The 68,592-nt window shown below is 56.4% G+C and overlaps 3 protein-coding genes and 1 long non-coding RNA gene across 5 annotated transcripts; 1 reads left to right on the top strand and 3 right to left on the bottom strand.

Moving 5' to 3' along the window:
* Positions 1-15,016: 15,016 nt before the first annotated feature.
* LOC132213768 (uncharacterized) lies at positions 15,017-28,658 on the top strand. The gene is made up of 3 exons (XR_009448059.1): positions 15,017-15,372; positions 26,330-26,406; positions 27,241-28,658. It is a non-coding gene; the product is annotated as an uncharacterized LOC132213768 (long non-coding RNA).
* A 12,429-nt stretch (positions 28,659-41,087) lies between these two features.
* ADRA2B (adrenoceptor alpha 2B) lies at positions 41,088-44,660 on the bottom strand. 2 transcript variants are annotated; one of them, XM_059659127.1, is made up of 2 exons: positions 43,212-44,660; positions 41,088-43,093 (listed from the first exon to the last, which is right to left on the bottom strand). In XM_059659127.1, exons 1-2 carry the CDS (start codon positions 44,254-44,256, stop codon positions 42,999-43,001), a joined length of 1,140 nt encoding a protein of 379 aa, XP_059515110.1. In that variant the 5' UTR covers positions 44,257-44,660; the 3' UTR covers positions 41,088-42,998. The 2 variants fall into 2 exon arrangements, with proteins under 2 accessions (XP_059515110.1, XP_059515109.1); XM_059659126.1 differs by having other exon boundaries at positions 41,088-44,660.
* A 5,413-nt stretch (positions 44,661-50,073) lies between these two features.
* ASTL (astacin like metalloendopeptidase) lies at positions 50,074-62,161 on the bottom strand. Its single transcript, XM_059660703.1, has 9 exons — positions 62,116-62,161; positions 61,384-61,509; positions 58,840-58,901; positions 57,483-57,573; positions 56,475-56,592; positions 55,592-55,773; positions 51,986-52,067; positions 51,744-51,898; positions 50,074-51,365 (listed from the first exon to the last, which is right to left on the bottom strand). Exons 1-9 carry the CDS (start codon positions 62,159-62,161, stop codon positions 50,863-50,865), a joined length of 1,365 nt encoding a protein of 454 aa, XP_059516686.1. The 3' UTR covers positions 50,074-50,862.
* Positions 62,162-65,220: 3,059 nt separating this feature from the next.
* On the bottom strand, positions 65,221-67,795 carry DUSP2 (dual specificity phosphatase 2). The gene is made up of 4 exons (XM_059659128.1): positions 66,852-67,795; positions 66,641-66,762; positions 66,179-66,398; positions 65,221-66,070 (listed from the first exon to the last, which is right to left on the bottom strand). Exons 1-4 carry the CDS (start codon positions 67,237-67,239, stop codon positions 65,856-65,858), a joined length of 945 nt encoding a protein of 314 aa, XP_059515111.1. The 5' UTR covers positions 67,240-67,795; the 3' UTR covers positions 65,221-65,855.
* Positions 67,796-68,592: the final 797 nt, after the last annotated feature.

The following is a 68,592-nucleotide window of genomic DNA, read 5'->3' on the forward strand; positions in this document are numbered from 1 at the left end:
CGTGCCCTAACTGACACAGAGCTCAGTTTCTTCATCAGTGAGGTGAAAACAATGGCTCCGAGGATGGCTATCCTCCCTGGGCTCTGGTCCTCTGTGATGAGGGAGTCTTCCAGAATGTCTGTGCAGTGCTATGCAATAGGAACAAAGGCATGCCGCTGTGTAATTTCAGATTTCCTAGCAGCCACGTTAAAAAAAAAAAAAAGAACAGGTAGCATTAGTTTCAATAATATAATTTAACCCAATATAGTCAAAATATTATTTCAACATGTAATCAATATAACTTAATGAGATTTTATGATATTAGTCCATGAGACAATGTATGACAATAATTAGACATTAGTGAGATATTTTACTTTCTTTTTTTCATCCCGACTCTTCAGCGTCCATGTGTACCTTACACTCGCCACACATCTCAATTTTTCTGCCCATATTTCAAAGGCTCAACAGCGACTGTGCTGGACAGCGCAGGCCTAGCGGCTGTACCTCTGGTTACTGGGCTGGTAGCAGCTGGCGTTAGCTACATCAGGGACTCATTTATGACAGAGAGCAGGAAACCACCAGCCCCTGATGGTCCCTGGCTGTGTGTAGGACAAGTGCGAGTCCAGTTCTTTCCCGGTCAGGGATCCTCAGTGGATATGAGCACCTGATTGTGTTTGCATCTCAGAGTCCAGAGCTGCGGGCTCAGTCGTGGTGGGCAGGAAGGCCCTAGCTGCCAGCTTTGGGGCGGGGGAAATGGCAGCACCCCCCCCCCCAAGCCGGTTAAGGGTAAGAGTCCCAGTGGACTATGCCAGGCTAAGAAGGAAATGTTAAAAGCCTGTGCCTGGAACATCCTGCCTCTGAAAAATTGGGTGAGCTCAGAGCAGGAGCCAGTACACGGCTTCTCTCTCAGAAAATGGATAGAAACCGTTGCTCAGGCTTTGGAGGCTGAGAATCAGAAACTCCAGGAGGAATGAGCTCAGCTGGGGGAGGGCGGGGAGGGAATGGGTTTGATCTTGTAGACCAAAGGGGAACAGTGGGGAACAGGCCAAAAGCGGAGTAGAGGAGGACAGGCGGCCGCTCCCATGGCTGTGACCTGCTAGCTTCTGTCGGAAAGTGGGAGCAGCTCAGGAACATGCTGAAGGTAATGACAGAGAGAGGTGGGGGAAGGAGGTGGAAGGGAGAGGAAGGGAAGCTGGGCTGCTGCAGGAGCGTGGCAGGGGGAAGGCCTGTGTTGCTGGAGCTCACAAGAGTGGCTTTGGCCTGGGGCTTTCAAGAACCAAGGGCAGTGGCCTAGGACAGCAGCTTGGGAGAAGCACTCTTTGGCCCAGCGAGCCCTCCCCGCAGCCCTCGACCTCTCTCCCCACCTTTCAGACAGAAGATTGCTGAGGGAACCAGAGAGGGACCGCGCTGGCCTGGCCTCCCCTGGGAAGGCACAGCCCAGGCCTCCAGGGTCCTGTGGACTTTGCCCACCCCCACGTAAACTCCTTGCTCCGCACTGAAGTTCCGACCACTGGCCATGGCCCAGCAGATGTCCCGGACCTTGGCCCATAGCAACACTCCTTTTTCTTAGAGGGGGTGTGGGATCCAGGAGCTGAGAGTACCCTTCAGCCAAAGTGTGTGTCCTCTTACCTAACCTCCCAATAATCATTCAAGGTGATGATCCTTCTCACCTGCTTTATAGATGAGGAAACAGAGCCTCAGGGAGGCCAGGATCACCCTGTGTAATAACCAGGGTCGGTTTAGTTATGCTGCTGTAACAAACAGCTCTGAAATCATAACTTAACACAAATGTTTACTTCTTGCTCCCAGGGGCTGGCGGGGGATCTGCTTCACGAAGGTCACTCGGTGACTCAGATGCATCAAGGCTCTGCTCTCCGGAACAGTGGCCTCCTCAGACTCCTACAGGTGACCCAGCTGGAGGGTGGCATCCCGGTTCTCTTGTGCTTTGGTGTGACCCTGTCTAACTAGAAAGGAGTGGGGAAGCTTGGGAGAGCAGCTGGGGTGTCTGATAAGCCACACCCAGTTGAGAAGGGGGAGCGGGATTTTAACTGAGTGTCAGATGTGGCAGTCCTTGTTCTACAGTGTAGACAGCCTTACTTCAGCATCATGCAACCCCAAACCATGGGCATGAGCTCTATTGATATGCAGATTCAAGGGCTGTCAACACCACTACCCCTAGCTGCTCTCATGAGCTGCCTCCTTAGTCTACCTATCATCTCTGCAAGCCAAGGGCCCTCTCAGGCCAGGGGCAGTCCATGACCCTCCTTATCCCACCCCCACACTCCCTCTGGGCCTGCCCTCACACCTGCCAGCCTGCACACTGTCCCTGCTTATTCCCATGACTCTCAGCTGCCCTCAGGTTTCTGAGCCTCATTCCTGTGGAATCTGGAGCCCCAGTCCTCCCCCACCCCAGAGCCTGCCCAATCTTCCCTGGCAGCAGCCTTGCTAATCCATTAATTATCCTCTTCCAGCAGAGGAGCCTAGTAATTGAATAAAAATATATTAAAAAACAAAACTCAGCCCCCTCCTTTAATTGCCTGCCTGCCTTCTGGCTGTCTCGGTTTCCTCCCATTCTCTCCACGTGCTGGGCCTTTGGTTCTCTGCCTCTGGGCTCCTGATTTCTTCCTGGTCATCAGTGGCGTTTGTCCCCACCTTCTGCAGAGCTGGCCATAGGGTGAGGGTCAGGGAGTGAATGTCACAGAAACCTGCAGGCACTCCCAGCCTGATCCACTGTGGGAGGCTGAAGGATGATAAAGCAATTTGCCCAGGAACTAATGGAGAGGTGCTGGGCCAATGGGAGAGTTCAAAGGGGAGCAGGTTTCCATTTAAACGAAAAGCCACACTTCTCATCTGCAGAGCTGGCCAGAGGAGCTGCTGCCTGGAAGGGCTGTTGGGAGCCTCAAAAGGTGCCTGGAATGTTCCTGCCTCACCGCCCACCTGGGGGGCTTTCTGACCTCACTCAGCCTTTGGGTCTGACCCGATTCACCACTTCTTTACTCGGCATGTCACTCGCCTGGCCAGGTACAGATAGAATTTGGATGAAAAGAGAAAGTTTCAGAAAAGTGGGTATAATATGATCCCATTGCTATAATAAAACTCCTTGAGTGTGGTATACATATATGTTTGCAAATAGATTTTTAAGAGGTCTAGTAAAATGCTCACCAAACTGATAAGAGTGGTTATTTTAGGAGATGGGGTGGGGAGAACTAGAAGGGAAGACTTACATTTTGTCTTTTCTGTTTAAATTAAAACAGGAAGGGAAGCAAGTGAACATTTGTCCTCCATGACTCTGTGACCTCCATGACTCTGTGACCTCTGACAAGTGGCTTGACCACTCTGAACCTCAGTGGCCTCATCTGTAAAATGGGGCTTGTCGAGAATCCTTTTTCACTCTCTATTAGGACTGTTGGTTGAAAGCAACCTAAACCCAAGCTTGTGTAATATAAAGGACATGGGATTTTTATGCATCTAGATCCGAGGCAGGAAATAGAGGCTGGGAATATCTCTTCTTTTCTCCTTGCTGTGAGCCTGCTTTCTTTTCTAGCTTTAAAAAACTACATCTCTGCTTCTACATTCCCCACAGTAACCAGGTTTATATATTACTAGAGGCCCAGTGCATGAATTCATGCACGGGTGGGGTCCCTCTGCCTGGCCGGCTATTGGGGCTGATCGGGGCCATTGGGCCAGCTGGCCAGGGGGAGGGGCCACAGGACGTTGGCTATGGGAGCACACTGACCACCAGGGGGCAGCTCCTGCATTGAGCATCTGCCCCCTGGTGGTCAGTGTGCATCATAGCAGCTACTTGTTCAATTGTTTGGTTGTTTGGTTGCTTAGGCTTTTATATATATAGACTAGAGACCCAGTGCATGAAATTCATGCACTGGTAGGGTCCCTAGAAGCTCCCTGGTCGAACTCTCAGACAACTCCTGGTCGAGGGGACAATTTGCATAATATGCTTTTATTATATAGGATGAGCCCAGCCCACTAGACTGGTCATAATTAAAGCCTAGGTCATAATTCTGAAGTCCTAGGAAAGGCTCTTATTGGCCAGCATGGTGGTTGTATCAGTCAGGATAGGCTGGGTTATGCTGTAATAACAAACCGCCCTCAAATCTCAATGGCAATTTATTTCCGGCACATCTACCATGGGCATAGTCACTCAGTGACCTAATTTGATGGAGGTTTCATCTCAGCGGGTGTGTCCAGGACCTCAGAGACCAGGAAAGAGAACATGAGCTCTTAGATCTTCTGTCTGGAAGTCATAGGCCACATCACTCTCACTCACATTTTATTGGTCAAAGTCAGTCAGATGGCCAGGCCTGAACTGAAGTGGATGAAGAAGTCAGCTCCTCCAATGGGATAAAAGGGATGTGACATTTGTGAACAGCCAGAGTGACTGCTGTAACGACCTGTCACCAAGACCCCTGCCCACTCTTCCCACCTGGCCCATCGCTGTGGAATTTCCCACCATGTAAACAAATGTTGCCCAGAAGGAGGGAAACATCCCTGGGGAGGTTCCGTTTCTAGCCTTGTAAGTTGGCTCCTTCTCTGTGGTAGAAAAAAGAATAATCGTGACAGAGAGCTGGGGTCCAACAGATTCCCAGAGACTCCCTGTGAACTCCCGGGGCGTGGGGTCCCAGTAGGACAACCTTGCCCCTTCTCCAGCACGACAGACACACTTCTAAAAGGTGGATGCTGGGTGGGGTCGTGTCCGGGGGCACTTTGCCAAAGTCCGCCTGGGGATCCAGCAAAACTGAAGCTGCTGTTTGCTCTGGGGGTCGCTCCTGGCTGCACCCTCAGAAAGACCACCTCGATGTGGTCATGTAGGGGGAGGTGGAAGGCCTTTTGGACTTTGGGATCCAGAGGCAAAGTGACCTGGGCAAATCAGTTAACTCCTAGAGCCTCAGTCTCCTCATCATAACTGGGTTAACTTCAATGTCTGCCTTCCTCGCCGCCCCCCTGGATTCTGTGAGGATGGGCTGTTATGGTGGGTGTCACAGCTCTTTGTATGGGGTGACACCTGGACAAACACAGAGGGTTATCTCTGATGTGGCGGCCTTCCAGAGTCCAGCCTGGGGATTGGCTCTTCCCACCTTGCTCCTGCCCCGGGGAATGGCCCTCCCCACGCCGATGTAAAGCAGTCCCTCTCCAGCTCTGGAGAAGAGCTCATCTCTGAGGTTTTAGACAGAATAATTTCTTCCTCCTCTCACGCCTGCCTGTCCGGAAAAATCACACAGCCCCCCACGTGCACCCACACGCTCCACAGCCATTGTTCCCTCATCAGCCAGCAAAAAGCTCCAGAGTGAGGCCTGGGAAGAGGAGGGGAAGCTGAAAAAGGGGGACTGACACCCCCAACCCTAGAGGGGCTCCTGGCTTCAGGTAAAGGGCTCCCATCAGGAGCAGGGACTAGGCTCCTTCTGATCCCCACACGCTGGGTTCCAGCCACATGCCGGGCTCTGTGTTGGGTCAGCCACCAGCAAGCACTCTGCTGAGGCCCTGACCCAAGCGACAGCAAGAGCTGGGCAGGCAGGAGTGGGTGTCAGTGCCTCAGAGATGAGCGAATGCCAAGGCCTGTGCTGTTTCCGCATGGGTTTCTGCACTGCTCCCCACACTCTTGCCACCAGAGGCCTGGAGCCAGAGGGACCCTGGAAGGAGGTAGAGAGAGGGACTGCTCCCTGATCTGGAGGGACAGCCAGGGACACAGGAGCCTCAGATGTCCCTCCCAGCACTGGCCCACTCGTGCCTCTGCTGCCGGCACTGCTTGGGTGGGAGCTCAGCCAGCTCTCAGACAGCAGGCCCCCCTCCCACCACAGGACTCTATAGTGCAAGACTCCATCCTGGGGTGAATCTCCGAGGTCCCCATTGAATGGAGGCATCTGCTGAGCAGGCAGACTCCTCAAACTGTGAATGAGTTTCCCCGGACAGCGAAGGTTTGCCCAGGAGGGGGTGCCCCCCAGCCGTCTGCCCTGCCTTCATGAGAGGCAGGTTCTGGGGCAGGGCCCAGAAGGGGCCAGTGTGGACCCACCCCCATCTGCCACTCAGGCCCTGTGTGAGGGGGAGCTGAGGAAGTGAGGGGCAGAGGCAGGGGATGGGGCAGAAGGCAGACAGAGCATGCTGGGGAGTCTGTGGGTCTCGGACCCCTTTTCTACAGTGAGGTAGACCTTTGCTCAGAACCAGTTCCCACACTTCCTGTTCCTCCCAGACACTGCCCTCTCCTGAAGGAGGGAAGTCAGAAATAGCTGTGGCGCCAGAGCCCCCACCCTTCTTCCCGAAGGGGGTGCATCCCGCTCCCCCTCAGAGACTGGGGTGGAGAGAGAGCCAATCCTAGAGGAAAAAGTGATCTGGGAGAGGACGTGGCCTTCCTCCCTCCCCAGAACAGGGCCCCTGGCCCCAGGACCTGAGGGACATGCCTTGTGGACACCATTCCCATAGCTCCCTTCTCCTGACCCCTCCACACACCCCCCACCAGCTGCCCTGCCACTGGGCCTGGCTCCACCGGCCGCAGGAGCCAGAGCGCACCCAGGGAGGCAGGGATGACTTTGGGAACCACAGGGAAGGGGTCTGTGGGCATCACTCAGAGACAATCCTTGGGGACAACAGGGCCCAAGGGGGCTGAGAATTAGCGAGTCCCACCACATCCAAGGCCATAAATATGCCATGCTCTTTGACCCAGTAATCCCACTGTTTGGAATTCCTCCCAAAGACATAATTGCAAGGGGAAAGAGCTATACGTGCACAGCTGTTTATAGCAACATTATCTATAATAGTAAAATCCGGAACGAGCCAAAAGGCCTGCTCGTTGTGGAAGGGAGGGCATGGTGCATCCACGAGGCAGAAGACTTATTACACTGCCAAGAAAATGGCAAACTTGGAAAAGTCCTTGTGGGATAATGTTAAGGGAAAAGAGAACAAACTTGTACATATTTATTCAGTCAGCAAGTGGCGACGAGTGTCCTGTCTGGGGCACGTCACTATTCCAGCTCTGGAGAGACCACGGTGAGCGGGACCAAGCCCAGCCCCTGGGGAAGCTCCCAGCGGACAACCCTCTGGTGAAGGATGAATCCATGAATCATCGCGCCCTCCAGTAAGGGCCTCCCTGAGACAGGAGATGACAGGATGACAAGTGTCCCTTGCTCCCAGACGCCCTCTGCTGCTCACTGTGAAGTCCATCCCGTCTGGGCAGGTGGGTCCCCAGGGAGTGGCCCAGCATGGGAGCAGCCTGTGGTCAGGCAGGAGCAAAGAAGCCAGGGTCGCCATGGGCCAGTCAGGCACCAGGCCAAGGGCAGTGGGCACTGCCAGCCAGACGGTCTCCTCCCCACAGGAGGAAACTCTGACAGGCCGCTTTTGGAGCTGGTGGAGGAGGGGTGTGTGTGTGTGTGTGTGTGAGTGTGTGTGTTGAGAGGATGGGAAACAGCTCCTGGGAATGTTTCCTACTAACCTGGCAAGTGAGGGCTCAGCAGTGATTGCAACTCGGGGCTTGGGGGTCTGTCTTGCCCCAGATGATGACCAGATGATGAGACCTCGGTTCTTGTTTTCTTGAAGGAAAGATTTCAATCAAGAGACAAAGTGCAGCGAACACTCGTGCACTGCTGGTGGGAATGCAGACTGGTGCAGCCACTGTGGAGAACAGTATTGAGTTTCTTCAAAAAATTAAAAATGGAATGTCCATTTGACCCAGTGATCTCACTTCTGGGAATATATCCTAAAAACCCCAAGACACCAATCAGAAAGAATAGATGCACCCCTATGTTCATAACAGTGTTATTTACAATAGCTGAGATTTGGAAACAGTCCAAGTGCCTATCAGTAGATGAGTGGATAAAAAAGCTGTGGGACATTTACACTCTGGAATACTATGCAGCTGTAAAAAAGAGGGACCTCTTACCCTTTGGGACAGCATGGATGGTCCTGGAAAACATTGTGCTAAGTGAAATAAGTCAAACTGAGAGAGACAAATATCACATGATCTCACTTACTTGTGGAATTTAATGAACAAAATGAATTGACCAACAAAATAAGACCCGAGGCAGGGAGGCATGGAACAGACTGACATACCTCAATGTGGGGTGTGGGTACAAGAAGAGATAAACCAAAGAACGTATATGCATAGCCCATGGACACAGGCAATGTGAAGACCTGGGGGGATGGGTAGAGGCTTGGAGGAGGTGGGGGGCGGGAGAGGAAATGGAAGATATCTGTAATACTATCAACAATAAAAATATATTTAAAAATGAAAAAATATGCAAGACAAAAAATTTTTTAAAAGGAGACAAAGTGCAGCGAAGCAAGCAAGAATTTATTGGCCCTGGCTGGTATGCTCAGTGGTTAGAGTGTCACCACACATCATAGGGTTGCATTTTCGATACCTGGCCCGGTTCCAGGAGGCAGCCAACAGATGTCTCTCTCACATCGATGTTTATCTATCTATCTATCTATCTATCTATCTATCTATCTATCTATCTCCCCTTCTCCCGCTCCCTTCCACTCTCTCTAAAAATCAATAGAATAAATAAATTCCGGTGAGGATAAAAAAAAAAGAATGTATTGGCCACAGCAAACACACTTAGGATAATGAAACAAGGCAGGGCATAGAAGCAGCCACCGGGGAGCCCGGGCCGGGCTGCTTTGCTCCCCGGGAAGTCAGAGAAAAGAGGGCCTTGGAGACAGGGCGGGGGTGAGCCTGAGCTGCCGCTGCTCCCCTGGGGGTAACGCTCCTGGGGTCCCTTAGAGTTTGGGAGATGCATGCCTGTGGGGGAGGAGGGGGAGGGAGTGGCACAGGCTTGCTCCCCTGCAGGTGGGAATCTTAGGGGAGATCTCGGGGTGAGGGTCTCAGCAGAATGTTCATGAGCTTTCCAGGTGTGCTCTTTCGGGTCATGGTCGGTACCGATTGGGCCCCACCAGGCAGGGGGTCACTAGTCAATACTGCAGGTCCTGAAGCAGGTCTGATGTCACTTGTCTGGTTTTGCTGCTTTTCTGGGCCTGGAGCTGAAATACAACCGAGGCCTAGATGCTATTTTCAGGAGGAAAAGCCAGGGGGGTCTAAACTGCATGACCAGCGATATGAAAAGTCAGGGGCCTAACCCGCACGACCAGCCAGATGCTAGGGAGGAAAGGTTACCCTGGTGGCAAGATGCTGGTTTTCCCAGTGTTGTCCCTGCCAGGCGCCCGCCCGAGCCTTCCCGCCCTGCTGACCTTCTGTACCTGGCCCCACGTCCTTGCTCTGCTCGTCTGTCTAAGTGCCTATAACAGTCAGATCACACTTAAGATGTGCCCCTGGTGGCCTGGGAGGTGAGGGGGTCGGAGGAAGGGGTGGAATGTAATCTGAAGGTGGGCTGGTCCGTGAGGCGCACTCCGGGCGGGAGAGCACTTGGTCCTGTGGGGGCAAGAGATCCATAGAGCACTGGAGTGGGAGCGGGGGCACTCGGATCCCTAGGAACCGGAGGCCTTCCACTTTCCCAGAGCCCAGAGGGGCTCCCTGTCGTGGGGGGAGCCGAGGCAGGGGGTTCCCCCCGGGCCAGGGTCCGGGTGGAGCCACTGGCTCTGGCCAGGGCCCAGAGCAGGGATGCTCTCTCTATTGCCGCTGCCCCGCCCAAGCAGGAGCTGAGAGGCAGCCCTGAGCCTGTGGGAGGCACCAGGCAAACAGAGGAGTCGCAAGCTAAACATGCTATTAGCAGCGACGGAGAAGCCGATTATCTGCACAGCTGTCAGAGCAGCGCTCAGCCTCACACCCACGCCAGGGAGGGCCACTCATCTGCCTGCAGGCCCTGCCTTCCCAGAGATCTCAACGGGAGGGAAAGGCGGGCAGGACGACATTTCGGGCCACCAGTGCCTTTCGCTGCCGATCTGGGCTTAGGTCTGGTGACAGGGGACCGCCCTGCGCCTGGTCCCCGATAGCTGGGCCCTTGTTTCTCAGACTGTAAGCTGGGGGTGAAAGTGACTCCACCTCACAGGATCACTGGGAGGGTCAGATGAGACATTTTGCAAATGGTGAAGGGCCATGGCGTCATTGCTGTTGAGATTCTTCCATCAAAAACCTAACCTCCAGGGACTCGCTATTGGTTCCCTTCGCACCGAATGAAATGAAGGCTTAGGGAGGTCAAGCTATTTGACCAAAGTCGCCCTGTAAACAGAGGTGGGTGTCAGTGTCTGATGTTGGAGCCAGGACGCCCCCCACACACATTGTACATGGGGACCCGAGGTCCAGAAAGGTGGCCACGTAGAGGACGGAGGGCAGACAGACTTCCCAGCCATTGCCCAGAGTCCGTGTCCTCAGCAGGGGACAGCTGGCCCGAGGGAGCAGCTAAGGGATGACCTCAGGCAGAGAACTGAAGATGAACCCCAGCAGCCTTCCCGGGTTTCCTCAGCTCAGGGCGGTCTCTAGGACCAGATCCTAGAGCAGTTCTCCACATGGGGGGGTGGGAGGGTGGGAGGGTGCTGGACGGGTAACGAGGGGGTGGATCTTAAGCCTGACAGGTCTTACCTGGGCCTGAGGAGGAGCAGCAGAGTGAGGGCCCTGCCAGCCTGGCCGTCCCTGCCTCGTGCCAGGCTTTTGAAAGCACGGTGCTCAGTGCTTGGTGCTCACAGGCAAAGGGGCTGGGGAGGCAGGAGGATGATCCATCACACCGTGTGGGAGGGGCGCTGAGGGTGGGAGGTGACTCACAGGACAAGGGGGACAGGAAGCTTCTCAGGAACCAAGTGGAAGGGAAGGGTGCTGGTGAGTCAGAGACAATGGGGAGAGGGTGCGTGGGGAGAGCTCGTCCTGTGAGCACTGCAGTTTGCACCCAGCACTGTGCACAGGGGATCTGACTTTCATGCTCCCTGCTGCTGCTGGCTCTGGTGCAGAGACCTTGGCTCATCACTGGCGGCCCATCCTACAGAACAGTGCCAGCAGGCTCTCACTTGGACCTGCTGGGAGGACTAAAGGGCTGCTGCAGGCCTAACCCACTGACACCCCCTTTGAGGCCATCCCTCACAACAGCAAATGCCTCACCCTGGGCCTTCTTGCTCCCTGGTCCTCGTCACCCGTATCCTGGCTGGGCTCCATCTCTGCGGTTGCCTGATTCATGGCACTTGGCCCTGGCGGGACAGGGGAACAGCGCAGCTCAGACTGTGGTATCTCATGCCCCAGGGAGAGGCTCCCATCTGGGCAAAGGAGGAGAGAAGCAGGCTGATGCCATCAAACCTCAGCCTCAGCCTGTGCCCTCCCTACCCCTATCCCCAGCCCTGTCCTCCACACCCTCCTCTCAAGCCACCTTCCTGGAGTCTAGCCCATTACCAGATCTCCCCCAGCCTACTACTGATCACCACCATGCCCTGCCTTGATCCAGGCCACTGTCCCCTTCACGCTTCATCGGGGAGCCAGCCAGGCAGCACCACTAAAATGGAAATCTATTCACAGGGAGTAGAGCAAGGGTTCATGCTTCTTTCCCTCTCAAACCATCCATCCATCCATCCATCCATCCATCCATCCATCCATCCATCCATCCATCTCTCCTTCCAATTCTACAACCATCCATTCATCCATCCATCCATCCATCCATCCATCCATCCATCCATCCTCCCATCCATCCATCCATCCATCCATCCATCCATCCATCCATCCATCCTCCCATCCATCCTCCCATCCATCCTTCCTGCCTGCCTCCCATCCAGTAGAATTTCAGAATGCTTGGTGATGCCACCGGTGCATGTGGGTGTCCGGGAACATCACCTCCCTGAGGGGCAGGGATTGCTGTCTGGTTTGTTCTCTGTGGTGTCCCCAGTGCCTAGGAGTCGGCACAAAGTCAGTGTATAATACATATTTGCTGAATGTCAAATGAGTAAAAGAGTGAATGGATAGATTCTTTCCCTGGAGAATGGGAGTAGGGCCCACCAGCCTCACCTGACTCCGGATCCAGGTCAACTCCCTGGCCATGCAGAGGTGGAGCTCGGGCCCAGGGAAGGGTGTAGCTTATCCGTCTGAGGCTATCTGTTGAGGTCAGGGCAGGTCCAGGTTGCCCAGACCTGTGCCCAACCCTGTGTTCAAGATCTGCGCAGCAGGAGCAGTGCCCATGGAGTGAGCCAGAGATCAGAGTCAGGGCAGAAGCCTGGGGGCCTGGCTGGGTGCCCACAGAAAAGAGATACAGCCAGCACGCACTAGGCGGATGCGGCAGGAACCTGCTCTGTGGTGGGCCTGCCTGGGCTGGGTTTGGATACCCCCGGCAATGGGGGAACACGTGCATTGGGTGGCAAAGCCGTCCCAGCTTCTCGTGGGGCTGTCAGGTCCCCAGCTGGCATTACAACCTGGCCACAAAGAGGATGGGCAGGCTCGGCCTTCTCTTTCCCTCTCTGATCTCTGAGTTAAACAAAAGCATTGGGCTTGATCTGCTCTTCAGAATCACCAGGAAATGCTGAAAACGCACGTTTAGGTTTGTCAGGACGGATTCTGGCCCAACACATCTGTGGATGGCTCAGGACCATTTACAAACTCTGCTGCTCACTGAATTGGGGAATGACCACAGAGGGCCCTTGGCCTGAGCCACCTGGGGAGGTCTGACTCTGGGCCACCACACAGCAATGGGCCTCGGCTTCTCGCCTGCCAAGTGATAGGGCTTAGAGAACCCCACAGGGGTTGGCAGGTCTCATGGGAGGTGACGTAGTGACAGCACGTAGCCACTTAGCAGGACACCAAAGAGTGAGTCCGTTGATTTACTTCTGCTGCAACCGCACCTGACAGGATGAGAGCTTGTTTCTCTCTCACATCTGTCTGTGGGGGGCCTGGAGCCTGCTCAGTGGCTCTGCTCTGGGAGGAGGTGTCTCAGAGGTCAGGGAGCCCCACTCCTGCCGCAGCCCCATCATCACCCAGGAGCTCAGGGTGAGAGGAGGCCCCTGCAGAAATCCTGCCTCCCTCCCCTCTGCTGGCACTTCAGGGCACGCCCAGCTCTGGGCCCCCGGGCCTTGTCTGTGAAGGGGACAGATGATAGTGGCAGTGCCCATGCAATTAGGGTCTAGGGCCCTCCTCGGGGGGCTCAGGGAAGGCTGGGGACCATGCACCTCTCCCTGTGGCCTCACAGCTGCCCCGACGGACTCGTCCTCAGCCTGGGCCTCTGGGGCTGCAGCCATGAGAGTGGCTTGCTGCCTCTTCCTCAGTGCAAGGGGACGAGTCTGGGGGCAGGGGGAGTGCTGAGACATCCAGGGACATCAGCAGAGGGCATCAGCAGAGGGCACCTTCGCCCTGCTGCTGGTGTTTGTGTTGTAAAATAGGGGGCAGTGCTGAACCCGAAGGAACAAAGCTTTAGGGGTGGGTTGCAGGCATTGGTGAGGCGGTTTGGCGCAGCGCCCCTGCCCACCATGTGTTCCCAGCCTGTCTTGGGCTCCGAGCCCCTTCCTTCACATTGCCGTCTGCAGATGCCCACAGGGACCCCCGCCTTCAGGGAAACTCTGAGCAAGCTGGGTGACTGCTCCTCCAGAGCAGGGCGACCCCTGCCAATTACCCTTCCCTCCTCCCTCTACAGGATGATGTGAGAACTGCTGTGTGTGCGTGTGTGTGTCTGTGTCTGTGTCCCAGCACTCAGGCTGTACCACCACTACCCTGGCCGCAGGCTTCTGACAGCTGCCCCATTGCTTCGTGATGGTCTTTACTCATAAGCTTGGCTCTCAGGACCCTGGCAGACACAGCTGGTTGTCTAACAATGGCCACTCCCGGCACCTCAACTTCCACCCTTCTTCCCAGGGCACACATCACCTTCCATTAGAACGGAAAGATGCCACGTGCTTGCTTTTCCAGCCTCCCTTAAAGGGAAAGCCCTGTCCTGTGAGCCAAGCCTAGATAAGAGGACCTGGCGGTAAGGAGGAGGCTGCCGAGGCTGCTGAGGCAGCGGCCCCTCTGCTGTCTTTGGATGTGTGAGGGCATGTTGTCTAGTGCTGCGGCAGCCACCGTGTGACCATGAGGAGGCAAGCCCAAAGTGGAAAAAATGGTTCCTAGCCATAACACTGAGCTGCTAAATTCGCCAGCCTGGCAATGCCCTGATTCCCTTCCTTATGTGACAAAATAAAACACTGTGTGTTTATACACTTCAGCTGGGCAATTCATTTACTTGTAGCCAAAAGCACTCTAACTGATACAGACTCAACACTGTCCAGTGCCCACCTACCTGTCTCTTCAGCCTCATCTTCACCTTTCGATGCATCTCTAGGTGAAGCCTGTTTTGTTTTTTCTCTTGTAGGCCAGTTGCCTACAAGGCCTCTCCAATCTCTTCTAATAGGTGAACTCTTATCCATCCCTCCAAGCCCAGATCAAATGCCCCCTCTTCTCCAAAGCTTCTGAGCTGCCCCAGGCATAACTTAAGGCCCTGCCTTGTTACTTCGAATGCTGTCACTGTAGAACTTCCACACAAGTGTCTGTCTGCTTGTTGGCTGGCCACGGCCCTGCACTGTGAGCTCCTTGCTGGTAAAGACGCTTTCTCCTTTATCTGGGTGTGCCCTGGTACTGCACCTGGTGTGCTGCAGGTGCTGAGTAAATGCTGAATGCCAGTTGGGCATAAACACTGCCTCCTCCACCCCTCAGCTCTCCTGTTCTTGCCCAGCTGGGCAGGAAGGTGGCATCTCTGACTCCCAGAGCAAAGGATGCCTGTGGTCACCAGACTGGTTGGAGCAGACCGAGGACTTCAGGCTGGGTGTCCTGGCTTCTGTCCAGGGCTCTTTCCAGAACCGAGTAGGGAAACTGGGTGTGTTTCAGGGCTGGCTTGACAGCTGTCCAAATTGATACGACAATGAAGAAGGCAGGAGCTGAGGGAGGGGAGGGAGAGGAGGGAGCTGTCAGGTACTGCACAATGCTTCCTGCCAGCCACTGTGGAGCACGGGAGGACAGGAGCTCGGTGCCGGGCAGCGGCCTGGGATCTCTCCCCAAGCACACACCCCTCCTTCAGTCCATGTTCCGTAGCCTCAGTACAGGAGAAGCCATGAGTGAGGGGAAGGAGCTGGTGACGTAGGTCAAACATCGGCCTCAGCCGGAATTTATTTATGCAAACATCACACTGGGCAAAGTGTGGACCCTTGGCTGGTGGGCTCAGGGTGCACGAGGATCCCTTTGGGCGTGCAACCAGAGGGCCTTGGAGGACTTTGCACTTGGAATGGTGCCTTGCCTCTTGGGGACTGGGCAGGGATCAGTGTCAAGAGCACCCGCCCTCTCTGGGGAGCTGAGCTGGGCTCCTGGGCTGCAGCCCTGCTCCTCTGAGCTGACAGGAGGACTGGGTAAATGTGGCAGCCTCCTGTGGAGCTGGGGGCCTGAGTGCTGAGCTGCCCTGGCTGCAGCGCTCAGCCTCTCTGGGCCTGGACTCTGCAGGCCTTCCTCTGGCTGCAGGCAGGTTTGCTTGCTCAGAGCTGAGCCTCCCAGGCACGGTGGAGGTGGAGAAGGTATGAGGGGAAAGTGGGAGGGCTCAGAAGCTGCAGCCAGGAGTTGTATTTTTTATTTATTCACTAGGTTTTTAAAATGCTTTAAAAATTGCCCAAGAGCATCTCTTTAAAAAGAAACAAACCACTTAACTGTTCCAGACGGTGCTGAAGTGTCTCTTAACTACCTCCTCTTCCCCCAAACAAGTTTCTGTCCCCAGAGGCAATGACGTCAGCTCCTGTCAGTTTTTAAATAAAAGTAATATATGCAGCCCTGGCCGGTGTGGCTCAGTTGATTGGAGCATCATCTTGTGTTCCAGAAGGTCTCGGGTTTGATTTCTGGTCAGGGTACATATCCAGGTTGTGGGTGCGATCCCAGGTTGGGACATGTACTGGAGGCACCCATTTAATCAATCTCTCTCTCTCTCTCTCTCTCTCTCTCTCTCTCTCTCTCTCTCTCCCTCCCTCCCTCCCTCCCTCCCTCCCTCTTCCTGTATACATGTATGCATGTTCATGATAGCAATTCAAGCAAAACCAAAAATCTAGGATAAACTGTCTCTCTCCCCCAAATCATCATTGGTAACAATTAGGGGGGGGGGGACTCCTGTGGGTCTTTTTAAATTAGTGCACAGACATAAGATATTTGCTGTTTCCTCATAAAATACTCACTCTTTTTCTACACGAATGGGGTCCTATTGTGCATGTGTCCTACCTCTTGGTGTTGTCCCCAATGCTCTCAGAGGTTTCTCCTTGCACACCCCAAGCCACCCGCACCCCTGCACTCTGTTCACCTCTCCCTGGGGTGCACTGGGTGTCCTTACCCCCTGAACGTTGTGTGCCAGCTCCCTGGTACTAGTTCCACACTGTGGGCAGGTGCAGTCAGCCCTCCTGGTTCCAGTCTGCGATGGGCACTCCCAGGAGCCTGGGTAGCTAAGCAGCCAGGTGGCATTCCTGGGAACCTGGGACAGCCCTGGGTTCGAACTGCCACCTCCTCGCTGTGGGTGACCTGAGGCTGGCCCCTGGTGGGGGCTGAGTGCAGAATGCACCCACCCAGTCCCTCCCAGCCTCTGAAGATGGGCAGGGGCTGGCATCCACTTCACTGCCTTTCCTAGCAGATGGTAACCCCTCACCTCTCCCCACCCAATGTGGTCCAGAAAACTCCCGGGCAGAACCCAGGCAGGGCACCACTTCTCCCTGTGCCCGTCCCCTCACTTTACTTCTCCATTCATTCTAATACCGCAGGCCCCCAAGCGATGTGATCTACACGAGTCTGTGTGGCCAGCAAGGCCCAACACAGGGGCCCAAGATCCAAGAACCTTTTGAGCCATCTTTGGGGATCCCCTATTTCTCCCTCCAGTGCTGTTACAGGTTCAAAAACATAACACCCGCTCCACCAAAAAATATTAATAGCTCTAGCTGTTGCTCAGTGGTTAGAGCGTCGGTCTGTGGACTGAAAGGTCTTGGGTTTGATTCGGGTCAAGGGCACGTACCTAGGTTGCAGGCTGTGTGGGAGGTAACCAATCAATGTGTCTCTCTCACATCCATGTTTCTCTCTCAGTCTCTCCCCCTCCCTTTCACTCTCTCTAAAAATCAATGGGGAAAGAATCCTCCTGTGAGGATTAACAAAAATATTATATAATAATTTTTAAAATGAGAAATTTCATACTTCCGGATGTAGACCTTCTTTAACAGGAGGAAGCTGCTGCTAGAGTTCTTTGGCAGAGTCAGGAGTGTGCTGCTTTCTTAGTATTTTCAGTTTTTCCATGAGGTGCCTCTAGTAAAACACATTCCTGGAATGTGACCTCCATGTGCTCCGCTGGTCATTAGAGCTGCCATTTGTTAATGTTTCCTTTCTCTATTTGCCTTGTTTGTTTGTTTGTAGTCATTGCTGGGGGTCTCTTAGTGACAGGATGTGACAGTGGAGGTCGGGAGAGGGACATGTCCACAAGGTCAGGAGGAGCTGCCCCAGCAGCTGGAGCCAATCATCAAGGTCAAGCAGCCGGAGGTCAGATGGCTCTGGACTAGCAGCTGCTGGAGAACCTGGAGGCGCACAGCCTCAGTGATCCATGAAACGCAGCAGCACGTGAAGGTGGCCACGTCTGCATCTTTCCTCAGGAAACTTTTGGAAGAGACATTCCATCAAAACAAGAGACCATAACAAGAAAGACTCATCTTAATGGGCAGTGCCCAGCCCTGGCACTGGCCAGTTTCCTGAAAGTTGCCCTCTTCCTCCACAGGGAGTGCCCAGGCGGGGCTGGGGGCACCAGGGAGAACCAAGGCAGCAGAAGGGGGGCGAACCCAGACAGCCCAGCCTGAGGGGTCCCTGGGGAGGCAGAGAGCAGAGGGATGAAATCAGGATTCAGGTTCCCAAGGTCCCTTGGTTGTGCCCTGTTTGGGCACCTGGCAAGGATCCAATTATGCAGGTTGGTCACTGCTCAACCCAAAAAATAGCAGCTGCAGAGGCTGGCCTCAGACCCAGGGGCCTCCCCAGTCCCTGCCTGTCCCCCTCTCCTCGGCCTGTGTGGGAGTGGTCCAAAGCCCTTCCCTGGGGGCAGCTTGGGGCTGCTTCCTCCTGGCCTAACCCTGCTTCCTTGAGCTCAGGGGACACCTATTGACATTCAGTCACATGACTGAAGATCCAGGGAGCCCCAGAGAAGGCCTCCTGCTGAGGTGTGTGCAGTCTCTCCTACCTCCTTCCTCTCTCTGTCCCTCTGCTCCTCCCTCCCCCTTGGGCCTCTCTCTGTTACACTGCCGCCCAGGGGAAGGAAGAGGCAAGCCTTCTAGCCATCTCCTCATCTACCTGCCTCCTGGTCCCTTAGGGAGTGGCACTGGTATGCTTTGACAGTTGGCACTGGTGGTTGTCAGAGCTGCTGTGTCTCCTTCCCTGAGCACCCATTAAACCTCCTTTTATTACCCCACTAGAGGCCTGGTGCATGAAATTTGTGCGGGGGGTGGGGGGGAGTGGCGGTTGTCCCTCAGCCCAGCCTGCATCCTCTCCAATCTAGGACCCTTTGAGGGATGTCCTACTGCCCGATCCCTAAACCAGCAGTCAGACATCCCTCTCACAATCCGGGACTGCTGGCTCCTAACCGCTCGCCTGCCTGCCTGATTGTCCCTAACCGCTTCTGCCTGCCAGCCTGACTGCCCTCAACTGCCCTCCCCTGCCGGCCATCTTGTGACAACGGGAGGGTGTCCACCTTGTGGTGGCCATCTTGTGATGATGTGAGGGCGTCGTGAGAGGGCACGAGGACCACCTAGGCTTTTATTAGTGTAGATAAGTATTGCCAGTAGAGGAGCTTTGTTCTCTTTATTTTGGAAATAAAACAGTTGTAAATCCCCAAAGCAAGAGAGGAGCACACCCACTTGGCGGTCCCTGGGGATGGACAGAGGCTCTGGATTGAGACTCTAGAGACCCAGGTTCCTGGTGACCTTGTCAGTGAGCAAGCGCCGCCTGGCGCCTGGTGGAGTGGCGGGGCAGCCCCAGCACCTCTCAGGCGGTACTATGAGTATTAACAGCAGGAATAAGAGTTGTCGTTGTTGAGTAAATTCCTTCATCTACAGGTAACCTCCTCTTTTTATGAATGCATTAGGCCACTCACTTTACAAAAGACCTAAATCAGTACCTGTCTTACTAGCCCAAAGAAACTTGGTGCATTTACCAAAAAGGTGAAAAGCAAAAAATAGTGGGAAACCACTTCAGCGAGAGTGTGCCAGGCAGAGAAGAAAAGGCTGCCAGGGGTGGGGGCGCTGGGTGGAGGTCACAGGTGCAGAGGGTGAGAGGCACTGGGGAGTTGGTGCAGACCCAGACCCTCGAGGAGGCTCTGCTGCCAGGTCTGGGAGGAGCTGAGAGGGAAGAGCCCCTCCGTCAGGGTCCCTACTGCCCTCTGGGGCCTCCAGTGGGGCTGGCTCGCCCCTCCCCTGTCCAGAGGAGCAGCCAGAGCTCTGGTGTGCAGAGAAGGCCCCTCCAGCCCTTTCACGAGGCAGCCTGGGGGAGGGGGCACACAGCATCCATCCCACACAGGGGCCTTCCTTCTCTGCCTCATTTCCTCACCTGTAAAGTGGAGACCCCCCACACCCACTGAGGCTCTAGTCTCCTCCTAAGTCCTGAAAGCTAAAGATAACAACAAGGCCACTCTTGTAAAGTGAAGGCACTAGTGAGTGGAAAGGGCCTCTGAGCTATTCTAGTTAAACCTTCATTTTACACAGAAAAAAAACAGGCCCCGGGAGGTAATATAATGTACCCATGATGAGCCGGTGACCAAGGGCAGGGACAGACCCCCACACCAGGTGCCTCCAGACTGGAAACACTTTTCTCACCTTCTTTGCCTGCCTCAGCCTCACAATATTCCTCCTTAGCCTGCCACGCTGGAGGGGATCGCACCAATAGGACAGTTTCTTGGAGATGCTAATATGCACTTCCTTTGAGACAGGCTTTCAATGGCTATAAATCACTCACACCTTAGTATGAATTAATTTGGCCAGCTGTTTTCCACAAAACTCAAAAAACAAAGGCAGTGGTGGGATGAAGATTTTTAAGAAAGGAGCGGAGAAAGATATCATTGTGGTTCCTCTCGCTATGTTCAGGGGCCAAGGGAGCTGCTATGTTACAAAGAGGAGGCCTGGTTTCAAGTCCAGTTTTGCAAATTTATTCCCTCTGAGCCCCAAGTCCCATCTCTGTGAAATGGCAGCAGTGCACTGACTGAATCAAGGTCCCTTCCAGACGGATATTCTAGTTTTCCCCATTACAAGGAGAGGTCCCAGGAAGGGGTGGTCAGTTTTCCAGCTCCTCACCCCCACCCCAAGGCCCAGGACAGGAAGGCCAGGCCTCAGGGCCCTTCATCACATGGGCCAAGTCCTGCTGCAGGTCTCCATGAAGGCAGGAGGACATGCTCCAGAAGGAGTCAGTCACAGAAGAAATTCTTGCCTCATCCTCAGAGTGGGAAGGGGCCTGAACCTCAGCCCACTCCATCTTCAGCTTGTAACAGCCTCTCCCAGGGAGCAGGACCTGACTTCCTGTGACAAACACAAACATCTGCTCCACTGGTGAGTCCTGCTGGCTTACACAGCTCTCTCGTGGCCATTATTTCTCTCTTCTCATCTTAACAGTGCTTTGTTGAAGAGCCGCATAATTAACATGCAATGAAGTGCACAAATCTTATGGGTACAGCTCAGTGAACTCTACAAATGTATACAGCCTGTGGTCACCACTCACATGGAGATAACAGATAAGCCTTGTGATAGCACCATTTATTTACTGCTCTCCACCCTTCCTGCTAGGTTGCCATATATGTTGCCTCTATATTTTTACTTTTGCTTTTAAACAGTAAAAAACATTTAAGTGGAAAAAACAACAATCTTTTCTATTTGTCCACATTTACAAGTTCCAGCACTCTTCACTTCTTCCTGGGAGTCTAGTCCTTGGCCTGCAGAACTTCCTTTAGTATTTCTTCCAATGTAGGTCTCCTAGCAATGACATCTCCAAGCTTTTATTTGTCTGAAAATGTGTTACTTTGGCTTCTATTTTTGAAGGAGATTATTATTAGATATAGACTTTTAAGTTCACAGACTCTTTTGTCTAAGCCCTTTAAAGTTGTTCTTCAATTGCCTCCTGTCTTCCCTCGCTTCTAATAATAAATTAGCTAAACTCCCATTGTTTTTTCTCTGACTGTAGACTATTTTCTGGATGACTTTAAGATTTTCTCTTTACCTTCCTTTCTAGCTTGATTAAAATGTACCTAAGTACAGATGCCTTTCTTGTGTTTATCCTGCTTGAGTTTCCTGGGATTTTAAAACCTGTGTGTTGATGTCTTTCATCAAATTTGGAAAGTGTTCAGTCATTCCCTCTTCAAATATTTATTCTACCCCATTCTTTTTCTTTTCTCCTTCTGGGACTCCAATTTTACATCTGTAATACTATTCAATATTGTTCCACACACTTTTACTGCTCCCTTCAATAGTTTGTCAAGCTTTTTCTCTAAAGAGCCAGAGTGTAAATATTTTAGGCTTGGCAGACCAAATGCTGCCTTCCACAACTACTCAGCTCTGCCACTGTGGCACTAAAGTAGCCAGAGACAACACTTAAATAAGTAGGAATGGTTGTGTTCCAATAAAACTTTATTTACAATAACAGCAGCAGGCCAGATTTGACCTCATGTGAAAAGCAGGATGATAATGACACCTGAAACGAAATAGTGTGCGTATACTGCATACCCAGTGCACAAACAGGTGTTCAGCGATGTCCATTGTCTGCCTCCCTCCTTTCTCTCCCCTCCCTCAGGCCAGTGAGTGACAGACACCTTTGTACCCGCTTCAAAGAAGGGATTCAGAATCCTGCACACAGCTATGCTTGAATATTATCTCTAGAAAGGTTCTTAAATTATTTAACAGTTTAATTTACAAGAACTGGGAGGCAGCATCTGTAGACTCTTCTAGAGGGAGGCAGTAGCCACCGACGTGCAGGGCTCCTAATCTGGTCACGTTAACGGAACCCCTTCCCCTCTTTGATATTTGAGTGCATTAGGAAGAGGGATGTTAGAAGGACAGCCTTTCTTTTTCTTTTTCTTCATCAAAATTTTATGGAATCTTATTGTAAGAAAAGTCTCCATTGCATAATCTGATAGCACATCTACCTGTAAGTGAAATCTTTAATATTTTGCTGACATCAGTTATGAAAAATGAACCAAAATGTATCATATTTCCAAAGAAATACAGTTGTCCAAATTCATTCAGTCTTTAAGAATAATTCTCTTTTTTCTTATTCCAATCATTATGTTCTTCCACTTACACAAATAAACCAGAATTTCTTGATTTGACAAACTATCTCATGATACCCCGGAGGTGATGTACACAGGTTATAGTTCTGTGCTGCGTTTCCATAGATGACTGAACAACTAACTATTGGTTAGTGGACCTTTGATACTCTGCCATCGGTTCCATCCTGCTCAAAGTCTCGGCAGTGAGTGAGATGGGTCGCAGTGCATTTTAACAAACCTCCAGGACTGCCGTGGCTGGAAAGGATAGTGAGCTCACTGAAGGATGAGACCCAGATTAAAAAGTAACCTAAGAATTCAGAGCAGTGGGCACATTCCAGACATTGCTGGCGGCAGTGAGAGAGCGCAGCCACTTTGGGAAAAGATCTGTCAGTTTCTTATAAAATTAAAGATACCTCCATCTATGAGCCAGCAATTCTGATATTAAATATTTACCCAAGAAAATGAAGACATGTGTCTACACAAAGACTCATACACCAGTGTTCTAGGCAGGTTTATTTGTAATAGCCAACCGGAAAAGGCCCAGCTGTTCATCAATATTGTGGTATAAGGATACAACAGAACACCAGTCAGTGACAAAAAGGAACAAGCCACAGGTACAGGCAACAATCTGGGTGAGTCTCAAAAATATCATGCTGATTAAAAGAAGTCTGACACTGTAAAATTCCATGTAAATGAATTTCCAGGATAGGCAAAACCTGTCACTTACTGTAAAATTCCATGTAAATGAATGTCCAGGATTGGCAAAACCCATCAAAACCGTGCTTGCCTCTGGAAGGGGAGATGGACATTGGCTGGGAAAGGGCTTGCAGGAGCTTTCTGGAGTGATGGTAACAATCTCTATCTTGATAGCAATTTGGATTACCCAGGAGTGTGTATTTGTCGAAACATGACTTGTGCGTTTCATTGTATAAACCTAAAAACCATGAACAAATATTGATCTCCGGTCAATTTCATATTGAAATGTTTGGGACAGGGAAGTGCTTTGTGTGCATGCTTTGCAACTTACTTGGAAAGTCATCAGAAGATAAGATGGATCGATAGGTGGGTGGAATGCTGCAGAGACAGGTGGATAAGCAACAAAGCAACATAGTCAAACGTAACTTGTAGAATCTGTGATTGCAGCTGAAGGGCAAGGGGTGTCTGTGCAGGTAGGTGCAGGCCTCCTTTGGTGAAGCAGGGAGTGAGAGCGTCCTAGTTCACCAGCTGTGCACAAGGAAGGCGCTGTGTCCAAGTTTATTATGAGCACCTGTGCTGCTGCTGCTGTTGGCGAGGCTGAAGTAACATGTACCCACAGCTCCTGCTCATGGAGGGGCCCCGCCTCTCCCACGTTGCTCACATCCTTTCAGGACTGGAGACCCCGCTTTCGAAGAGACATTAGCAAATACACACGTGTATCAGCCAGGATGGGCTGCTTTTCACAGCAGTGACAAGAGCTCCCCAGATGGCTTCTCTCTCATGCTCCATGTCCACTGTGGTTGGCTGTGGCTCTGCAACATGTCGTCTGGGACCCAAGCTGGCAAAGGAACTTTTACCTGGACCATTCTCTCTACCTGGTGGCAGTGGTAAAGACATGGCAAACCACAGCTGCTCTTACAGCTTCTGCCCGACAGGGACATATGACACTGTCATTGGCAAAAACCCACACGTGGCTGTGCCTTGGTTCAGCTGGCCGTGAATGCCATCGTCCCTCAGGGAGGGGTACTGCTCACTGTGACAACAGCAATGTGCTCTGTCCTGAGGACTCTGTGAGGGTGGTGCGACAGATGACATGATGGTTTCCTCCAGACACTTTAAAAGATGAGGCCTGCTCCCCAGGGCAGCCTGAGGACATCTCCAGGGGCCGGGAGTGACTGGATTCACTGATAAGGAACAGGCTACAAGAAGCACTTTCTAACAAAAAGAACTGCCCAGCAATGGGGAGCAAGGCAGGCACACACTAACTGGGCACCTTCATGGGCCCACATGGTGGCCGGTGCAGGGGTATTATTGCACTCTATCCTGCCCACCCACCCACCCGGAAATACTGGGCCCAGATGCCCACAAAACAGTGAGTTCCCTGTCCCTGGAAGGAAAGAAGCAAACCTTGGATGGCCAGGGGACAGTGCTGTGGGTGGAACCTCTGCCTGGGAGGTGAGGTCAGACCGGAGTGAGGCTCCCCAGAGTACCCTTGGGAGGGGCCCGTAGGCAGGATGCTGTGCACCCCCTCACCATCACCTGCCCCTCACAGCTGCCCACTGAGCTGCTGCATAACCAAGTTCTAAAGAAGCATACCGTCTGGGTGGGGCCTCCAGGCAGAAACCCCTCAGGCTTGGGCAGCTGCCCAGGACTCAGAGACCTTGAATGCTGGTCAAGACAATTACTGACCATCCCTGTGACCTTGGGCAAAGGGCCTGGCTGCAGGGGACAGGGCCCTGAACTAGTGCACTTGCATGTAACTCAAGTACCAGGCCTGGCCTGTGTCCCCAGATCTCTGCCGCATGTGCCACGCTGCGAGAGTGCCGGCCAGCTGCGCAGCGCAGCTCCTGTGACCCTCCCAGGGCCTCACCGCTGGGCAGGTGCTTCTAATGAGGCCACACCCCTCCTGCGGGTAGAGAAACTGCTGCTCTCTCATTCACCATGTGCTTCCCAAAGATCTCAGACCCATCTTGCCATTGTAATAACCCTGCTCGTGGACAGTCCTTTCTGGTTTGCAAAATGCAAAGTGACATGACAGAGGCTCTGCAGACTCCAAACATGTGTGTGTGTGCGTGTGTGTGTGTGTGTGTGTGTGTGTGTGTGTGGTGTGTGTGTGTGTGTGTGTGTGGTGTGTGTGTGTGTGTGTGTGTGGTCAGGTGTGGGGGGGGGGTGTTGGGAGAGGGGCGGGGAGAAGGGGTGATCCAGCCCCAGGGCTAGTCTGGAAGGGGAGGCAAAAGAGAAGGGCTCAGCCTGCAGCCCAACACCTGCCTGTCCCAGGGACCACTCTGCCCAGGAGGTCTTGGGGTCACTGGAAGGCCAGCTCTCCACTCTACCTCCCACTGGGCAGCACTTCACAGTTTACAAAGGAAGTGCCTGTATCTCCAGGGGTGAATCCGACCTCACAACTTCCTTAGAGAAGGAAGCTTGCCCAAAGCCACACCACTGGCAAGGAACAGGCAGAGACAGGGTCCGCATCACCTCTCTCAGAGCCCAGTTCCCCACAAGGCCGTCCCTCCCACCCAGTCGTGGGATGGCTCCTGTAGGGGTAGGAAGCCCACCTGCTCCTTCCCCTCGCCCTGGCGTGACCGCCACATCCTGGAGTCAATTCCCAATGAACTCCGCCTGCGCTGGGACGTGTCACTTTAATGAGGCAGCAGATGAGGTCAAGCTTCTAGGCATTCACAGTGGCCTCCCCTCCCTTCTGCCCTAGGGGTCCCTCCCGCTGAGCCACTGGCTTCCAGGGAAAGGGGAGGAAGAGTCCAGGCCGGGCTCCAGGCTGGCCAGGCACAGGCCAGGGCTGCCAAGAGCTGCTCATATCTGTGCATTTCTCAGCATCCACATCCCTTGGCTGGATTCCAGGGGCCAAAGCCCCTGCCCCTCACTGGGGACAGCAGCCTTCTACACTCAGCCAGAGGGGGGCCAAGAATCCTGGCTGGCTCCGCCTCCTGCAGACCTCAGCAGAGAGGCATGCAGAAGGCCATGTCTTCCGAGCCCTCCGGAGCCTGGCCTGCCGGGGCCTGTACAGTCAGAGGCCGGACCTCGGGCTGCTGCCCTGCATGGGCTCCCCCATCCCTGCTCCCTGCAGGGCCACAGCCCCTGCAGCGGCAGTGCCTTCCCATTTCCCCCTCTTCCTTTTCCAGGACCTGTGTTAGGCACAAGCTTCTATTCATGTTCACGGCCCACCCTCACCTGTAGGCCCTGTGAGGTGCCACCTGTAGGATTTATGTCCATCTCCCTCACCCCCCTTCCTCCTCCTGTTCTCCCTTCCACCTCCTGTCCCCCCTCCTATCCTTAAACACCATGAATCCTTAGAACTATCCAGTGTGATCCGTGTGCGTCTGTTTTCAGTTTGCAGGGCTGGTTTCGTGGGATAGCTTCCATCCACTGCAAGGCTTTTTACTCAGCCTCACACTTTTGGGATCTTCCCATTGACATGTGTACTTAAAATGGGTGAATGTGGTATGCAAGTTATATCTCAATAAAGATGTTTTAAATCTCCTTGGAGCCGTTCACAGCGTGGTCCTCTTTCCCAGGCCACGAAGCTGAAGGAGAGGACGAAGCAGCAGATTCTGGATCCAGATGCCAGCAGCACCCAAAACCTGCCGGACACGTGAGTCAGGCAGCTCTCCTCCACGCGGTGGCTCAGGGACTAGGCTCCAATCTGGTGCCTCTGGTGCCACCACCTCTAGCCCGAGGCTGTTGAGGAAGCTGCCCAGGGACATGGAGTGGCGGAGTGCACAGGGGAACTTTCATGGACCAAATAGAAGTGGCCTGGGTCTCTTCTGTCCCGTTCTCACTGGCCCAACTCATGCCTGGGTCCTGGGGCTGGCAGCGCGCTCTAACGGTGCTCAGGAATAAGGGGATCCCCAGGCTGGCAGGAGCCTGGGCAGCTCCTCTTTGAGCATCCACGTGGGCACTTCCTCCCCCACACCCCGGAGGAGCTGGGCATCTTGAGGGCACGGCCAGCAACTGCTGGCTCAAATGCAGCATGGAGAAGAGCTAGCCCCTGGAGGCTGCAGGCCAGAAGTGACGCTCCCCAGCGCCAGTCAAGGCGTCTGGACTTTGTCCAGTGGCAGTGGAAGCCACTGATGGGTTTGAAGCAGGGAAGTGCTGTGGGCAGGTCTGGGTTCCAAAGAGATAAAGCTGCAGAGGAAAGGGAGGTGGGGAAGGCAGGGGCCAGGAAACCAGGCCAGGAGGTCATGCGAGCAGGTCCCTGTGACCCAGAGGGAGGTGTCTAGCCCCCTGCTCTGGCGCTCGGCCTCCTTTGTTCCAGCCCTCCGTGGTGCCCGCAGGACCCCAGGCCGGACACCGGTCCCACCCAAAGGGCCGCTGAGGAGCGGCTGCCCTGGCTCCGGGAGGGCAGACGTGAGGCCGTAATTCTATTGCGAGAGTCTGGGAGCTGGCAGAGGCAGGGGGGCCGATAACCATGTTTTGTTCATTGCAGGAGCTGGGGACATTACTCAGGCCAGCGAGGAGCCATTAACCCGGACTGACTCTGCCCTGCGGGGAAACCATCGTCCAGCAGCCTCTTCAGGCTGGAGCCTTGCAGCAGGAGATGGGCTGGCTGTGGTGGGGCCACTGGGAGGTTGGGAGTGCCCAAGCGGGGAGCACTGGTGTAGTAGGTAGGCAATCTGCCCTGGAACATTGACTGGGAAGAAAGACGGGTGTTCCCTGAAGTGTACAGGCCGCCTGGGGCCCAGCACACCAGCTCCTGTGAACCCCTCACACCCCTTCCCGCCTCCCTGCTGCCCTCTAGGCCTCTCTTCCTCACAGCCCCTCCATGGGGAGGAGGAGGGCCCTGTGGATTGTCCCTGACCCTGACCATGGCTGCTGTTCTTCTCCCACCTTGTCCTCACTCCTTATCATGGGCCTCATGCTAACCAACCGTAGCGGCTGCCCTACTACCTGCTCCCCAGTGCTGGCCACAGGCATCTTGTTTTCATGTTTGACTTGCATGATCTCACCTCGTTTTTTGTGGTTGACCTTGTGATCACTGTGCTTTCCCAATCCACAGAGAATGGGTTCCTGCCCAGAGGTGGGGAGGTTGCCTGAGGTCACAGGGCAGCAGGAGGAGAGCCAGAATGGTTAACCCTTCGCCTCCTGCTCCCTCCTCGGCCCTCTCCTTCCCACCCACTCTGCAGAGTTCGGGCTCCTTGGTGTGAATAGACCTACCCCCCAGGTCTGGGGTGGGTGGCCTCAGGGCTCCATCCTAGTGACAGGAGGAGGGAGAAAACAGGACTAACATCTGGATAAGGGAGCTGCACACTGTGGGCTGGTCCCCGTGACACCGAGGAAGTTATAAACCACACATACACACACACACACACACACACACACACACACACACCCCTCCCTGACGGCCTGGGAACACTGGGAAACCAGATGTCTGCCATCTAGCAGGAGAAGCAGCCAGAGGATCCCCAAAGGGAAGCGGAAAAGACTGGCGAGAGAGGCTTACCTGCAGGGGCTCCGGTGGCAGGGAGAGAAGGAGCTCAGGAAGAGACTAGTGCTCACTCCCAGCAGCAGGTTGCTCCCATATGATGCTACATGACAAGTGAAAAGGGCCGGCCCACGTAGGGACACAGGAGGGCAGGAGAGGGTCATTGCCAGAACTGAAAAATTCAGCGTCCAGATGGGGTGGGTAAGGCGTTTCCACCATCCTCAGAGGGAGGAAGGGAGACAGGCCAGGTCCTCGCACATTTACTGGAGGACCCAAAGGCCTGGGTGTTAGGACCTGTGGGAGCTGAGAGGCTGGGTTCCCCCGGGGCCCATACTCAGCCACACAGTGGTTCCCGTTCAAGCTGAGAAGGGCCTGGGGAGCTTGGAGAATGAGCTGCTTTCCTCAGAGGCACAGAAAGAGAAGGGTCCAGGGCTGGCACCAGCTGGACCAAGCAGGCAAAGCCAGGCCTGAGCTCCCTGCGGTCCTCATGCAGCACATGAGCCGCAACAGCGCCCAGACCTGCAACTTCCGGGGCAGGGGGTTGGGAGGGGGAGCACACATGAGGTGTGATACTGTCAGGCCCTTCTCAAGGTTGACAGCCAAGAGGCAGCCACCCCGTCAACCCAGGGCCTCCACAAAGCCTGTGGGGCTTTCAGGCCTAGGCATAGGGGCGGCAGGGATGCTGGGAGGACCTGGGGTTTTGGTCCCCACCCACCCTCGATGTCACTTCCCCTGGCCTGGAAGAGGCTCTGTCGATGAGTCTCGGCTGTTAAAAATAACCCGCCTCTCCATCATCCCGTCAGCCACACTCCGGGACAGTGTGTTCCAAGGCCCAGCTGCTCTCCAGGGACAGAGCAATGGGGCAAGAAGGGCTATGGATGTTCCTGGCTGCCCCCGACCAGGAAAGCATGCCCAGAGGCCAGGGCCCCACAGGCCTGTGACTCAGCTCAGGCTCCCCGGCCACACGTCAGCCTCCTGTCCCCCAGATGCCGAGGGGTTAGGTCCCGTGATGAGAGCCCGGGTTGCTTGTGGGGTGCTCAGAGGCTCGCAAGCACTGTAAGATGTGTGGGCCTCTCCTGGTGACCTGGAGCTCCCAGCAAAGAGGAGGATGCAGTGCCCACCTATTGCCATGTGGCTTCCTCCTCTGGTTCCCAAAAGCACTTCTGGGCCCGGAGGGGGCTTTGCAGGGAATCAGGGAGAAGGGGGGACTTGGACGCGTGTGAAGCCCATGTCCCTGTCCCTCTCTGCTGTGGCCCCTCCCCAGAGGAGAGGAAGGAAACAGCTGCACTGAGGGCTAAGAGACCAGGCTCTGGAGACCGAAGACCTGGTTTGACTCCCAAGAACACCCCTGAGAACAGTGTGACCTTGAGAAAGGTACCTAACCTCGCTGTGCCCTGATTCCCTCGCTGGTAAAACAGATGCTCATGGCCCCAACTTGCAGGGTTTCTGTGAGGGCTCAATGCACAGTGAACGCTCAGGAGATAATGTCATTCTTAGAGAACCACGGTTGAGAGCACTGGCTGTGGAATGGAATTTCAAATCCTGCCTCCTCTACCGACCAGCTCCGTGGCCTTGAGCAAGTTGCTTGACCCCTCTTGTCTTTCATTTCCCGGCCTGTAACATGGAGTGATTCCACTCACCCTCTGGAATTGTCGCAAGTCTTCTTGTGTAGGTGCCCCGAGGCTGGCGCTGAGTGTGCAGGGATCACTCAATAAGTGTGCAAGGCCCCAGTCAGGACAGCCTTCGAGCTGGAGGCCAGAGAAGGACAGCAGAAGGCAGAGGACGGGGTGGAGGCAGAAAGGCATTTCCTTCGGCCCATGCTTCTTTAGGAGCAGTTGAAGGCCGTCATGGCCACACACCACAGAGGCCTGAGGCTCACAGGGTGTGCCTGCCCTGGGCTCCCCTCAGAGCCCCAAGGCTTCTTGAGGCTCCCCACACAGCAGACCTGTGGTAGCCAGCAGCCCTGCCTGTCCCCATCCACCTTCATGCTATCCCACTGCACTCAAGGGTAGGGGGAGAAGAAGGGAGGGAGATATAGAGACAGGCAGTGAGAGGGAGACAGGGAAAAAGCTTAGGCTCTAGGGAAGAGGAAAGAAAAGGGGAGAAGGAGGGAGAGATGGAAGAAGGTGAGGGAAGGGCGGAGGAGGAGTGGAAGGGAGACCCACAGACACAAAGTGAAACAGAGAACACAAAAGTCACAGAAATATTCTGGAAATTTAGAAAATAGAAGTGACCTCTGGGAGGGAGGGAGGAAGAGGCACCAGCTGGGAACCGCAAGGTGGGGACCAGTGATGGAGCTGGAGACAGCCTGACAGCCACCCTGCAAACAGGGCTTTACCTAAGGGTTGGTAATATGTTGTCATGACAACAGATACAGCATTTAAGGCAATTACTGTGAAGAATGGAGAAGAGGTGGCAGCTCTGGCTGGTGCTGCACCCCAGAGAGGGAGGTCTGGGAGGCAGCCCCAGTGCTCCATCTGCCACTGTCCCACCCAAGCCCCTTCCCTGGGCCTCAGTCTGAACAGGGCCTCTTCAGTCCAAGAGTGCCAAAGGTCATTGCCAGGGGGACCCCAGAGATTCTGAGAAAATTGCATGCGGATGCACAGTTGTCAGCAGGGGGCGGGGGAGTTCTGGGGACCAGCTGGGGGCGAGGCCAGGCAGCACGGCGGGGCTGGGAGTGTGGTGCTTTTTGGGAGAGCACCTTGACCGGGGCCAGAGATGAGCTAGAAGAGTAGGAAGGGCTGCAGGGCACTGGAGGTCTTATGTCCTCAGGAGTATGTAGAGCCAGGTGAGGATGGTTCAGGTTCGCTTGCCCACACTGCCTTCCTTTTCCTCTATAACTTGTTTCCTAAGAGATTTTTTTTAATAAATTACTTTTACCTCTGTGATTTTCCAAATAAATGTTCTCTTATAGTTTGAGTCTTGGCTCTGAATTCTTTCTAGCTAAACTGAAGTACCGAGGTTGCTGAACACTGGTCCAGTTTCACCCCACTGGTCTAACACCTGGCGCTGTTCTGGCCACCCCAACAGAGCTGCAGTTGGTGAGGCAGGGCTGAGAATTTTGAACCCTCTAGAGAATTTATCAATAGACTTGAAAAAAGCAAAGGAACCTGGCTGGTTTGGCTCCGTTGGTTGGAGCATTATCCAGTACACCAAAGTTGGTGGGTTCGATTCCCAGTCAGGGCACATACCTAGGTTGTGAGTTTGAATCCCAGGGGGCATGTGCAGGGGGAGCTGGAGGCTGGGGGTGTTGATGTTTCTCTCTCTCTCTCTCTCTCTCTCTCTCCTCAATAAAACATATCCTTGGGTGAGGATTAAATCATAACAATAAATAAATAATAAAAACAAAGGAAGAAAAGAGAAGGAGGAGGAGGAATCCAGAAGAAAGGATGAAGGGGCTGAAGACCGTGCAAGCTGCTGGTCAGCCCTGGACCCCCTCCTGTGTCCCTGGACGCAGGCCTGTCCAGGGCTGGCCCCATCCTGAGGAGCTCACTGCAATTTCATGCTCCCCAAGCCAGCTGTGACCAGAGGGGTGCAGATGAACAGGGACAGGGATTCAGGGAGCAAGAGTGGCCCTGCACTAAGTCTCAAGGGCAGCCAAGTATTCATGACCTCTGGGTGGTTAGGGTTCATCCCAGTGGAGGCTCTGCTGAGTGAGGACTGGGAGAGGAGCCTGGGAGGGAGGGTGGAGAAGGGGGGTGCACTCATCGCAGGCTGGATCCGGTTGAGTCAAGGGGAGCTGGTATGCTGAGTGCAGAGGGCAAGGCGGCCTGGGCAGAGGGAGAGAGGCCTGTGTCTTCTGAGGCCCCACCCGGGCCAGTGGTCAGGACCCGCAGGGTCAGGAGAAGAAGGGCTATGCTCCTGTCACCCTGATGATCTCTGCAGCCAGGATAGGCGGTGGCTCCTCACTGGCCAGAGGGCACAGAGCCACCACGTTTACCCCTCAGCCTCCAAAAGCCACTCTCAACCCCTGGGGTGGTGGTAGTGGTGCCATGTCTGAGCTGAGGCCTCGCAGCGTGCCCTGAGTGTCTAGGCTTGGCTCTGGGCATTGCCAGCTATGTGACCTGGGAAAACTCCCTAGACCAGGGGTGGGCAAACTTTTTGACTCGAGGGCCACAATGGGTTCTTAAACTGGACGGGAGGGCAGGAACAAAAGCATGGATGGAGTGTTTGTGTGAACTAATATAAATTCAAAGTAAACATCATTACATAAAAGGGTACGGTTTTTTTTTTTTTTTTTTTTTTTTAGTTTTATTCATTTCAAACGGGCCGGATCCAGCCCGCGGGCCGTAGTTTGCCCACGGCTGCCCTAGACCATTGGTTCTCAACCTTCTGGCCCGTTAAATACAGTTCCTCATGTTGTGACCCAACCATAAACTTATTTTCGTTGCTACTTCATAACTGTAATGATGCTACTGTTATGAATCGTCATGTAAATATCTGATATGCAGGATGGTCTTAGGCGACCCCTGTGAAAGGGTCGTTCGACCGCCAAAGGGGTCGCGACCCACAGGTTGAGAACCGCTGCCCTAGAGTCTAGGGCCACCATCTGGGCCCATTTCTGCGTCTGCAGAATATTGGGGTGGTAATGGAATTTGAAACCCCAGGCCTCAGTAAGCTGGTCCCTTTTGCCTTCACCCACAGAGGTCCCATCCCCTGCACACCCTAGTAGGGTCTCAAGGGAGTGCCGGGGGAGTGGCACGCTGGGCATGTAGTGAGGGGTCTGGAGACACCCATAGGCCCCTGCATCCCAGAGCCACTCACGCAGACCCAGGGAGCAGCGGTCTCAGAGACTTCAGGCTGCAGAGAAAACAAACAAGTTTGCTGGCCTCCCTCTCCTCCCCTTTGCCTCCTCCTCCTCCGGACACTCAACCCTCTTCTCCACTTCCTGGAGCCAGGAGACCCTGACATCCCAGCTTATTTTTAGTCTGCTGCCTCTGGAGCAGAGCTGCTGGCCCCGGCCTCACCCTGTCGCCTGCCTCTGGAGGTTAGCCTGGGGCCAGAGGGCACCTCAGAACGTGAGGAAGCACACACCGCTGCCACTCTCCACCCCTCCTGCCTGAGACGTCAGCCCCTGCTGCAGAGCGCCACGGCCCACCACCAGCCCCTCTTCCCAAGTGTCAAGTGTCATGTCATTGCTTCGCCTCTCCGTGCTCTGCAGGCAGGCAGTAATGGAATTTGAAACACCAGGGCTCAGTAAGCCGGTCCCTTTTGCCTTCACCCAGAGTGCAGGTGGTATTGGCTCTCAGAAGCCCTTTGAGCTGGCACAGAGCTCCATGCACTGGCGAGTCAGGGCAGAAAGGGCCCGGAGGCCCAGGCAGGTTCCAAACTGCTCATCCTGGACCAGCTGTCCATCCAGTGACTGCAGCCTAGGTAGGCAGGGGTAGAGAGCCTCGCTGGGGCAGCATCTGCCTACCTCCACTGTCCCCGGCAATTCCTTTCAGGCCCCAAACTTGCACACTCCACTCCCCCAGCCAAAGCTGTGCTGCGGGGAACTCAGTCATTGGCCAGCTCCCCAAACCCACAGCCAACGCGTTGTTGTCCAAGCTGCTTCTTGAAGCTCTAACTGCCCGCCCCACCCCCCTCCACTCTTCCTCCCTCCTTGGGTGGAGTTCAAATAAATCTGGCTCTCTCCCCTCACCATGTCTCCAGGGTATGTTAGCAACCCTGGAGAGCGGTGTCAGGGCGCAGGCCAGCCCTTTCATTCTTCCTACCTGCCAGGCACTGTCAGGCCCGGGCCACCCAGTGGACAAGACAGCCCTCCTGCTGCTGACAGTGTATTAGGGGACAACGATGCGGAGCAGACAGGTAAGTAAGATACCTAGCCTGCTGATTGGTGGTAAGTGCCAAGGAGCAAACTCACAGCAGAGAAGGGAGATAGGTGGTTGGCTGGGGAGGGTCCGCATAAGGTGTGGGTGTCATGGTAACACTAATGGGTGGGGCTTCAGAGGAGGCACTGCTGTGGGCGCTGTGCAGGTGGATGGACTCGGGGCTCAGACTCCACTCCTGGAACGGGAGTCCTACATCTGTTCACGCCAGGTGATTGGACTCCCAAGTGGCAGAACAGGCAGGGTGGGCAGGCGACCTTGAACCATCCTCACCTGGCTCTACATACTCCTGAGGACTTAAGACCTCCAGTGCCCTGCAGCCCTTCCTACTCTTTCGGCCCATCTCTGGCCCCGTCAAGGTGCTCTCCCAAGAAGCACCACACTCCCAGCCCCGCCATGCTGCCTGGCCTCACCCCCAGCTGGCCCTCAGACCCCCCTCTGCTGACAACTGCGCATCCGCAGGCAATTTTCTCAGACTCTCTGGGGACCCCTAGGAGCTGACATTTGACAGCCTTCTGCCCTCCATGCAAGAGCACTACAGGGACCCTGGGGCATCTGAACTCAGCCCTGTTGACACCCCAAGGGCCCCCTCGCATCAGGCTGGGCAGCCCTCTCCCCCCACACCCACTGGGATCCAAGGCCGGATTCTCCCTGGACCGAGGGCACATGGGCTTCATCTCGCACACGAGCGGCGATTGTTTGAGAATGCCTGCCCTGTGCTTTCTGCAGCTTAGTCGTAGCTCCCAGAGAGAGTTCTGAGGTCCATTGCTGATGTCTGTCATGATCCAGTGGTGAGGTTGCTGGCACTAGTGTGCTGCATTGGACGTGTTTGCCTGAGCACCTTTGCCTCCCAGCCTGGTGGAAAGTCTGGCAGAAGCTCTGAGTGGGAAAGGCTTTGGATCCCATGGAAGCCTAGGTGAGGGCAAGGGGTAGGGCAGATGCCATGCACAGGATGGGGCCCTCTCCCAGGACCCAGAGTCCGCCTCCTCCCAACAGTGAGGCAGGGGACACGTTGGAGAGGACTTGGACATCCAGAGAGTAATCAGAATGTCTGTGCCATCTGTGGTGCCAGCTCTGCACTTCCACACCCCATCAGGGTAGCATTCATATCATCTCTATCTCTCAACATACCTCTCCAGTTTTTAAAAATATATTTGTATTGATTTCAGAGAAGAAGGGAGAGGGAGAAAGAGATAGAAACATCAATGATGAGAGAGAATTATTGGCTGTCTCCTGCATGCCCCCCACTGGGGATCAAGCCCACAACCTGGGCATGTGCCGTGACCAGGAATCGAACCATGACCTCCTCGTTCTTAGGTCAACACTCAACCACTGAGCCATGCTGGTGGGGTGACCTCTCCAATCTTAAAGGAGTCCATGTTATTCCATTTTAAACATGAGGAAATTGAGGCTGGGAGCAGGTTCATGGTTTGCCTGAGGCCACACAGCCTGTAAACTATGGAGCCAAATTTGACAGCAAAGCTAGTAGTACTTCTTTCATGCTGCCACCGGGATGACCCAACCAAGCACTCTCTCTGCCTGTCCCCTCGCTGTCCAGCCCCATCTACTCTCCACACTCCAGGACGGGTCCCTGACACGCTTACGTTGGAATGCCCTGGTGTCCCCCAGCTCTGAAGGACAATTCCCCTGACTCTAGCCCAGCCAAGGCCCGGATGGAATCTTCCAACAGAATTTTTCTAGGAAACTATGTGGGAAAAACAAAACAAAACAGAAAATTTAAACACCAAACCAGAGACGCATCCCTGGAGTGCAAGGGTCCCCAGCCGTAGTTGACCAAGGCCAAGGCTGCCCCCGATTGCTGGGAAACCTCACTCGTTCCGCAAATGTTTTCCACGCGCCTGCTCTGGGCCAGGCTGTGGTTCAGGCGAGGGGCACAGGCACCAACCCGGCGGAGCCCCGGCCCTCACCAGGGAGGCCCACCATGGCTGGGATTAGCGCTGGTTTGTTTTCAGGAGCCAAGTCTCCTCCCCGCATGCCATTCTAGGCCCTGACCCGATGGGAGCGGGTTCCCTAGGAGCCCCCCACACACTGCTTGCCCTTCCAGGAGGACCTCACACACTTCCTCCACTGTTGCCCCAGCCCGAGTCCCCCTTCCAGCCTTATGTTAGACACAATGTCAAGCACAGGCTGGCTCCTGCCAGACACCCTGGCTCCCCCAACCTCCACCCGCCCCCACCCCCTGCACAGGTCCCCTTCGCTATTCCACCAGCTCCCAGCCTGCCTTGGGGGAATGAATGAATGTCTGTCAAGGTGACCCTTCTAAGGTTTCCACTACCTAGATTTCCCTGGGACACAGGAGTCATGAGGAGGACAGGGCTGTGGCTAATGGTGTTACGTAAGCCTGGGGTGGGCAGAGGAGGAATCCTGGTGGGCAGTGGGGGTGCTGCTTCCTGAAAAGCAGAGACGCTGGAAAAGGCAGGGGTGACTCGGTTTTCTCTCCCCTCTCTGTCCCTGCCCAGTGGTTCCTGGGGCAGCACCGGGACATGTTAACCATGGCCCGGCCCAACTCCTTCATCTGACGATGAGGAATTTGAAGCCCAGGGAAGGGGAAGGGATTTGCCCAAGGTCATCCAGAAATTTGGCGGCCTGCTGGGACCATGACCCCAGTCTCGGACCCCGGCCAGTGCTTCTGAAACAACTAGGGAAATCCTTCGAACAGTTGCCAGCCTTGTGCCCATTCTAATCCCAGCTGCTAGGCCAGCAGGGGGTGGAGAGGATTTGCAGCTGGAATAGCTGTGTCAAGTGGCCCCTGTCAGAGAACACCCGGGGGCCTGTGGAGCCCGTGGCCTGTGACACCCCCATCCAGTCCTCTCCTGCACTAGGAGTGGAGGGCTGGGTCTCGCCCCTGCTGACCCCGGTGTCCAGGGACTCCCAGCAGCAGGCACAGGCAGCTCTCACGCTCCCGACCTCACAGCTGCGGCTGGGCTGGGGTGGGAACGGGACGTCACGGGGACACGGCTCCACACTGCCCCAGCCCAACCCTTTCTCCTCTTGAAGCAGCCCGGGTCTCCCTGGGGTGGGAGGTGGTGGCAGTCCAACTGAGTTCTGGGTCCTCTGAGAGTGGAGTGGCCCAGCCCCAGAGGGGGCTGCCCCTCCCCAGGGAGATCAAGGGCAGGACCCTAGGACTCTCGGCCAGGCTCAGCACCTCCCCAACCTGGCCTGCAAAGGGCCGGGGCCCCAAAGGCCAATATTGGGTCACAAATAGCCCCCTCTTGCCAGTGACAAAGGCTCATTTGCAGTCTCCAGCCTTCCTACCCCCAGTGGTCCATAAAGCCTGCAGGGCCAGGGCCATCCCAGGGAGAAGCACGACAGAGGGCCAGCAGGAGGCAGAGGGGAGTCTCAGAGAAGGGGGAGCGAGTCATTGAGAACCTGGAAGTGGAAAGGGCCGGGAGAGGGGAAGGGAGGAAGGGAAGAGAGGAACAAAGGGGCAGTGGAATCCCAGGGGGACAGGGTGGGTATTAAAAGGGGGTTTCCTCTCCCTTTGAAATCACTGCTCATCAATAGGTGACCACAGGGCCAAGCCAAGGGCAGGAGCCTTTGGCCAAGGACTGGGGAGGGTGTGAGAAGATCAGAGCCAGTGAGCCCTGGGGAGGGTGCGAGCTGACATCCAGGCTCCTTCCAGCCCTGGCCTTCTGACAACAGCCTTCCCCACACCGCCGGACGGATGCGGGAGCACGCAGGATCCCAGAGTCTAATTTTAGCGTGTGCTCCCTGCCTCCCCTGCTAACAGTGAGCAGAGCCTGGGAGGGTGGGAACATCCTACCCCTGCCTGGGCCCTGCTCTAATGGAGGTGCCGACAGGCAGGGAGGTCACCCCAAGCCCAAGGCTCTGCTGCTCAGCGGCTTTGCTGGGCTGGGCGGGCTCAGAGCTGCTCCCGTGCTGACGGGCGGGTCCCGAGGCCAGTTAGTGACGCCGCTGGGGTTAGGTTGGGTGGATTTGTAACCCTGGCTCTGGATGACCTCAGACAAGGCCCTCAACTTCCCTCAGCCTCAGTTTCCTCGTTTGTGAAACTGGATCTCGAATGATGCATGGCAGGCCCTGGCCCTAATGACCCAGAGCAGCCATACCCCTCTCTCCACGCCCATCTCCGAGGGCCCCACACTGACTGGTCCCTCCAGAGCGGGCCTGCCTCTGCACTGAGGGTCAGTGGTGAAGAAAACAGCCCGGTCCTGTCCAGGAGCCTGACTCAGGAATGACTAATTACCTCCCGGGATCTCAGCGGCTGGACCGTCCAGGAGGGGGGTTGGGGTGGGGCAGAGATGGAACATCAGGCTGGAGCTTCTCATGGGCAGAACGGGACACTGAGGCCCCAGGGGGGGACCCAGCTCTGCCAGGGGCAGCCAGACAGGTAGTGGCAGAAGCAAGCATGACCCTGGCCTCCCCACCACCTCCCCACCATGATTTTCAGCGGCACAGAAGTCCCACCCCAGCGCTTCTGCACACAGGGACCAGGCCTTGCAGCAGAAGCCCCAGCCAGCACCCAGGCAGTGAAAGCTTGCCCAGTACCACTCGAGGGTTGGATGCCACTTCCCAGCCAGCAGCAACCCCATTTGCAGGTGGTAGATGGGCAACCCCCTTTCCAGCACTCCCCAAACACACAAGATGGAAGTCATGCAGAGGATTGGGAGGGAACAAGGGCCTGATGAACCCACAAGCCCCCCTCCACCTTGCGTCTCATTAGCAGGTCAGCTGGCCCTCCTGCCACAGTACCTTCTGAGCAGGTGGGTCAGGGTGCCTCCTTCAAGAAAGCTCCAAAGAGGGATTCCCAGCGCCCCAAATTTCTCAGCAGCTGGCCTGAGGCAGGGGCAGGGCCTCAATGCCTTTTGAAGGGTGTCCCCACTGACCTAAGAACCCAGATTCTTACCGAGTGAGAGTAGTAGTGGGGCGAGGTCTTCCTAAGCCCTCCCACCCAGCCTCTCCTCTGTCTTCTCCATCGGCGCCTCCCGTGGTCAGAGGCCTCCCCAGAAGAAGTGCTCCCAGACCCTCAGGAGACTGCCACAGCTCCCTGCTTGCCTCCTGTCCCCACCCTTACCTCCAGGCATTTGCTGGGATAATTCCTGGAAGGACAGGGCCCCCACCCCCCTATCTGTTTCCCTGAACCCACTTCACCAACCCACTAACCCTAAAACGGGCTTAGGGTGCAATCAAAAGTAGGTGCTGCTCACACAGAACAGCGGGAAGCGGTGTCGAGAAGGAGGTCCCATCTGGAGCCAGCAGCCCTGGGGTCCAGCTCAGGCGTGCACATAGCACTGGGCAAGTGCCCAGGACTGCTCCTCAGGTACTGAGAACTGAGTTAGGTAACGGGACAAGCCACGCACAGGACCTGGTCTGCCGCGGACTCTCATCAGGTGTTTCCTCAATGTGGGCCTGTCACTCTGAGCCTGGCTGCAACCCCTCAGTACAGAGGTGTGGTGTGGGGGGCAGATCAGGCAACCTGGGTTCCAGACCTGGCTCCACCACCACGTGGATGGACGTCCAAGGCAAGTCCTCTGTCTCTAGGCCTCAGTCTCTCCTTCAATAAAATGCAGTGATCAGGCTGAGCTGTCAGGAGTGGAAAGCCTGTAAAACTCAGACCTCCTGTGCCAGTGACAGACAGGAGCAGTCAATCACAGCACTGCACCGGCTGAATTCCGCCCAGATGCAGCTCAGAATCCCCACACAGCCAGGCCACCGAATGGAAGCTGGTGCCAGAGATGGGACCACAGTTTCTCAGCATCTGAATTTCATAGCTGTGATTTGGGCACCCAGCCTCAGTTTCCTCTTCTGTAAAGTTGCCACCCCAGCAAGGCTGCGAGTCTCAAATGAGCTAATGTATTCAGAATAAGATGCCAAAGGTCCAGCTCCAGCAGGGACATTTCTGCCACCATCTGGAGACTGGGAGGGAGCTTCTCCCCCAGACCCATGGGCCTGCCCCTTATAAACCCTCAGGCAACAGGGCTCGGGCCTAGATGACTAGCGAGGTAATCAGACAGAATTCCAGAAAAGCAATGGCTCAGGGGAACAGATGAACTACTCTGATCTGCCCTAATCAGGCCTCAGGGCCTTGGCAGTGGGTGCAGGCTGGTGGGAAGGGCTGGGAGCTCCTCAGGGCAGAGCCTGGCTTTCTTGCTAAGTCTCAGCAGAGCTCCAAGTCTCCAAGTCCACCAGTGTTGATGGACACATGGAGTCTTCCCTGGCAAAGGCTGTGGCCTTGGAAGTGTGACTCCTGGGTCACAGTGCAGGTGCAGGGTGGCCCACACTTCCAGATGCTGGGGCGCCCCTGCTCCTCCCTCCCCGCCTCCCTGGCACCACCCTAACCAACCCCATGTCCTGCTGGCCCTGCAGCCAACCTGCTGTGCCGGCCTGAGCTGCTCTCACTGAGGTGGATCAGGAGGCCTAGAGGGCTGGGCTCCTGTGCACTGGGTGCTCTGGGGCCTCAGGTGCTTTATCTGGAAATGAGGAGACTCCAGCTCAGACGTAGTGACTGAATCTCAGCAAGTCAGCTCCACTCACCTCCTGCCCTCACTGGAGACAGCAGCTTGCATTCCACAGAGTGCCCTGTTCTTCCCGCCCCTGCCATGTGGGTGGTGTCCGATCACCTCTGCTGGCCCCACTCCTGCACCTGGCTGCCCAGCAAGGCCAGTTTCCGGCTGACTCTCAAACTGTCAAATCCAGCACACAGCACCCTGTGCATGTGCGGTTTCCCTGCCCAACACTCCTTCCTAGCTCGCCTCTGGGTGTTCCTGCTCTTTCCCTGAGTCCCAGCCCAAAGGGCACCTCCTCTGGTAAGGCTCCCTGTCCTCCTTCCCCACGCAGCCAGTCTCAGGCTCCATGCCACTTCTACCCCCCCTGTCTTACCATGAGGAGTAAGGGATGATTCGTGGACAGAGCAGCAGGCAGATGAGTCGGTACCAGCTGGCCACACCCGGAGGAGGGCAGGGCATCTGGCCCATGCCAAGTCTGCTACAAGTAGCTGAGGAATAACTACGGCCGGCAGCCCTTGGGCAACAACAACACAGCGTGCTTATTACAAAATATCTTTTATTGATAAAATAGCTCAGACCTTTAAAAAAACACCTACATATCACAATAAGGAGGCCACAGGCGACAATATCAGGGGCGCCCTGGGGCACAGGGACAAGTCAGTAGCTGTCACAAGTCAGCCCCTCCCTCAGGGCCACCTTCCTACCCAGCCCTGACCCAGGGCAATGCCCTGGCCTCACACTGAAACTGAGGAACAAACTGAGGGACTCCTTTTGGTCCCCTCCATTCTCTCTAACCCAGAAAACACCCTTAGCACCCCTCGCCATCTGGCCAGGTCCCTCGGAGTGCCAACAGTCCCTGCCGCTTAGCCCACCCCCGGTGAAGATCCCACTGGCTTACTTTTGAAGTCAGGCACTCTTATGGGGGAGCACTGGGAAACATGTTCCAAACTGTTCCGGGTTCAAGTGTCTGGGGTGGGGGTTGAGAACCAGGAGGAAGAGGCCCCTGGAGCCCCATCAGTGGGGAGAGCCACATGGCTAGGCGGAGGTGGCCAGCCAACACCCATTGCACCCATCCGAGATGGGATCAGTTGTGCATCATTTGGGCCTTAGAGCCCTGCCTGGCACTCGGCCGTGAGGCTCCCCCAGGCGTCCAGAGGGCCCTTGCTCACCTGCTCCAGCCCAGAATCCGGCGGGGAGGCGGGCTCTGTCACCTGGCACAGGCTCTCATGTCAACCCATTCCCAGGATGTGGGTATTTTTAGCTATCTTGAGGAAACAATTTGCCTTCTTGATGACAAAAGACTTAACCCTCCCTGGGGTGCCCAAGCCACAGAAAACCCTCTTGGTGTTGCAGGTGAAATGTCAGGTTGTCATGCAGCATAATAACTCAAACCTTTGCAGGCACAAGAACACATTCTCAAAGAAATCCTTTAACTGAAATAGAGGTTCTGTCTGCCACTCCCCACTTCCAGTTTGGGGTAGGAATTCACACCCCCGGCACAGAACTAAAGTCTAGAGGAAGACAGGTGGTGGTAAACACAAAGACAGGGAATTTTCATATCACCAAATAATCACATTTTCTGGGTCTCTCGGTTCCCCCATGGAGCTCAAAGCTTTGTGCAACGCCTTTCATCTCCCTGCAGCAAGTAGGCAGCAAGCTACTGTTGCCCTGGATTTTTCAGGGGGTGAATGCTAGTGATCGGGAATGTCCTGTTGAGGCAGAGGCCAGGCCTCCAGAGGGGCGCCGGGTGGGACTCAGATCACAGTTTTGGCCTTCAAAGCAGCTACACATCCAAAAGCAGGGGGAAGGGGAAGAAGGGCCCAGGGATAGAATCAGCCTACAAACCCTCACCTAATGGGAACCGTGGGTCCTCAATGTGAATGTACGGCCATCATTGTTTCTGCCTCCTCCTCAGCCTCCTGGGAGAATGGAAGGCTGGCTTCCTGCTCTTTACTGAGGAAGATGAAAAAGAAACAAAACACCACAAGCAAGCGGCCTGCCAGGGACCACAAGGTCCTCGAGGAAGTGTACAGGGTTCTGGAGTTCCAGAAGGCCAGACTCTGTCCAAGCCTGGCCTCTGCCACACTCCGGAAGGCCCAGGCCTCCTCCGTCTGCCTGCACTCAGGCCGGGCGTGGAGAAGACGTCCCCCCACAGCCAAGCCCACAAGGGAAGGCTTAGCATAGACCCCGTGAGCAGCACCCCTGCCCATGTCCCTCCCAGGGTGCTCCCAAGATGAGGTCTGCACTACCTGAGCAGAAACCAAACAGCCCCAGGGAGGTGGCCACATATAACAGGGCAGGAGGCAGTGTGGCCCTGGTGCTACCTGGCACCAACCCCACCAGGGCAGCAGGCAGGCGGCTCACCAGGCCGTCTGGGTCCACTGGCGGCAAAGGATCCTTCGGAAGGCACGGCGGAAGTCCTGGTTGAAGATGGTGTAGATGACAGGGTTTAGCAAGCTGTTGCAGTAGCCGATCCAGAAGAAGAAATGGAAAAGGCCTTGCGGCACCTTGCAGTGCTTCGGGCAGATGGCACCCAGACTGTAGCTGAAGAAGAAGGGGAACCAGCAGAGCATGAAGGCGCCTATGACCACAGACAGCACAAAGGTGAACCGCTTCTCCCGGGTCAGCTGAGCCCGCCGACGCCGACGCCACCACTTCTCACCTGCAGCGTCCATACCCCGGCCCAGGAGCACCTGGCCACGCAGGGTGGCCAGCACCCGGGAGCCCTGCGGCTGCTGCAGGCGTGGGCTGCAAGCTGAGGCAGGGGAGACTGGCAAGGCTTGAGGTCCACACTCCTCCTCCTCTTCCTCCTCCTCCTCTTCAACTTCCTCCTCTGGAGACGCCCCACAAACACCTTCCTTTGGACCCTGGTCTGCATGGGGAAGGGCAGGCCAGCTGGATGGCAAGGCTGGGTTCCCAGGATCTTCAGGGGTCCCTACCTGCTCCTCCCCAGTGGGCTTAGAGAGCCCATTGGCCTCTTCAGAAGCAACCAGATGGGAGGCCAGGGTTGGCAGTTTGGCCGATGTCCCCCCAGGGACCCGGCAGGGCTGCTTAGATTCACCCTCCCCAGGACCCCTCTTGGCCCTGGGGCCTCTGTGGTGGCTACGTCTAGCGATCAGGTAGATACGCAGGTAGACGAGGATCATGATGAGGCAGGGGGCGAAGAAGGACCCAAAGCTGGAGGCCAGGATGTACCAGGTCTCTTGGTTGAGCTGGCATTGCGGGCGCCCGCGGGGCCGGGGGCCCCGGTCGCCCTTGTAGAGTAGGGGCGGCAGCGAGATGACAGCTGCAATGAGCCACACGGTGAGGATGATGCACTTGATGCGGCGCGGGGTGCGCTTGGTGTTGTACTCCAGAGCGCGGCTTACCGCCCAGTAGCGGTCCAGGCTGATGGCACACAGGTGCACGATGGACGAAGTACAGAAGAGCACGTCGAGAGCCAGGTACACCTCGCACCACGCTTGCCCGAAGTACCAGTAGCCCAGCAGCTCGTTGGCCAGCGAGAAAGGGATGATGAGCGTGGCCACCAGGATGTCCGCGGCAGCCAAGGACACCAGGAACAGGTTCTGCGGGGCGCGCAGCGAGCGGCTCGTCAACACCGCCAGGATGACCAGTGCGTTGCCGAAGATGGTGAAGAGGATGAGGAAGGTGATGACCGCCGCGATGGCCGCGGTGGCCTGCACCGAGTAGGGCTTCTGGTAGTCCATGGCAGAGCTGGCCAGAGGGGGCGTTGCTTGCCCGGCGCAAGCACAGCCGGCAACAGTGTTGGCCCACCCAGCGCGGCTAGAGGAGCGAGGGACTCACCAGGGCCGGGCCAGTGGGGCCCGGAGGCTAGGGGGAAACTGGGGTTGGCACTGCTCTCCTGCGTCCTCTTCCCCGGCGCCCGCGTCCCCGCAGTCCGCCTGGAGAAGTTTTCCAAGTTGTCCCGCTGCCGTCTCCGCCCCACCAAGGGCGAGGAGGGGGGGAAAGTTGCGCCCTCCCGCCCGGAGGCTGCTGGACGTGCTCGGGCGCGCAGGGTTCCCACGGGCTGCGGGGTTGTGAGCTGCCCGTTCTCGGAGGAGGCGCGGTGGCCGCTAACTGGCTCGGGCGGGAGCTGCGCCTGCAGGCAGCCAGCGTCGGCAGGCGAGTGGGGAGCCGAGTAGCGGCTGCTGGAGGGAGGAGACTGGAGGCGGGGGCAGGAGGCGGGGCAGGCGCGGGGCGGGCCGTGGGCCAGGGCTGGGTAGAGGGGCGCCACAGCCTCTCGGAGTCTGGACTCCGCGTCGGCGCCCGCGCCCCTGCCCCTTTCCCCAGCCTCGAGCGCGGGGGTCCGAGGGCCCGCGTCTGGGGTCTCCGGAAAGCTGGAAGGGATGCTCGCGGGAGTGGAAGGGTCAGTGCGCATGGGAACAGGGATGCTGCGCCGTGCGACCGCGGGCACCTAGGGGACCTCTCTCCTGGACTGCAGGGCTGAGGGTGAGCCCGGAAGCTAGGCTGGTGGGCGCGAGCTGATTACTGCTCCCATCGCCCAGAACCCCGAGGAGAGGGCGGGTGGGAGTTGGGCGCAGGACAACAATAAGCCCAATGAGCCGCAACAACGCCGCGGCGCCCGAGAAAGAAGCCAAGCGGAGGGGTTGGGGGAGCCCGAAGACTGCCCCGAACCCCGCCCCCTAAAGCGGTCTCACCCAGGCTGGGCTCCGTCAGGCGTGCGAAGTCCAAGGAGATGCCCGTATCCGGGTGCCGAGCGCCCCCTGCCGTTGTCTGCGGCCCACCGTGCCACCGTGGCCCCGCCGCGTCGGGGGGGGGGGGGGGGGGGAGGGGGGGGGGGTCGCTGAAAACACTCCAAGCTGGAGAGCAAGCAAGTGCTCAGAGATTATGGCTTCAGCTGTCCTACTCCTGCAGCTGCCTCGGTTTCCTCCATTGAGGACAAAGAGGTAAGAGGAAAACTGGCTTGGACGCAAGTCTCAGCAGCAACGGAGACGCAGGCATGGATTTTTGTGTGAGTGGGGGGCTCTGGGCAAACTTGACCCCTTGACCTGTAGGAAGAGGATGCCCCCCGGCGCAGAGCAAGGACACTTAGTGGGGTTCTCAAAGAAAGAGCGAGTCTCGGGGCATCTGTGGAGAGGAGCTTCCCTTGCTCCTTGTCCACACTGCGCGCCCCTCTTGGGTGGCCCTGGAAGAGGAGTTGGGGTAAAAAGAAATCTCTGACTAAGCACACAGCCCCCCCCCACCCCATCCTGGCTTCGAAGCGCTGTGGAGCCAGGGCTCTCCCTCAAACACCCTGCTCCTACTCACTCTCCCTGTGGCCACCGCCCCCAGGGCCAGCCTGGGCAGCCTCAGGGGCGCTCTTTTCACCCCTTCAGGAGCCCCTCACGCTGTCACTCCAGCCTGGCCTCGAATGTCCGGCGCACAGTGCTGCATGACACCCTCTGTAGGTATCTATTTGCCGAGGGGAGTAGGGTGGTGCCACAGGGCCACCTTGAGCCAGCATGCTCACCGGACCTTCCTCTCAGCTCCATCCTCATGGGAGCAGGGAGTACGATCTCTCAATGCCCACAGACAATGGCTCATCCCTACCCGGGCTCAGATGGGTGGTACCCCAGGTCCCCTAGCCATGTGGTAGGGATGGGGATGTGTGTTCCTTCTTGATCCTAGGCTATCAGCCTACCCAGCCCCTCTGTTAGGTGCAAGTGCCCACAACCAAATGGGTCCAGTGTTGTCTAGACTGGGTTCCCAGGGGGCAGCCAGCCTCCCTTGCCCTAACCAGAGGCAGGTTTCATGGATGCATCTCCCCACTCGCTGGACTGGGCAGGGCCTGGACCTCCAGTTGGCAGGGATGGAGAGGTCTCAGAAACCCCTCCCACGAGGAAGGACAGAGGGTGACTATTGGAGTCTGAGGTGCAGCCACTGAAGCAAGTTCCTGCCTGTCCCCATGGCTCCCTGGTCCGTGGCTGTGCAGTCTGAGTGCCCTGATTGGCCCAAAGGGGCTTGGGAAGGACCACTTTTCACCCTCTCCAGTCATACTCAAGCCAGGAGTCCAGACACTACAGCCATCATCAGCCTTTGTCTCCTGCCCATTGTCTTTAAAAGGCGAGGAACACTGCAGGAACTGAGGCCAGAGCTGCTTCTACTCCCTCCCCTGACCAGGCAAGTTCCCACTCAGGGGTTCTCACTTGGAATTTCCTGAAGGGGCTCTAGCCCTACCCAATACCAGGCCCTGCTGAGTACCAGCCTAGGTGGAGACAGCCAGGGACAGTCTACAAGCACCCCATGAGGCTCAGCCACCACCCCATGCTCCGTGTCACCTGCTGCTACCTTTCAGCCCCACCTCCAAGACAAAGCTCTGGCATGGGGGGCAGTGGGGCCATTATATAACTGGATTCCTGCTCCTCTTTGCAGCTCTCCATCCCCCCCCCCCCCCCCCACACACACACACACACCTTCCAGTGCCTGTTCCACCCAGCCTTGCTTGAATCAGAGCCTCGGTCTACAGCAGGGCTTCCTTCAAGTAGATCTGACTTTTCGTTGTCCTCCTGTTCCACCAGGCAGAGTTCAGTCCCAGACCTACAACCGGCCAGCAGCAGGAGCTGCCTAGGACAGGTACTGACCAGGCTTCCTGGGACCCTTCTGCCAGACCACCCTGTCTGACCCAACCTCACCTCTTCCCACCCCACCAGGCTACGTACATGTTTGTCCCTGGACATGCCCTGAGCTCCTACATCTCCAGTCCTTTCCAGGCTCTGTTTGCTCTGCCAGAAACTCTCTCCTCACCTTTCCTTCTGTGCTTGGAGGGCCCCACTCTCTCTTCAAGGTACCCTCACCTGTCACCACTCTCTCAGGCAGAAAGAGGTACCCTATTGTTCAAGTTCCTTAATTCCATGCACACAGCACCACTGTCATGCTCAGAGCACTGTAATGACACGGCGGCCAATGGATTTATTGCATCACTCCTCCATCAGAACAGACATCTCTTCTGTCCCCAATACGTGGTCAAGCTTGTTGAATGGTGATGGGCAATGGCACCGGTATCAATGGATGGCATACACACGAGCCTTTCTCAGACAGGTAGAGTGCCCAAATGAAGGTGCCCTCGAGGGATGTCCTTGGAAAGAGGGCCATGGGGGGAAGGTGACCTGGTACCATGTTTCCCAAGGGAGGAAGACGTGTTCCACTCCCAGCTGTGAGAGTGCAGCAAGGGTTGTGCCATCTTAGCTGGAGGCTCTGGAGCCACTCCTGCAGGCCTGAGCGGTGAGACTGGCCCCAGGTCCTCCCAGGCCAGGGCTCCAGCAACTCAGGGCCCAACAGGATGATCTCCTGAAGCCCCAGCCATTCAAGTCCCTGGGACTCTTCTCCCCAGACTACCTTGTCTGACCCGACCTCACCCCTTCCCAGACCCTTGAGCAGTGCCCTCTAATGTCAGTCGGTCATCCTCTCTTCCTCCTTTACACTCGCCTAACGAAACCCCAACCCTGGTCAGAAGTAAATCACCCGCCACCTTCGCCTTTGACCAAGTGGCTGCCTTTTCCGGAGCAGAACACTCACTGTACCGGCTGGCCTTGCTTTCAGCTTGCAACCACAAATCTCCAGACTTGCCTAGAGCTGGGTTCCCCCTCTTCAGAATTGGCTTTGCTTTCACTCTCCTCACCCCACCCCCAAGCTGTGACTTTGCCTCCCACTCAGGAGAAAGTGGAAGCCATTAGGCTGTCAGCCCACATGCTCCCTGCCCACTCACTCCAGGTCTAACACCCATTTCCCTGAGCCTTGCCTCGCCCCTTGGTCCTCAGTGCTGTGAGGGGTGCCCTCACCCCTGCCTCCCATCGCAGGTGTGATTCCCTCCACCTCCAAAACACCCCAAAGCACCCGCCTCTGCCCATTCCCGCGGCCCACGCTCTTGCTTGTGCAGCTGCACTGCTTCCAGCTGTTCTCCACGCTCCCATCCATTTTCCACAGAGCAGCCAGAATGGCTTCCTAAGTATTACATCAGGTCTTACCGCTCCCCTTCTTAGAACCCTTCAGCTGCTGCTCCTGCTGCTCTTGGCTAAAACCCTCCCTTCTGACTGGCCTGGCCCTGCCTGCTCCCTGCTCTTCATCCCCCCATTCACTCCGGCCTGACAGACCCTCCTCTTCCTGGCTCAGGTCTTCGCACCGGCTTCCCTTTCCCCAGATTACCACAGGGTAGCCTCATCCTGTCATTCAGGTCTCAGAAATGCCAACACCCTAAAGGAACGCTCCGCTCCCCCCCCCCCCCATCACTTACCAATCCAGGTGCTTTCTTACCTGCTGTGTACCTTCCATCCCTTTCCCCTCCTGAATAAACTCCATGAGAACAGAAACCCTGCCTTGCTTACCGTGCTATTCCCGTGCTTACAAGTGAACCTGCCTGACACCTAATTCGTAATAGATGTTGTGGACTGAGTGGATAAGGTGATGAGTGAGCCCACATAGCTATGTGGTTGGGGATTGGGGAACAGGCCACAGACCCTGGGGTGGAGTGGCTAGCCACCCAGGCTCTAACACCCCAGAGCCCCACACATACCACACCCCCATGCTGGAGCTCCAGGGGCTGAACCAGGCCTGGACCACACAGACAGGGTGGGGCTTGTGAAACAGGCCTGGGCCCAGAGCTGGCCTGGGGCATGGGCTCTGTAGTGATAGGTGGCCTCCTGGGGAAGGACATGACAAGGACAGCTTTATCCCTGATCACTCCCAAAGAAGAGGAGGGGCACTCTTCGCCTTCCACCGCCATGTCCCTCCAGCCCCACTTCACTCACTGGAGTGTGCAGATTCCAAGACCAAAGCCACATGCTAATGGAGGCATGTGATGGGAAGCCTCAGAGCTGGGAGGACCTCACAGGGCACAAAGCAGGTCACCGCCATGTGACCGTCGGGGAAACCCAGCCCAGAGCAGAGGCCTGGATCCGCCGCTCAGACCAACAGGCTGTGAGGCAGTCACACTCGTTTCTCTGACCAACCAGGGCACTGCAGGTGCAGTGTCTGCCTTAGGGTTGGCCCAAAGACTTTGCTTAGGGTGCTCCCGGGGGAGCTGTCCCTCTGCTGGGGCCATGGCCAGAGCCCCCACTCACCCACTCTACACTCAGATACCCGTCCATGTCTGGAGTAGGCGGACAGCATTTCCCACACATGAGCCTTCTCCGAAGCTAATGCTGGGGATCTGAGTCCTGTTCGGTCTCAGAAAATCCTTGACCCAAGAGAAACTGAGGGCAGGGGCTCCAGTGCCCTGTGAGCCACATGTCCCCTGAGGTGGGCAAAGGCTGCACCTCAGCCTGTACTCCCCTTCCGGAAAATGGGTATGACCACCTGAGGCCCTCCCAGGGCAGTGAGGCACATCAAAGGCACTCAAGTGTGTGTGTGTGGGGGGGGGGGGTGGGGGGGGGGGTGGGGGGGGCTTGGGGGGGTTGTTTCGGGAGGGCTTGTTTGGGGGGAAGGGAGCTTGACGGGGGAGGGGTGGGGAGGGAGTCAACATAGCTCAGTGCCCAACTCCTGGAGCAAATACCCAACTTTATTTCTGCCTCCCCCGAACACCCGAGGTGCCTGGCCCTCCTGGGACAGGGCATGGGCTCTTGTTTCCTCCCACCCTGAGCCACAGAACAGTGCCGCCAGGGGGCTCCTGGCCTGCTCCAAGACAGCCCTCGCCAGGGTGGCCAGGAGCTGAGGAGGAGTGGGCTTGGCTGACAGGAGGACAAGCAGGGTGACTTGCCCCGCCCCTCGCCACCTTTCAGGGCCTCTGGGGAGACAAGGCTTCAGGAACAGCAACGCAGGCTGGAAAGGAGCTTCGAGTCTGTGTTCAGGGTCCTCATGTTCTGGCCGACTTCCCACTGTGCAGGGCCCCAACCTCTTCCTCATCTCCCTCTGGGTGACACCCCTGACTCCGGAGGCTGCCTGCGCTGCGCGGGAGGGGTGGGCTCTGAAACCCTCCGGAGAGCAGGCCGGAGGCTGAGGTGCAGGCCAGCATTCCCAGCACCCAGACAGCAGACAGGAAGCTGCTCCCACGGTCCCAGCCACGTGGCTCCCCTCCAGGCCTGGCCCGAGGGAGAGGGGGGCAGTACCGGTAGTCCATGCTGGGGGGCTGGGCCTCAGCTCCACAAGGGCTTCCACAGCCTTGAAGGCTAGAATCTTCTTCCTCGCCCCTTCAGCCCACTGGCCTTAGGGCCCTAGAGAATGTCACCTCCAGTCCCAGCATCCTCCAGGGCTGAGGGAGACACGAGAGCAGGCAGAGCCAGGCGTCCCCAACAGGCCTGCCTCCCCCTGACAGACCTGTCCCCAGGAGCCCTCGGGGGAACATGGTGTGGAAGGAAGGGGCAGAGGGAGAGGCTTGGGCCTCAGACAGGAAGGTCAGTCTGGGGCTGGAAGACAGGAGTGTCGCCTAGAGAGGCCAAGGGTCGCTTGGCCCAGCTGCTCTGGACAGGAGATGCCTGCCCCACTTGGGGACAGAAGCCACAGGCCTGACCTCTGGGTGTCCCCATGAAGTTCCCCAGAGCTGGTTTCCCCCAAGCAGCCCGGATAGGCGCTGGCTGGTCTTCTTGAGACAGCGCTAGGGGCAGAGTGGACGCGTGGGCCTGCCGGGGCCCCTCCAGGGGCACCCCAGGAGCAGCTGCACCGGACCGTGAGCTTGTGGAGGAAGCCGAGGTTTCAGGCCACCTTGCAGAGGCCTCCACACCAGACTTGCCCAGGACGGGGGGCTCCCACTCCAGCGGGCTCTCTCCAGCCCTGGGGTCGCTGGGGCTGGCGTTCCTGGCCTCTGCCAGCAATGCCTCCAGCAGCCGCTGCAGGTGTGGTCCAGAGGCGGGAGGGGGGCTCCCATCGATGCCATGGGCCTGGAACTCTGGAGCAGGAGAGACAGAAGGCCATGTCCCAGAATCAGAGGAAGAAAGTGTGGGCCCAGCCTCAGAGCCAGAGCTGCTTTCGCTCTATCTGCAGGGGTGCAGGGCTCCTTAAGGACTTGATCACCCACCAAGCCCCTGCTGACGTGTTAAAGTTTTTCTATTTGCTTGTAAGTCTCAGGCATACCTGGAATTTCTTTGTGCATGATGTGAGTTAGGACTTCGTGTTTTTTTGAATGGACAGCTAGTTATCTTAGCCCCTAGTTGCCCGCCCTGCTTACCTCTGCAACCTCGTCTCCCACCACATCCCCCTCATTGACGCCTCCTCAGTACAGGAACCTTCTCCGGGTTCCTCGAATCCCTCTGCCCCTGTCACTCACCTCTCCCCTGGGGGCTGGGGCCACTTGGGCTGCAGTCATAAAGCCGGAGGACCCGTGTGATGTCCGAGGCACTCAGGTTCCATCGCTGGCCAATGTGGACACTGGGGTCCCAGAGCGGCATGATGGTGGGCAGCCCGCGCCGGCTGAAGGCAAGCCTGGAACCCAGCAGGCGGGATCTGAGTCTGCACCCCCAACAGGGCTGCCAGGCAGTGCAAACGGACAAGAGGAGGGAAGGGACTCACCTCCCATAGTGCATCACAGATGTGTAGTCATAGGGCACCAGCATGTTGCTGCTCCGAGATTTAATGAAGTTGATTTCAAAGCCTGAAACAGTATTTATCAATGGGGAAAGAGAACAGGCGGGAGTGGGGGGTGGATAGGGGACTTCTAGGAATTTATAAGCTAATTAAGCTGAGGGATTCAAAACCACTGCTGAATGTGCTTCTTTCTGCCCCCCCCCCCCACTGATCCCTGCTTACTATACCCCCCATCCTGGGAGGGGTCCCGACCTGCACCAGGCCTCCTAAGCATTTTCCACCCGTCCTCCTCATCTCAAGCTCCCCTGTATAAAACTAGTCTATAAACTGAAGCTTCCATGAAGCCACTGGCTCTCAGAGCCTTGGACGCCCCCCACCCACCAGGCAGAGTGCCTGCCCCTCAGATTGCAGAGCTCAGCGTCTGCTGGAGTGAAGCCCCATTCCCCACAGCAAGCCCAGCTGTTCTTGCCTTGAGCCAGCATCAGACCACCCCCTTCCTCCCGCCACCAGCTCAGAGTCCAGCACTCCCCGTTGGCCAGAGCACCCACTTCACCTGTGTCCTTCGCTGTGAGCCTCTGAAAGAAGAGCTGCACCTCCGTCTCTGCCCCCTACTCCCCCCAACCCAGGCCCCGCTGCTTCCACATCCTCCCATGGTCGCCCTCACCTGGTCACCAGCAGCCACTCACCATGAATCAATGGCATGCCATCACCTGCCAGAAAATTCTGCCCCTAGAGCAGTGGTTCTCAACCTTGGCTGCACATTAGAATCACCTGGGAATCGTTTTAAAATCCTGATTTCTGGGCCCCATCCTCCTGGAAATTCTGTTTCTTTGTTATGGGGTGGGGCCACAACATTAGTAACAAAGAAACAGAATTATCGGAGGATGAGGCCCAGAAATCAGGATTTTAAAAAGATTCCCAGGTGATTCTAATGTGCAGCCAAGGTTGAGAACCACTGCCCTAGAGAGTGCTTATTTCTTCCTTTTAAAAACCCTTCAGTTAGCAAACAATTTGGAACAGGCAATATAGTCATCTGGTTCAAAAACAAAAAACTTAAGCTATGCAATGTCTCCCCTCCACCCCCTTCTGAGCTCCCCATGTCTCACCCCCACAGCTAATTACCGTTAGCAGTTTGCCGATCCTAGCAGCGTGTGTTCTGTTACATATTAACTAGATACAAATAGTCTCATTTTTCAAAATTCTTAAGCAATTTTCCCATTAGGGTAGCAGGTGTTTTCACCTGTTTTATCATTAGAAAACAACACTAATGAACTCAAGAAATTAATGAACTCATTAATTTCTGCTTTTACCGTCAATTCCTCCTGCTTTCCTTTGTTTTCTTAACTTGGACTGGAATGCATACACTATTCTATTGATAGAAGTATGTAAGTCTACACATTTTCCCCAAGCCTTGAGCTGTGAACCATTGGTTCTAATGCATCTTCGTGATTTTCTCTCTTAGAATTCCACTATTTCTTTAACCCCCGAGATAAGAGAAAGGCTTGCTGCTTTTTGTTTGTTTTTAAACTTTAATTTCCAAGTGGAAGAAGTTTTGGGTTTGTTAGTTTCTACTTTCTACTTTATATCATGACAAAATGTTTAACTTTACTTTTTCAAATTGGAAGTTTTATTGCTGTCATATGGTATGTTCTCACAAGTATCCCATGAACACTTGAAAGGGTTATAGGCTCTGTTTCCAGGGTAGAGTCACCATCACCCCCCACTTCCCTAGACTAATTCTGATCTCCAATCTCCGTGCCCCTAGGGCACCTTCTCTGAGACTCCATGGTGCTGGTCTAGGCATCCACATGCCTAACCCCACAGCAGCAGTGGTGGTGCTCATTTCAAAAGCCCTCCGCTTGCAGGAAACCTTCCGACTCTTCCCCTCTGCTCCCATACCCCAAACCAAACCCCTGACCATGCATCCCCTCTGTTCCCACACCCCAAACCAAACCCCTGACCATGCATCCCCTGTTCCCACACCCCAAACCAAACCCCTGACCATGCATCCCCTCTGCTCCCACACCCCAAACCAAACCCCTGACCATGCATCCCCTCTGTTCCCACACCCCAAACCAAACCCCTGACCATGCATCCCCTCTGTTCCCACACCCCAAACCAAACCCCTGACCATGCATCCCCTGCTCCCACACCCCAAACCAAACCCCTGACCATGCATCCCCTCTGTTCCCACACCCCAAACCAAACCCCTGACCATGCATCCCCTGCTCCCACACCCCAAACCAAACCCCTGACCATGCATCCCCTGCTCCCACACCCCAAACCAAACCCCTGACCATGCATCCCCTCTGCTCCCACACCCCAAACCAAACCCCTGACCATGCATCCCCTCTGTTCCCACACCCCAAACCAAACCCCTGACCATGCATCCCCTCTGTTCCCACACCCCAAACCAAACCCCTGACCATGCATCCCCTGCTCCCACACCCCAAACCAAACCCCTGACCATGCATCCCCTCTGCTCCCACACCCCAAACCAAACCCCTGACCATGCATCCCCTCTGTTCCCACACCCCAAACCAAACCCCTGACCATGCATCCCCTCTGTTCCCACACCCCAAACCAAACCCCTGACCATGCATCCCCTCTGCTCCCACACCCCAAACCAAACCCCTGACCATGCATCCCCTGCTCCCACACCCCAAACCAAACCCCTGACCATGCATCCCCTCTGTTCCCACACCCCAAACCAAACCCCTGACCATGCATCCCTTCTGTTCCCACACCCCAAACCAAACCCCTGACCATGCATCCCTTCTGTTCCCACACCCCAAACCAAACCCCTGACCATGCATCCCCTCTGTTCCCACACCCCAAACCAAACTCCTGACCATGCACCCCCTCTGTTCCCACACCCCAAACCAAACCCCTGACCATGCATCCCCTCTGTTCCCACACCCCAAACCAAACTCCTGACCATGCATCCCCTCTGCGCCCCTCCCCCATGAAGCAGTAGTCTCTATTCCTCTCACCTCCTGAATTAGGCCATCCTCCCACAGGGTTAGGGTCACCCCACCATGCCTGGGGTCAAACCCCTGGTACCCAGCATGGTTCCCAGAACACAGGCCATCTGGTGCCGTGGCCCACTCCCTAGACCAGCCTCCCCATGCTTCCTTGGCCCTACCTGCTCACTAGTACCCCCTCACAGCACTGCCCTCAGCCACCCGCATCTGTCACTGGACATACACAACCACTACCTCCGGGCCTCTGCGTGGCTCAGCCCCGCCTCCACCGACATGGTTGTGTGCATGAGCAGCTGCTAGTTGGGTATACAATGAACAAGGCCCATAGGATGCCAGGAACCCATCCTCAGGTAACCAACAGTGTCCATGAGGAGAAATGGTGGTGCCCCAACTCAAGCAAGACTATGGGTGGGCAGGTGAAGGCTTAGAACCCAGAAGAGCAGCATCTGGGCCATTTCCCACCTTCCCCATAGAAGACAGGCAGATGGTGGGGAATATGGACAACTTCTTCCAAAGAGCCAGGGAACTCCTCAGACACTGGCCCACACCTGTGGCCGCTCTCCATGGACTCCTAGACCCCACCTGGCTTGCGCACCACCTGGCTTACCTGGGAGGATCTCATTCCAGTTGACACGAATATAACGGTCCCGGTCAGCCCGTGAGTGCTCATGCCAGAAGCCCAGCACATGCATGAGCTCATGCAGAACAATGCCTGGGCCCTTCTGGAGACAGGTGGGTGCCAAGGATACCACCTGCATCCCTCCACTGCGCCCCACGCCAGAGAAGCACCTGCAGGGCATGAGAGTGAGCTGGGTAGGCACCAGCCCAGAGAGAGCGAGAGCAGACCCAGCCCCTCCCCTCCTCCCTAGTTCAGGGATGAATGAGACTAACATGGCCAGGCCTTTCCCAAGTCCCTTCACCGCCTAGCCTCCTGTGAAACGGATGCACTGAGCTCCGTTACCATCCTGGATTGCAAAGAGGAGCAGGAACTGATAGTAACAGGGGTAACAAAAGCAGCTCATTGAGTGAATGGGCCCACACAGGGTGCCCCGAATCAAAGCTACCACACATTAGCTTAGGCCCCCGACAAGCTAGAAATAGCATGAGAGAGAAGGCAGAAGAGGCTCAGAAGTCAGGGGACTTGCCTGGAGTCCGGCAGCTCTTGCACTGTGGAACCCGGCCCAAGGCCAGGCCTGTCCCACCAGACCTGCACTCACCCACCAGACCATGAGGTCTCCTGGGGATGAAGGCTACATGAAGGAGTGTCAAGTACCTAACTCCCTCCCTCCCCACTTTCTGCCCGGAGCACTATAGGTCCAGCTCACCTTGGGCAAGTCACTCAGTGAGCAGGGGTATTTAGACCTGGGCGGACAGGCCCAGAAATAGATTTTAGAGAATGACTTAGTTCATTCCAGGCTGAACACAATAAAGCTGAGGAACTCGCCCTGCACGTGCACACTCGCATGCACACACCCAGGAGCACTACTTACCCAGACACGGGGATGATGGAGATGAAGTCTCTCTGGCCATGGTAGGCAACAAACCTGATGCATGTGAAGCGTTCAAACTCAGCAAATGCCTGCAGGATGACCTTGCGGCTGGGCTCATCTGGGGAGGGGACACCTGGCTGAACACCCAGACAAGCCCCCAGAACCCTCATGCCCCCTGCAAGTCTGCATGCAGGGTAGGAAACTGAGCTTCAAATCACTCCAAACATGGAGTATCAAGAAAAGGCAGCGTGCTACTTGGATCAGATAGTCCCTAGTTGCACCTTCCCATCAGCTCTTCCAGGATCTTAACTCAGCCCCAACCCCAGCTCAGGAGGCCCTAGGAACAAAAGGACTTCTGTGACTCTGTTTTATTACTTTGTTACTTTTTAAAAATATATATATTGTATTGATTTTTTACAGAGAGGAAGGAAGAGGGATAGAGAGTTAGAAACATCGATGAGAGAGAAACATCGATCAGCTGCCTCCTGCCCACCCACTACAAGGCATGTGCCCACAACCAAGGTACATGCCCTTGACTGGAATCGAACCTGGGACCCTTCAGTCCGCAGGCCGACGGTCTATCCACTGAGCCAAACTGGTTAGGGCTTGTTTGTTGCTTTTTGTTTTATATCCCACATATGAGTGACCAAATCATTTTGGTCTGACTTATTTACTTAGCATGATACTCTCAAGATCCACCCATGTTGTTGCAAATGCAAGATTCCATCTTTTTCATGGCTGGGTGGTATTCCATTGTATGTACTAGTATGTACCACATCTTCTTCACTCAGAAAGAAGGGGCCTTTGGGGGAAGGGCTCTTTGGGTGGTGCTGACAGAGGGGCTTTGGGCCTGAAGAGGAAGAGGAGAAAACCCAGGGAGGAGCACAGGCTGCACTGGAAATAGGGGGGGGGGGGGGGGCGGAGCTGGGAGGGACGGGGAGGAGCCTGGGGCAGAGCCTGGAGGGGAGGGCCTGGGAGGGTGGCACTGGGCTCCCAGTGCTCACTCACCGTACTTCTTAGAGAGCAGAAAGGGGACCTCCACCACACCCCCAATTTGGGGCCACTTGTTGCTTGTAGCCGACGACAGGCGGAAAGGACTCTGAGGAGAGAGGACATAACTCAGGGACCTCTGGGGACACAGGCCAGCCAAGCTTCCGGCCACACCTCAGGCCACAAGAGGCCTGAAGATATGAGCGGCAGGACACAGGCATGTGAGGGTGGGGAGGCCATTGGAGATGGGATAGAAGCTGGGAGTCAGCTATGTGAACTTCGGTACATGACACAAGCCTTCTGTGTAACACAGAACTTGCAACTGATTCTATCAAATCAATAGAACTCGCCCCTAGAGAGGTTGGCCAGGAGTCCCACCACCCTCCCCCTGCCCCTCCCCCCCCCCGCCCCGCCCCCGTGCTGGTGCTCAGAACTTCCCCAGCAGTCCCCAAGCACCCTGAATGTGTGGTGGAAAGATGGGGCAGCGCCCCCCCCCCCCTCCCGCCTGCCCCGCCCCGGCCTGATTCGAAGGCACTACCCTTGGCCTTGGCAGCTCTCCTCTTTTCGTCCACCAACCTAAACCCTTTGAGGCACAGGTTTTACAGCATCTGCCATGTCCTGCCCCACAGGTTTTACTGGATTCTGTTCTTATGCCAGCACTCACTGGGGAATGGGGAACAGGGGCCTCGCCTTGGGCTGCCTGCCTGGCCCTGGCCCTGCCCCTGGGGTTCCGACCCAACCAGCCCAGCCCAGTCTCATGCCACACCACTTGCAGGCAGCCTTCAAGTCATAGAACAGCCTCACCCTCTCCAGGCTACTGCCCCATTCTGGAGCCTCTGTCCTCACCGTCTCCTAAAGATGGCAGTGCTCTCGTAAACACAGAGCGCTTCCTTCCCCACTGGCAGCCCCCGCCCCCCCCCCCCCCATTCCCATCCAGCCTGCTCCCTTTCCAACTGTGCCGCCACCCCCTGCCACGACGATATCTGCATTACTCCTTGTTCTTCTTCCCCAGACCACCAACACCTCCCCACAGCCCCACAGCCACTTTGCCAACCTGTGCTCAGCTCTCCCTTCACCCTAAGACTTCCTGAGCATCTCCCCTGGGCAGGGTACCAAGCTGGGTCTTGAGGGCTCAAACCTCCTCCTTCAGGAAGCCCTCCCAGCCTGCCACCATTCCAGATGTTACCCTTTCTTCCCATTCAGGCTGGCTCTTCCTAATAGAACCTTCCCTCTGACTTTGGCAAGAAAGGGTGCCTACCAAGCTATGAGCAACAAAGAGTTCCCGCCCATGTCACACCCACAAGACACCTGGGGCGAGAGGAGGTTCAAAGGCCTCTATCACTACCTGTGAGGTTACTAGTACCTACTCACTCACCGGCCGGAGGATGTCCCCCTCGAGGAGGAAGCTGCTCTCTGGGGTTTCCTCAGGGATGAGCTCTGGGAGGAAGGGAGAGATGCGTGTGGGCCCAGGTCCCCGCAGAGCGCAGGCTTTAGGGACAGAGGCCTTGGTTGCCAGAACCATCAACCCCCGGGTTTGTCCTTCCTCCAACTCTGGAGCCGGAGCGCCCCTGGGCACCGAGGCTCTTCTTCCCTGGGCCTCAGGCAAGTTGGGTGGCTCCTCTGAGCCACAGTCTACAGAAGTGTGATGCTTCTCAGCCTTGCCCAAAGGCAGTCCACGGTTCCCGTGGTGGCCACAATTCAGAGCCAACTCCTGCGTCCTGGGCAGGAGGCCCTCTGTTGTCAGGAGGCAGCCTGTCTTCCAGCTGTCTCCATCCACAGCCCAGCTGCATTCCTCAGACCATGCCCTGGGCCCTCTGTCCCACCTCATCCCCATCTAACTCCTGCCCCTCTGTGTGGTACTCAGGACCCTTGTGGTGACAAGTGACAGAAATTCCAGCCCAAACCACGTAGGAGGAGGGTGAACACTGGCTCCAGGGAGCCTGGCTCTCTCCCGCTCCCCGATCCAGCTTGTCTCTCCTCTCCGCCAACAGTTCTATTTCTGCCGCAGCCCTTCTCCAGTCTCTGTCCCCACATCTAAGCCCCAGGAGGACTCCTGGAAGAGGGCCCGACACCCTGGAGGTGCCTGGGGTTGGGTTCCCTAGAAGAGCCAAAGCCAGGAGCCAGCTAGAAACGATGTCCGATTCTGAGGGACTACGGAATGTGGAGAGCCCTGGGGAAGAACGGGCTCAGCTGGAGGGTAGCCTCAGCCTGATCCTGAGACAGGCCAGTAAGCCAGGACAGGTGGGATAGGGAAACAGACAGCTGAACAAACTGAGCAATTCACAACAGATGCAGAAGGCCACCTCCCTAGGAATAACATGTAGGCCTCAGCTGTATTTCAGCTCCAGACCCAGAAAAGCAGCAAAACCAGGTGGGTGACATCAGGACCAGCTGCAATGACTATCAACCCCCTGCCCTGACACTGAACAATCAGTGAAAACCAGGGCCCTGGGAGAGCTGAGAAAGAGCACACCTAGGAAACTGATGAATAATCTGCTAAAACCCTCCCCTGAATTCCAGCCTGTGAGAAAGAGAAAGCCTCAAGACAAAGGACCCAGCTGTGCTCTCCCTCTAGGGAGCAGCCCCCCATCCCCTTTCCCCTCTTCCTCAACCACTTCTTCCCCCAGGGCATGCATCTCCTAGACGCTAAGGGACCCCAGGAGACTGCAACCTGGGGAGCAATGGGCAGCAGCAGCTCATCCCAGGCTCACCCCTGAGCCTGTCCCCAAGGCCCCCTTTTCTCTGACTTCCCAGAGAGCTAGGGCAGCCCAGCCTAGGCTCTCCTGTTGCTTCTCCTATACTAAGCCCTTTCTTCTTTTACTGTCCCCAGATTCAATAAACGTTCCCTCACAGTCACCTGGACTCCTGCTAGGAAATGTTTGCTGCATGAAGTCAAAAACCCAAACACTATGGGCAGGCCCTAGGCAGACCTGCCAACGGCCAGGTCCACCTTTCCGGTAACAATCCCAGCGGAGCTCTGGGCCCCAGTGGCACCATGGACTCATCCCGCCTTGAGGCAGGAGCCACATGCATGAACCCATGAGTCACTGTGGGCCCCCTCCTGCCCCCACTCCCAGGCAGTGGAGGGCAGCTTCCCAACATCCCTGGCTGAAGGCCTGCAGCTGCAAGGCCTCAGTAGCCAGCATTCCCAGCAGCTGGGACCGTGTGCTCCCGGCTGCTATAGGAGGCTCATGGAATGTAATTGTCTGGGCTGCCAGCAATAGTAGCTAAAAGATTTCTCTATGGCATCTAAAAACTGATGCCAGGGAAGCCTCAGTTTGAGTCTCGCTACCCCAGACAGGTCAAAGTCACCAAAGGCAGTGTCCTGCCTGCTCCAGCTCAGCAGTGCCGGGCTGCAGATGGGCTCACAGAAAGAAGGGGCAGACCACACATGGCTTCCTCATCCGCAGTCCCATCCCCCAGGGCGAGGTCACCCATTCCCCCAAAGAAAGCTTCCAACATCTGGACCCTCGTCTGTGTTTCTTTCAGCTTGGTCCCAGGACATCAACGTGTCCTCGTTCTCCACCTGAGACCCAGACAGGGAGGCCCTGGCCTCGTGCTTCTTTGCTCTGTATCCCCAGCTCGTCCCCTCACACCTGCAGGCCGTGCTGCACCAGGTGGCCGACATGTTTGCCCACATCCACTGATGACCGAGCTGGACAGCAGACAGAGAGAGCGCCACACTTCTGTTCGGCCATTCATAAATCCCGTGCGCTCCCCCTTCTGTGAAAGTAACACCAGCTGAGAAGTTACAGAAACCGATGGGGAAAGCTGCAGGGAGAACCATTACTCCTCTAGAGCTTCCTCTCAGCTTCTCTGCTGGCTGAGCCTTCAGCACAGTTCTCCCCACACATGTGGACACCGTCATACCCTGCTGCACCCTCCCCCCACCCCACCCCCCAAGACATGGTGCCCTCACCTTGATTAATCGCAGGGATGTCCTTGTCCCAAGACGTCTGGGTCCCCTCAGGGGTGAGGCCTTCTGAGAAGCTGCTCCCACAGGCTCCTGGACAGCTGGAGGCTGGGGGTGCTCCTAGGATCAAACCTGGCCCAGACATCCATGGGCCCAAGCGCCCCCATGTGGGAGAGGATGTCAGGACGTGGGCGGGGTGGGTGACCCTCCCTTTACTAAGAGAGGCTCCAGCAAGCAGTCCTGGGAGCCTGCCTGGCCGCCCCTCTCAGCCCCCGCCGGTGCTGAGGCCTAGACAGCTCTGAGGAAGGGGCTCCCCGAGCGGGACCAACACCAGCTGCAAAAGGCAGCCCTTGCTCAAGAGTATGTGGGTGTCTGAGGTGGGGGGACAGCAGGAAGGAGGGACAGGGACAAAGCTCAGGCTGCAACCCTGGTGGCAGGGTGTGGGCCAGCCTCAGACCCTGCCCTACAACTCCCTTCTCAGCCCGGCAAGCCTAGCCAAGCCAGCAGAACGAGGCCTCTGGAGTGCCACACGGCCAGGCCGGCCTCTGCTGCGGGCCCTTCAGGAGGCCTCCGGGGGGGGGGGGGGGGCCTGGAGTTGACTCTAGGAATGTCCCTGGAGAGCCCATTCTTGAGCCATTCAAACCAACCCAGGGCCTGGCAGGCTCCAGCCACACCCTCTGGTCTCTGCCAGCGCTCTGCAAACTGAAGCCCAAGCAGGAGGGTGAGGCAGCCGCTTACCTGGCAAAGAGAGCAGACCCAGCATCCAAGGCCAGAAGCCCCCCATGCTTGTGCTGTCTGCGGTGGGCCCACTGACCCCTCAGCAAGCTGGAGCTGGCACCCAGGCCGGAAGAGGCAGCCTAGTTACAGCCTGGTCACCCGCCCTTAAATAGCAGCTTCTCCTGCCCCCACCTTCAGCTTCTCCCCAATCAATTCCACCTGCAGCCCCTTCCCAACCAACTTCACCTGCAGCCCCTCCCACGCCTGCTTGAGCTCCCCACCTCCAGCCTCTGGACCCTGGTCGGATCCTTCCGCCCTAGCTAAATGGACCAGAGGCCAGGTATAAGGCACCCTGGGGAGAGGCGTCCCACTGGGGACTGTGCCTCTGCTGAGGTCCCCTCCCACCACCAGGGGGCAGAGAATCATCACAGAAAGACTCTGAGACCCAGCGCAGGAGGGACCTCACCCTCCCACCCAGGGAAACCCTGTTCCTGCCCCTGCCTGTGCTCAGATGTGGGAAAGCTGCCTGAGACCCAGAGGCTCCCCGGTCTATCTGTGGAAGGAGGGAAAGTTCACTACATCCTCATCAGCTTTTATTTTCGCATGCATACAGACAGGGGACAATCACAAGTACAGGAATCAGGGAGAGTTCACACGCTGAATGCCTGCAGTAGCCTGCCATGGGGAAGGCGGAGCCTCTTGGATACCTAGATCCTCACATAGACGATACCCTGTCATCCCCACTGATGTCATCCCCTGTCATTCCAAAGCTAAGCTGCTTGTCCCGATTCTCGCACCTCTGAACCCACTTAGCCTTTCCAGAGGCCCATCCTGTGTGGCCATCCCTGGATTTAAGTCCTGCAGGCAGAGGACGTGGGGACTCCAGTGAAGGGAAGCCACAGAACCAAAGATGCCAGGTATTGTCCTCAAGCACCTCTCAGCATCCTGCTGTGCCTGGAACCCAGGTCTCTCATAAGAATGGGATTGGATCACAGGGAGAAGAGATGCAGACAGAGGTCCCCGCTGCCAGGCGGGATATCAACACATGGAGCTGACCCTTCAGATGAGAGTGCTCGCGAGGTCAAACCATCCCAATGACCAGTCATCACGCTGCTTGGGCAGAGAAACAGGTTCTTAGTTCAGAAATGCAGTTCGTCTCAAGGACGTTATGTTGAGTGAAATAAGTCAGTCACAACGGGACAAAACTGTGTGATCCCACCAGCAGGATGTGTACAGATTCCTGGACAGATGTAGGATAGTGGTTGCCAGGGGCTGGGAGGGCAATGGGAGTTGTTGTTTAAGTGGGAACAGAGTTTCAGTTTTGTAAGAAGGAAAAGTTCTGGAGATCCACTGAACAACAATGCAAATACGCTTAATACTACTGAACAGCACACTTAGAATAGCCCAGGTGGCCCTGGCTGGGTGGCTCAGTGGCTAGAGGGTAGGCCCAAGCACCAGAGGGTCGCAAGTTCAATTCCCAGTTAAGGGCACGTACCTGGGTTGCAGATTTGATCTCTAGCCCAGGTTGGTGTGCGGGCAGGAGGCAACCAATTGATCTGTCTCTCTCATTGGTGTTCTCTCTCTCTCTCTCCCCCTCCCTCCCTCCCCCTCTCCCCTTCCCTCCCTCCCTTCCACTCTCTCTAAAAATCAATGGAAAAAATATCCTTGAGTGAGGATTAACAACAACAAAATATAGTAAAGATGGTGCCCTGGCTAGTGTGGTCCCGTGTACCAAAAAGTTGCTGGTTTGATTCCCGGTCAGGGCACATGACTGGGTTTGGGGCTGGATCCCCAGTAGGGAGCATGCAGGAGGCAGCCGATGCTTCTCTCTCTCTCTCTCTCTCTCTCTCTCTCTCTCTCTCTCTCTCTCTCTCCCGCTTCCTTCCTCTCTCTCTAAAATCAATTTTTAAATATTTTAAAAAATAGTAAAGATGGCTGGGTTGGCCTGGCTCAGCTATTGAGCATCAACCCATGAACCAGGAGGTCGTGGTTTGATTCCCAATCAGGGCACATGCCCGGGTTTCAGGCTCAATCCCCAATAGGGAGTCTGCAGGAGGCAGCCAATCAGTGATTCTCATCATTGATGTTTCTACCTCTCTCTCCCTCTCCCTTCCTCTCTGAAATCAATAAAAATATATTTTAAAAATAGTAAAGATGATAAATTTTGTTATATATGTTACCATAGTTAAAATTGTTAAAATAAATAAAAAGGAAGGAAGGAGGGAAGGAAAGAAGGAAGGAAGGAAGGAAGGAAGGAAGGAAGGAAGGAAGGAAGGAAGGAAGGAAGGAAGGAAGGAAGGAAAAAGCCGTTTGGAAGACAAACTTAAAACCCTGGGAAGAGGAAGGTAAAATTGAGGTGTTGTGTGGGGTGGGATGGGGCAGGGGTGAGAGGATGGGGTGAGCAGGGGCCTCAGCCACCAGTCCTGCTGTGTGTGAGGTGGGGCTGTGTGAAGGGAAGGCCGATGACTCAGGGCCCCAGCTGCCCCCCCCATCCCAAATGCGCATGGCATTCTGGGCAGGTCCAAACGGAAGGCCACTCAGGGCCTGAGGAAGCCCTGATAGCCATCCCAGCTCTGCGGTTCTCACCAGGGAACAGAGCAAACAAGGCACCAGGGGCAGGCTGTTCACCCCATGCCGCCTCGTGGAGTGAGTGCCCATCTGTGCCAGATTCTGGGCACAAGGCTGAGCAAACCGTAGGCCCCACCCTCGTAGGCATCCAGCTTGGTTGAGAGGCACAACTGCACACCTGAAAACCTTTGCCTCTTGGGCCACCAGGAGCTCACACTTCCTGATCACCTACTATGCGCAGGTGCAGGAGCTTGACACAATTCACTTGTGTAAGTCTCAACGCCACCCTAGCAGGTGGGGACTAACAATAAACCCATTTAACAGACAAGGAAACAGAAACACAGCGAGGTGAGGCCAAACTGGCCCCTAACCATCCAACTACACTGCCAAGTTACTATATAAATAAAAACAACCAAATTGCCCAAATCTCCGAAAATAAACCTCCACTGCCCCACTGAGGTGTGCTTGGCCAAGGAAAGGTGAGCCCTGAGTAAGAAACAGCTTTTGAACATTTCCCCAGACACTGACTTAAGACCAGATGCTTGCGAAGTTGTTTTTTTAAACAAAACAATATTTTATTGGCATATTCTCAAGGTTCTGTATAAATATAAAGTGCTAAGTTTCCAACCCCCGCCCACGGGGCGGGAGGAAGTAGGGGAGGGAGTGTTAAATATCAGTTGAACACAAATAACTTTCCAGCGCCAACAGGGCGTGAAATGCTCAAATACACACACGCAAGCAAGAGGTCCACACAAGGGGCGCGTCTGTTCTCCAAGCCCAGCTCCTTAGGAGCAGGGGCTCAGGCTCCAGGCCGTGGGGTGCGCCACCCTGGATGGGGCTCCTGGTTGTCACAGCTTGTCCCTTGGGCTCTCAGGCTGCCAAGGGCTTCAACACAGTGGTGGGGCCACTGGGTCCATGGGTGTAAAGTCCAGTTAGTTTCTGCCAGAGGATGGGGGAGGAGGGAAGTAGACAAACCCTCACTCTTGTCCCCAGATGAGGGCCAGCCCTCAGACCCCTAGCAGAAGAGCACCAGGTGAGAGTCCAGCATTCCTGTACTTCCAGCGCCCCTACCTGGGAGCTTTCCAAACTCCGAGGAAGGGGCAGTTCTCCCTGAGGTGAGGGGGGCTGCGGGGCCCCCAAGGACAGCCTAGCTGTCCCAGGTCAGCTCCCCTGGAACCACAGCTGTGTGCACCTCAGTGACATAGCACCTGAGTCTCAAACTGTAGCAGCTGCCCCATGAAACTGAAATTGGGGGAGATGACCCCCCGGCGTTGCTTAACGAAGTCAAAGGCCTCATCCAGCCGCACGCGGTGGCTCTGTATCAGGTATGCCAGGCAGATGGTGGCAGAGCGGGAGATGCCCGCCTGGCAGTGCACCAGCACCCGGCCCCCACTGTTCTTCACAGAATCTGCAAGAGAAAAGGGCGGGGATCAGATGGGAAGTTGAGCAGGGAGGAAACCATGCCCCAAGTCCGTCCCCTGAACCCCCCCATCCCGGGGCCAAGTACCCCTCGTACCGATGAAGCCTATGGCCTCCTGAAACCAGGCACTGATCTCCACCATCTGGTTGTCCTCCACCGGGATGCTCTTGTAGCGCAGAAGGCCCTCGAAGTGGTTGGGGCAGCTGGCGGAGACGTTGAGGACAGCGGTGATGCCACAGGCCTGCAGGCCCTGCAGATCCGATGAGTGGCTGCAGCTGCCCAGGAAGAGGTAGGGCAAGATCTCCACAGGGCCACCCTGGAGGAAGAGGGGAGGGGAGGGGTGAGGCCCTCTCCACACAGGCCTGGAGGAGCCCCGGGGCAGTCCTGACCAAGACCAGGCTCCTGGGGGTCTGAGGACATCAAGGGGCACACAGCACTCACGGATAAACACATCTCCCTTGAGCCTCAAAGGTGGCTGCAAACATCCACAGACCACAGACCCACACCAGGCACAGTGACACAGGGGGACAGTGACAAGGAGCTGTGATTTCAACTCACCTGGTCATAGAAGGGAACCCTGGGGTCTGAGCGGCTGCTTTCTGCCCCAGCAGGAGGCATCGCTGGGGCGGGGGACTCGGAGCACAGGTCAGGACAGCAGGCCTGGAAGGCATCGAAGCCTCCTACAGGGGAGAACAGGGGCTGTCAGCGGAAGGCCCGGGAGGGAGGGGCGCGGGAGGGCTGGACAGGGAAAGTGGGGCCAGCCGCTCACCTCGAAGGAAGCACACAGTGGTGGGCCCGGCGTGGGTCTCGTGCAGCAGCGCAGCCAGCAGCACCCGGGCAGGGCAATCGTGTGGCAATGTGGCAAGCGAGGCACTGGCCTGGTCCAGCACCACGGCCCGCGCCAGCTCCCCGCGGGCCAGGCGCGCCCGCAGCGCGCGATCCGGCAGCAGACAGGCGAGGGCAGCGGCCGGGGGGCCGCGAGCGCGGCGCCGCAGCATGGTGTTCCAGGGCACCGGCCGCGCGGTGCGCACGTGGCGCCGGCAGAAGGCCAGGAAGGGGCGGCAGTCGAGCAGCAGCGTGCGCTCGGCCTCCCGCGGCTCCCGCAGCAGCGCCCCCAGCGCCGCGCACTCCAGCTCGCGGGCCTCTTCCAGCCCCATGGCGCCGGCCTCTTCCTGCGCTCCTTCTCTGCGTCCCCACGCCTCCTGCTACCCCTGCTCTGCGCGAGGCCCCGCCGTCCCAGTCCCGTTGGCTCCGGCGGCGCCCTCCGCAGCCCGGCCTTAAGTAGCCTGGCCAGGCCCCCGGGTTACCATATAAGGGCAGAGCAGGAAGGCGCCGGGGACGCCCCCGCGGCCTCACGCGGGCTCAGCCCAGACTGGGGGCGGGGTGCGTTGGGGTAAAACCGGGACCACCTCTGGAGGGAAGTGTGTGCCAGGAGCAGTGGGGCCCAAACATCCCCCGTTTACGCCGCAGCCTGGAACCGCGCGCCCACCTTTTGATCTGCCCTGCGCTGCCAGTCCTCGGGCAGTGGCTCTGTATGCACATCCCCCTCCCAGGGACTGCGAGCCCTGGTGCCCCTGCCCTGCTTCCTCTCCCTTTTCTCTGTTCCTCCCAGGATGTCCCCCTGAGGAATGTATTTCAGCAAAGGCTGACGTGTGCCTGCTGTCACCCTGATCTCTGCACTGGAGGGTCACTGTCCCTTCTACTAGACCTTGGGCAGAAGGGGCTTGCTTCCCCCCACCCCACCCCCACCTCCCCCTTGCATGGCTGAGACCAGCACTCAGGGTTGCACAGCAGGTTAGTGGCCAAGCTGGGCCAGAACATGGTCCTCTGAGGCCAACACCCTGGGCATCTGGGTGAGGAGGACCCCAGCCTGGGAGGGGTGCGAGAGGCAGGGGGCCCATGATGAGTTTCCAGTATGAGCAGGCAAGGCTTCCTCCCCAGGAGCCCAGGGAAACCCCAGGGACCCGAGACAAAGCACTTCCCCAAGTCATAGGCCAGCTCTGAAGGGGAATTCTTCTGCTGACGGTGCTGGGCTCTCCCGGGTACCTCGTGGGAATTTCAGGAGCGGCCCCAAGGGGAAGGGCGAGAAGAGCTACCAGAACCTGCTCCTCCATTGTCCCCTCCCCCTGATCAGCCTCCTTCCTCCTGCAGCAGACCCCTGAATGGCAGGGACCCTGGTGCCCCAGCAAGGCTGTGAGCAGAAAGAAGCGGAAGCTCTCAACCATCACTACCCTTCTGCCCACTCCCACCCCCCACCCCAGCCCAAAGCCCTGGGGCAGGATGTGGTGAGCCCCAGGTGTGTGGGGGAGATCTGAACTCCAAAGCAGAAAAGTTCAAGTGGGTGGGGACAGTGCCCTGGAGCTGGAGCTGCCCCCACAGCCACCCAATCCTAACCTCCTCAGCCCCCCTTCCCCGAGTCACCGCTTTGTGCCTTCGTAGGACCCCTCCAGCTCCCATGTAGGCCCCCCGTACAGACCTTCTTGGAGGACTACAGCTAGGACCCGGGTGTA

Source organism: Myotis daubentonii, chromosome 12 (genome assembly GCF_963259705.1).
Source record: "Myotis daubentonii chromosome 12, mMyoDau2.1, whole genome shotgun sequence".
Taxonomy (NCBI): domain Eukaryota; kingdom Metazoa; phylum Chordata; class Mammalia; order Chiroptera; family Vespertilionidae; genus Myotis; species Myotis daubentonii.

Bases quoted from the DNA above. Each gene is read 5' to 3' on its own strand.
- DUSP2 (XM_059659128.1), bottom strand. From the start codon at position 67,239: ATGGGGCTGGAAGAGGCCCGCGAGCTGGAGTGCGCGGCGCTGGGGGCG. The intron at 66,763-66,851 runs GTGAGCGGCTGG...TCTCCCCTGTAG, and splicing joins CACTGTGTGCTTCCTTCGAG to GAGGCTTCGATGCCTTCCAG. The intron at 66,071-66,178 runs GTACGAGGGGTA...TTTCTCTTGCAG, and splicing joins GGAGGCCATAGGCTTCATCG to ATTCTGTGAAGAACAGTGGG.
- ASTL (XM_059660703.1), bottom strand. From the start codon at position 62,161: ATGGGGGGCTTCTGGCCTTGGATGCTGGGTCTGCTCTCTTTGCCAG. The intron at 51,899-51,985 runs GTGAGTCCCTTC...GCTGGGTTCCAG, and splicing joins TCTGTGATGCACTATGGGAG to GCTTGCCTTCAGCCGGCGCG. The intron at 51,366-51,743 runs GTGAGTGACAGG...CTCCTGCTCCAG, and splicing joins CCCCAGCCCCCAGGGGAGAG to AGTTCCAGGCCCATGGCATC.
- ADRA2B (XM_059659126.1), bottom strand. From the start codon at position 44,256: ATGGACTACCAGAAGCCCTACTCGGTGCAGGCCACCGCGGCCATCGCG.